The sequence below is a fragment of the Pectinophora gossypiella genome, unplaced genomic scaffold, assembly GCF_024362695.1.
Source record: "Pectinophora gossypiella unplaced genomic scaffold, ilPecGoss1.1 Pgos_35, whole genome shotgun sequence".
Taxonomy (NCBI): Eukaryota; Metazoa; Arthropoda; class Insecta; order Lepidoptera; family Gelechiidae; genus Pectinophora; species Pectinophora gossypiella.
The window spans coordinates 46,998-118,843 of NW_026063245.1; the positions used below are offsets into that span (position 1 = coordinate 46,998).

General features: G+C 45.5%; 3 protein-coding genes and 1 pseudogene across 4 annotated transcripts; 2 read left to right on the top strand and 2 right to left on the bottom strand.

Moving 5' to 3' along the window:
• Positions 1-10,647: 10,647 nt before the first annotated feature.
• On the bottom strand, positions 10,648-16,377 carry LOC126381089 (metabotropic glutamate receptor 2-like; annotated as a pseudogene).
• An 11,789-nt stretch (positions 16,378-28,166) lies between these two features.
• LOC126381099 (uncharacterized) lies at positions 28,167-32,545 on the bottom strand. Of its 2 annotated transcripts, none has more exons than XM_050030635.1 (2): positions 31,573-32,545; positions 28,167-28,774 (listed from the first exon to the last, which is right to left on the bottom strand). In XM_050030635.1, the coding sequence occupies exons 1-2, from the start codon at positions 32,381-32,383 to the stop codon at positions 28,761-28,763; spliced, it is 825 nt and encodes a 274-aa protein (XP_049886592.1). In that variant the 5' UTR covers positions 32,384-32,545; the 3' UTR covers positions 28,167-28,760. The 2 variants fall into 2 exon arrangements, with proteins under 2 accessions (XP_049886592.1, XP_049886591.1); XM_050030634.1 differs by having other exon boundaries at positions 28,167-28,782.
• Positions 32,546-37,297: 4,752 nt separating this feature from the next.
• Positions 37,298-40,930, top strand: LOC126381090 (uncharacterized). Its single transcript, XM_050030625.1, has 5 exons — positions 37,298-37,505; positions 38,531-38,622; positions 40,024-40,125; positions 40,393-40,520; positions 40,751-40,930. Exons 1-5 carry the CDS (start codon positions 37,306-37,308, stop codon positions 40,928-40,930), a joined length of 702 nt encoding a protein of 233 aa, XP_049886582.1. The 5' UTR covers positions 37,298-37,305.
• Positions 40,787-43,212, top strand: LOC126381092 (uncharacterized). Its single transcript, XM_050030626.1, has 5 exons — positions 40,787-41,271; positions 41,338-41,797; positions 42,630-42,753; positions 42,852-42,972; positions 43,035-43,212. Exons 1-5 carry the CDS (start codon positions 41,105-41,107, stop codon positions 43,210-43,212), a joined length of 1,050 nt encoding a protein of 349 aa, XP_049886583.1. The 5' UTR covers positions 40,787-41,104.
• Positions 43,213-71,846: the final 28,634 nt, after the last annotated feature.

Sequence of the window (71,846 nt, forward strand, 5' to 3'; positions counted from 1 at the left end):
TCCAAATCCCTGGCCGATAAGGAGAGCCTTTTCAGCCTGGATGTGGACCAAGTAAAGGGTATTTTCCGACTTGGGAATCTTCGCACCAGTATATCCACGTAACGCTAGAGACCGGAGTGTGGGCTTGGCCGAATATATGCCCCCGTAGATCTCGCTGAGGGCATACGCTACGTCCATGGGATTCCTGTACGTGCACAGTAACTCCTTTGTGATGTTGGTGACAGTGTTTGGTCTGTTGTAGTGTAGCTCGAAGAGGTTGTTCCTGTCTATGTAGGGGAGCTGGTTGTTATCCCCTATTAGAAGGGCTGCATCGGCTTTGACGATCTGGATTGCAAGCACTATGGATCCGAAGTGGTTCATAAGGGCTTCGTCCACTACGAGGCGTTTACACGACTCGCCCTTGTGAGTTCCGTTCACCAGTAGTGACGCCATGGTTCTTACTCGGCGTTTAGCTTGTTGCTCTCCAAATCGCTGGGCCAGCTTTTCCCTCAGGTCCTTGGCTGCTTCCGTGGTGGTTGTGACAACTATGTCTTCACTGATGTCGATCCGAGAGACGACCCACGTTGTTTTGCCACAGCCAGGAACCCCGTTCACCCAGGTGAATGTGGGTGCGGTCCAGTGCTCCGGTACTTTGCCGTCGGAGAGGTCACCTGAGATGGTTTTGGCCATCTCCAGCATCCTCTCGTCCAGCATTACCTTTGTGCACTTCGCAACCACTACTACGGTTTCACCCGGCGGGGTCCTGAACCGTAGCTCCCCTCCCTCCTCCTCCTTTCCCTTTGGCAGTTCTTCCCTTTCCACGAAGCCCACGCCGTTGCAGTATGCCGCCATATACTCCCCGGACATCTTGCCATGTAAAACTTGGCAAGTACCGTTGTCGTACACGGCAGCATCCGCTTCGCCCAGTAGAACTCGCAGCAGCTCCAAATTGCCACGTTGGTAAGTTTGCAGTATTTTGCTTGTCTCCCTTGTGCACGTATTTCCGCTATGCACTCTTTGATGGTCTTCGCTAGTGGGTGGATTAGCTTGGGACCATTCAGCAACTCCAGAGATGACCTTGAGTCACTCAGGATGTTGACGACTGGCTCGTTGCTCTCTTTCACCCTCTGTAACGCTTTATGGAGTGCATATAGTTCCGACTGGAACACCGTGCATGCGGGGTCTAGGCTGAAGATTTGGTGGTGAGTTTCCCTGCCGCCTTCCCACCACGTGAGTGCTGCCCCTACCCCCTCCTCCTTTTTGCTGCCGTCGGTGTAAACCTGGGGCCCAACAATTTGGTAGGAGTTCTGGGTGCTCTCCTCCATATCCTCTAGAAGTTCGTACTCGGTTGTTATTTGGTACGATGGGTGTGGTAAGTCTAGGACTTTTACCTTCTTCTCGAGGGTACGGCCCGGTGGTAGGTAGTCTGCTGAGATTCCCTTCTTCGCCTCGTACAGGGCGGCATTCTCCTGGATGCGCAGGTCTATAGGCAGTAAACCTGATAGGACAAGTACAGATGTTAGGGACGTTGTCCTATATGCCTTACAAGCTCTCTGCGCGAAGCCCCTCTGGAGTGCGTCGAGTTTTGTCTTGTTAAGTTGCAGCTTTGTTGCTCCCGCCCAGGCGCTAGCCCCATAGGTGACAATGGGCTCTATGACTGCGACGTATATTGTCCTGACTATTTCTCCGTTAAGTCCCCATGTGACCTTCGCCGCACACGCCAGCTGTTTATATATTTCCGCCGATCTACAGCATATATTAGTGACGTGTTTGTTGAAGTTAAGGTTCCGGTCAATGGTGAGGCCGAGAAGTTTGATACCATCAACCAATGATATTATGGTGCCTGACATTGTGAGTATTGGGGGAGTGAACTTAAGTTTTTTAGTTAGCAGCATTGCTTGGGTCTTGTGCGCTGCAAAGTTCAGTTTGTTTTGTTTCCCCCATGTGACAGTCTTGTCAAGCACGTGGTTAATGGTATCCTCCATCCCGGCGATGGACCTTCCGGAGAACACTAGGACTCCGTCGTCTGCGAATGCCTGGCAGTAAACCTCCTCTGACGATAGTGTTTGGAGCAATGGGTCCAGTATGATGTTCCAGAAGGTAGGTCCACCTACGGAGCCTTGAACGCATCCTTTGGTGGTTTCCCTTTCACTGGTTTCCCCTGCATAATTAACTACTATCTTCCTGTCTTCGAGGTACGATTTCACCACCAGGTAGAGATTCCTTGGGCAGCGCCTGTTTAGGAGTTGGTCCTTGAGAGCCGGCCACCACGCATTATCGAAGGCCCCCTCTATGTCCAACGAGACTATGATTACGGACTTCTTGTTCCCAAGCTCATTCCGTATATGTCTCAGTAGGTCATAGAGGGCGTCCTCGGTTCCGCGCTGTGGCATGAAGCCGTATTGACGCTGGTTAAGGGTTGGGAGTAGGTGCCATTGTAGTCTTCCTACCAGGAGTTTCTCTACCGTCTTCCCTAAAATGGACAAGAGTCCAATTGGGCGGTAGGACTTCGGATGGGTGTAGTCCGACTTTCCTGGTTTCGTTAGGATTACTACGTGAGCCCTTTTCCAATGCTTGGGGAAGTATGACATGGTTAAGCACTTGTTTGCTAAAGCCATGAACACCTCCACCCTGCATCTGATGGCTCTGGCACATATGTCGGACGTGAGCCCGTCTGGCCCCGGCGCCTTCTTTGGATTCTGCGCCATAAGCACAGCCTCCACTTCAGGCACCGTGAACAGCGGGTCGTCGCCCTTCAATTCTCCCAACTCGCTTCTTTCCGCTTGTTCCACTCGTTCTCTGAGTTGTGTGTGGTAGGTGTTGTCTGTTGATACCGAGTCGTCAGGGTAAAATGTGGTGGCGAGAAGGTCAGCTGACTGTTTAGGACTTAAAGTCATGCCATCTGACCCCCTGAGAAGCACATCATCTTGTCTTCCCTTTGTCCTCCTGATAACTCGGTATATCCCATCCCACATACTCTCTTTCTCCTGAGTGGAGCAGAACTCCTTCCAGCTTTGGGTTTGGGCCTCTTGCATGCTTTGGGCGTATAACGCCTTGGCCTCCCTGTACTCTTGTACTACGGCTTCAATTCTGGTGGGTGCTGCGTTTCGTATGCGCCTCTTCTTCCGCAATACGTCTCGCTGCTGCTCGTCGAGCTCTTCCGTCCACCACGGAGGTTTACCCACTGTTCTCCTTTTGCCCGCTCTGGGAATTGCGCTTGTGCACGCCTCCTGAATGGCTGCGGTGTAGGCTTCTATGATGGAGTCCATTTCCCCACCGGTTGACACTGCCTTGATGGTGTCGACATTAATTTTCTTCTCTTCTAGGGACTTGTGTAATTGTGAGTCGAATTTCAACCAGTCCGCCTTGCTGGTGTTGTAGCGCCTTGTGGTGGGGATTGAGACTGGTTTCAGTTTCTCTCCCACCTCAAGCGTGAACTGTATGGCGTTGTGATCAGACGTGGTTACTCCTCGATTCACTTTCCACTCTTTTATTTTCCCTAGAAGGTTTGTGCTGCAGGACGTAACATCTACTATGCTCGTGTACATCCTGCCCCGTCGACACTCCTCGAAAGTTGGCGTGTTACCTGTGTTTAGGATATGAAGCTCCATTTCCCCTAGAAAGGAGTTGTAGGCGTATCCCCTCTGGTCCTCGGATGAGCTTCCCCACCAGTGGCTCCAGGCGTTGACGTCACCCCCGACTATGATGTTATTTGTTTGTCCTTTTAATTTGTTGCATACTGCTTTGGTACGCTCTATGTACGGCTCTATCTCCGAGTCACCTTCATAGTAGACAGAGACTACTCCCAACTTAAGCATACCAGATTCCAGCAGTACGGCTGATTCGGTTTCGGTTACGAGCTGCGGGTCGTTTGTAACCCGAAGCAAGTCCCCGAAGACAATTATCGCCGCCTTTACTGGTTTCGTCCGATTCAGAGTGCACTGGATGACTTTTGTGCCTGGGTACTGCTTTACTGTTCCACTAGTACCGACATATGGTTCCTGTACTAGTGCCACAGTGACTTTTCCCCTCTCTGCTGCTTGAAGCAGTTCGATAGTGGCTTGTTTGGAGCGTCTTAAGTTGGCTTGGATGAAGCGCAACCTTGTGCCTCCGCTACTCTCCGGTGTGCTTGAGCCGCTCGCGTCTTGGCTGCCTTTAGCAGTATGCAATCTTTGCGCGCGCTATGCCATCCCATACAACTCTTTCTGGACATTCATCACTGAATGCCATGTGTGCCATGCTGTTGTTGGTGGCCCCCTTATGAGCCTTCATGCAGTTTCTGCACTTGGGCTCGCCTCCTTGCTTGCGGACCGGGCAGTCTTGCCAGGAATGGGAATCGCCGCAGTAATTGCAGGCCTGATCCCGTTCCTTGCATAGGGCTTTGGTATGCCCGAATCCTAAGCATTTAGCGCACTGTACTAGGGGTGATTGGTCCTCTACTGGTCTCTTCTCGAGCCCGATGTGGACATGCCCCGCTTCCAGTATGCGCTTGTGAAGTTTAGGTGCCACCTCTAGCACTGGGTGACATTGGAGGTTGTTCCGCGCGCGCTTTCTGTACCTAACCTTCAACGACGCGTCTTCCCCTTTCAGCCCTTCGAATAATTCCTTATTCTGGGCTCTGAGGTTCTGACACAGCTCGTCGTCAGTATGGTACGCCATCAGGTTCTTTACCTTTATTAGTGGGTGTGCCGCCTTCGCCTCTTTGACCTTTAGAGTCGCTGCTGTTTTTATTTTTTGTTGTAACAGCCGCGCATCCTCTGGGGACTCGCAGCTGAGTACAATTTTACTATTGCGGGCCTTTCGCACGCGGTCGACTCTCAGGCCACTGCTCTTGAAGTCCAGGGTAGTTCTTATAGTGTCAAGCACCCCGTCGCCAGTTTTGGTGGGATCAGTGCTGGACACTATAAGAGTGTGGTTAGGCCTGGGCTTTGGCTTGCACTTGAGAGTCTCGGCGTACGTGCGGGCCGTTGTTGTTTCCGGTGTTTTTAGTTTGGAGTTGAACCACTGCATCGAGGTGGTCAGAGCCTTTGACGTGCTCGCGATTTCCGCCACGTCGGCCTTGAGAGGGTTTAATAAGCCCTCTATTTTGGCCGTCGTATCGGTCATCGCGAGCTCTGTCCCTAAGCCCATCGCACCTGACGCCTGTAGTCCACCGTTTGCTAGGACGACGTCCTTGACCTCGCTTACTTCCTCAAGGAGCTTGCTTGCCTTCTTGTGGATAGGTGCCGTGGCCGTTGACAACTCTTCCCGGACCTCCTCTCTGGTCGCACATTTCAGGTCGGAGATTCCCTTTTTGATCAGGGCTATCTCCTTCCTGGATGCCTCCATCTCTGTCCTGAGTGAGGCTAGCGACTGTTGCAGAGGGTCCGTTTCCGGCCGGGAAGTTGGTGACGCGCTGGGTGTTTGGCTCCCGTGCTTTTTTGGCGACCTATCCTGTTTGATGTAAAAGATCTCGGTAGCTAACGAGGTTAGCTTGTCCGAGATCTCAGCCAGCTCCTTGGTGTGGTCGACACTGGGCTGAATGTAGGTTGGCGGAGGTGGTAATGCCCGAGGGGTCTCTTCTCGGCGAGAGGTCTTGACCGTACTGATCAAGCCTCCCACCTCACTGTTCAACCAGCTCTGGATCCCCTCCGCCAAGCCCTGTGTCTCCTTGAGTGTCTCCTGGGTGGTCTGGAGACGCTTGTCGAAGTCCTCCCTTAGGCGCTGCATCTCCACATGGTGGGCTCTCTCCACTCGCACTAGTTCTCTCGCGGCTCTCGATCTCTCCACTTCGAGGTTCAGGCGGTGCCTGTTCCTGGAGTCAGCCAGCGAGAGAACCAGCTCGTAGAGATTGCCTAGGCACTCTACTGCAGTTGCTCGTAATTCCCTTTTCAGGGTCTTTGAGCTCTCTAGTGCCCCTTTACCCACCAAGAGATACTCCCTCGCTCTTTGGGTGGCGAGGTCTTTGCTTACTCCCGTGTGTGTGCCAATCGACGGAAGCAAGCTCAGACGTCCGGTCGGTTGACTGTCTACGTCAGTCCATTGGGAACCATTGCTGGATTCTTCCCATTTGCAGTCTTCCAAGACTGGATTGACTGCTGGGATTGGTCCGGCATAGTCCTCTTCTGAGTCCTCCTCCCCCTTTCCAGGTGTGGTGGAAATGACGATGCTGTATGCATCTTTGCGCGCTATCGCCACTTCAGGGGGGCCCTGGACGTTGGTTGACGCTGACTGGTCTACCTCCTCCTTGGAGCCCGGTTGTTCTGGCTCCTGCCCGTTTTTTTTGGGGGATTTTTGCTTACGGGGAGGCGGTGTCGGTGCGTTTGTCCTCGCTTTGACCGGTGTCGTAAGGGTGTCATCCAGCATTGACACATCGGCGATCTGCCGCTGGTCATCGATGCTGGACTGCCTCGCGGTCACCTGTGCGTATTTATGACACGCTACCCGTCTTAGCCCCCCCGTATTTACACTCTTCTTTAGTTCCTGAGTGATGGCGTAGTTTTTCCCTATTTCCACAGGCTCGCCTTTTTTGGGAATCCGACTACGGGTTTTTTTGGTAACTTTCCCTGCTGAGGGTTTAAGTTTTGTAGGATGACCGTGTGGCTGCTGTGGAGGTGCACGTACGACTTCACTCTTTTTTTGATGTTTGTCTTTTTGTTTTTGTTGTGGTTTTGATTGTTCCGATTGAGGTGTGTGTGGTGTTTGAGTAAGTTGTGGAGTGTGTAGTGTTTCTGGTAGTGGTGATTGAGGTTGTGTTTGTTGTGTGGGGTGTGTGGTGTCTTTAGGTGTTGGTTGTTTTGATGATTGCGGTTGTGCGGTTTGTGGAGTGTTTGGTGTGTCTGTGTGTGTTTGTTGCTGTGTAGGTTGTGTGGTGTGTGTATGTTGTGTGGGGTTTTCCGATGTTTGTAACTGCGCAGATTGTGGAGTGTTTGGTGTGTCTGTGTCTGTTTGTTGTTTTGTTGGTTGTTGTTCTTCTGTGTGTTTTTGTTGTGATTGTGTTGTGTATTCTGGCAACTCCATCCCTGATTCCTTCTTGGCCGGTGATGTTGCGCCGCTAGGGGGAGAGTTTGGCGTTGCCGACATGGTTTTAATAAATGGGTTTTTTAGAGTTTGGTCTTGTTAGGTTTGGGTTTTGTTAGGTATAGGTTTTTTAGGTTTGGGTTTTGTTAGGTTTGGGTGTTATTAGGTTTGGGGTTTTTAGGATTTGGATTTTTAGGGTTGGGTTTTTTAGGATAACGTTATTTTTTAGGTTTGGAAATTGTTAGGTTTGAGTTTTGTTAGGTTTGGGTTTTTTCAGGGTTGGAATTTTTAGGGTTAGGGTTTTTAGGATCGGGTTTTTTTTTTAGGTTTGGAAATTGTTAGGTTTGGAAATTGTTAGGTTTGAGTTTTGTTAGGTTTGGGTTTTTTTAGGGTTGGAATTTTTAGGGTTAGGGTTTTTAGGATCGGGTTTTTCATTAGGTTTGGAAATTGTTAGGTTTGGAAATTGTTAGGTTTGGGTTTTTTAGGTTTGGGTTTGGGTTTTTTATAGGTTTGGGTTTTTTAGGGTTGGGATTTTTAGGGTTTTTTAGAGTTTGGTCTTGTTAGGTTTGGGTTTTGTTAGGTATGGAAATTGTTAGGTTTGAATTGTGTTAGGTTTGGGTTTTTTTTTAGGTTTGGGTTTTTTAAGATTTGGATTTTTAGGGTTGGGTTTTTTAGGATAACGTTATTTTTTAGGTTTTCAAATTGTTAGGTTTGAGTTTTGTTAGGTTTGGGTTTTTTATTGGTTTGGGTTTTTTAGGGTTGTAATTTTTAGGGTTAGGGTTTTTAGGATCGGGTTTTTTTTTTTAGGTTTCGAAATAGTTAGGTTTTGGTTTTGTTAGGTTTGAGTTTTTTAGGTTTGGGTTTTTTTAGGATTGGGTTTTTTAGGGTTGGGATTTTTAGGGTTGGGTTTTTTAGGATAACGTTATTTTTTAGGTTTGGAAATTGTTAGGTTTGGGTTTTTTAGGTTTGGAATTTTTATGGTTAGGGTTTTTTGGATCGGGTTTTTTTTTAGGTTTGTAAATTGTTAGGTTTGGGTTTTTTATTGGTTTGGGTTTTTTAGGTTGGATTTTTTAGGGTTGGGATTTTCAGGATAAGTTTTTTTTAGATTTGGTAATTGTTAGGTTGGGGTATTGTTAGGTTTTTGTTTTTTTATAAAAACCAAACCTATAGGTTTGGAAATTGTTAGGTTTGGGTTTTTTAGGTTTGGGTTTGGGTTTTTTATAGGTTTGGGTTTTTTAGGGTTGGGATTTTTAGGGTTTTGGTTTTAGGTTTGGGTTTTATAGGTTTGGGTTTTATAGGTTTGGGTTTTTTAATGTTTGGGTTTTTTTAGGTTTGGGTTTCTTAGGGTTGGGTTTTTTATTATAGGGTTTTTAGATTTGGGTTTTTTTAGAGTTGGGATTTTTAGGTTTCGGTTTCTTGGTAGGTTTAGGTTTGGAATTTGTTGGGTTTTGTATTTGTTAGATTTGAGATTTTCTTTCAGGTTTGGAAATTGTTGGGTTTGGAATTTGTTAGGTTTGGAATTTGTTAGGTTTGGAATTTGTTAGGTTTGGAATTTGTTAGGTTTGGAATTTGTTAGGTTTGGAATTTGTTAGGTTTGGTATTTGTTAGGTTTGGAATTTGTTAGGTTTGGATTTTTTTTTTTAGTTTTATTTATTTAGGTTTCGGTTTCAGTTTAGTTAGTTTTGGCTTTTATTAGGTATGGGTTTTCTTTGATTAGGGTTATTTGGGTATCATTTTGGTTACGTTTGAATATTGTTATGTTGGTGTTTGTTTCGGGTTTGATTACGGTAGAATTAAAGCACATAATAACGGGTTCTTACCGCGTTTAAATGGCGTTTTTGGCGTTTTAATGGGTTTGATTAAGGTATGTTTCGTTATTTCTGTGCCATTTAATATTATTGCAAATAACATTTTTGATTATTTTTTATTTTGTGTTATTATTAGTATAGAAAATTTGGTATTTCACTCTACTGCATCAAAATTTTATGGAAGCCTGTCTTTTTTATTGCATTATATGGTAGGCCACGTCTTCCCAAAAATTTTAAGACCACTCCCGTGGCTCTAGGACGCCGGGAAAGCAAAAATTTTGCCCTCCCACCCATCCTGTTGCGAGTTATTAGGAAGCCTCGGTCACATACCTACATAGAGAAAATCTCTAACAATGATATTAAATTATTAAATTACTAATTTAATTATTTTTTCATATATTTTTTTTAATTAAGAGAAGTCAAGAAATTTATTAGTGATTAAATTATTTACTTATTACCGTTTTCAAAAAAAGAGGAGGTTCTCGATTCGACCGTAAATGTATATTTTTTATTTGTTCGGGGATTACTTCGTCGTTTATGAACCGAATTTGATACTTAATTCATTTTTTGTTCGAAAGGAGATATTCCCAAGGTGTTCCCATGATAAGGAAGTCAGGGTCTGATGATGACAGATCAGACAAATCGAGAGGAATTTTCAAAAATCGTAGGGGCGACTAGTGTGTTTGTAAGATCAAATTAGTTGGATCAGGCTCTAGGCCTGGGGAAAACTTCAAGACTTTAGGAAACTGGTCAGCATCAGGGAGACACCCTACGGTCTGGCAAAACTATAAAATGTAAAGCAATTTTTCTTTGACGTGCCGTATATAAATCGTGGTCAAATCCAATCGCCGTTGAAAAAAACAAAATAGCGGAAAAGCAAGATGGCCGCCATACAAAATTTTTTTCCAGAAAATGTTTCCGGGGTAAAAATTATATATCGGGGCTGTGATCGGAACGTCATGTAAAATATTGAAATATCTCCCGATTTTCGAAAACTGCTCCGCATCAGGGTGACACCCTACGGTCTGGCGAAACTATCGCACTTGAACCAATTATGCTTTCACGAAACCTATTTAAATATTGGTCCAATTTGTTTGCCGGTGAAAAAAAAAATCAAAATTGTGAATAAACAAAATGGCCGCCATACAAAATTTTGTTTTTCTAGAAAATGTATCGGGGGTAAAAATGATGCATAGGGGTGTGATTGGAACGTCATCTTTGAAAACTGTTCCGCATCAGGGAGACATCCTACGGCTTGGCAAACCTATGGCACCTGGAACTTTTCTGTTTCCACGAAACTTATTTAAATCTTGGTCAAATTCTATACGTATATTTACTTGACACCGACTTCAAAATTATATAATTAATTAACTAATTGAAAATACGTACTTATTACTTTGTGCGAAGTAAATTTATTTATTGCTTTTTAGTTTTGCGTTTGAAGTCTTTTTAGTCTTTTTTTTTTGTTAAAATTTTTATTTTTTTACTTATTTATGTACCTATATAGGACATATCTACTAATTTCTTCTGCACCTTCCTTCCTCCTATTCCTTCCTAATAATTTCTGCTGAATATTATTTACTTACTTGTTTCCTTATTTTTAGGTTCGAGTTAATTTACTTTGTGGCGGTTTAGATTGAGGGCGAATAAAAAAATAAATGTCAACATCTTTTATTTTTAAATTCTTAATCTAATATCACAAATCGGAACGATTCACATATCTCTTATAATAGGTACGGGTATTTACAAAACATACAATATGAATCCTCGCAACGATAGATACGGAACAAAATCAGGCGAGGGCTCCCGACGTCGTCTACACGAGCACGGGGAGGCGGCTCGGGCGGTCGAGCAACCGCCGCTATAAGGGCACCTCCGCGCCCAGCGCCACCAGCCGCGGGGCCAGGCGGCGCCGCGCGGCCGCCGGCGGCCCGGCCCGCTGCGGCGGCGGGAAGGCGGGCAGCCCGCCCGGCTGCGAGCCCAGGCGCCGCGCGTCCAGCCGCACGCCGTCGTCCGCCGCCGCCGGCAGCAGCTCGAGGCGCGGGTACAGCGCCGACTCCTCCGTCTGTACCTGCCGGTCGGCCGCGGCGCGCTCTGCGGAGACACACCCTCATGAGTACGTAGAATAGGCCGCGCGTGGTCGGGCGCCCCGGGGCACTCACCGGTGTCGGGCAGCGTGGAGCGGTCGGTGGAGGGCGTGGGGTCGGGCGGCGGCCGCAGCGGCGCGGCGGCCGCGGAGCCCAGCAGCGCCGCGCTCACGGCGCCGCCCGCCGCCGTGGCGCCCGCGCCGCGCCACTTGGCCGGCATCAGGCTGGCGCGCACGTTGCGCTCCGGCCGCATCAAGATGATGTACAGCTGCGGGGGATCGATTTGGGAGTCGTTACTCGGGCGGTCGACACTCGGACGGGGGGCCGTCGGGCCGGGGAGCTCACCTTCGGCGAGAAGAGGCAGACGAGCGTGACGCTGGCGCTGAGCGAGATGGTGACCGCCATGCTGGTGACGCGCAGCGGGACGTGGGACGCCGTCCCGAAGTACAGCGGCACGAACGCGAGCCAGATCACGCACGTCGTGTACATCGTGAATCCTGCGACAGACTTCCGTTATAGGAGACGGTTGCGAAACGTCGAAGAGGCGACCGGTCGCGACGTAGCACACACCTATATGCTTGCTCTCGTTGAAAGCCTCGGGGATCTTGCGCGTGAGCACGGCGTACACGGTGCAGACGAGCACGAGCGCGCCGGGGTAGGAGAAGGCGATGGCGATGGACGCGCCCACGTGCGAGTCGCACACCAGCAGCTGCAGCTCGCGCGCTGGGAAGTGCCGCACGGCCCGCGCCGGCCACGCCACCTGCCACACGCCCAGCACCACCACCTGCCACCGGGCGAGATACGTTCGAAACGCGTTACGCTTACTATTTTTATTATTTAATTTTACACACGCAATCCATAACAGGTTTACGACCCAACATCCGCAGTGTAGAAGCGTGGTGGAGTACGCTCCATACCCCTCCCGGTTGATTGAGTCAAATTCAAATTCAAATTCAAAAATATCTTTATTCAGTAGGTAACATAGTTACACTTTGAATCGTCAATTTTACATAACGAACGTCTCATCCGCCTAAAACTACTGCAGCTTCTCACAACCTGTATAGCCGGGGAAAAGAAGCTGCAAGAAAAACCTCGGCACAGGGCCCTAGACGTTCTTTAAAAAAATAAAAATAAACATAAAATATTGGTATACAATTGAGTAATTTAGCTGCCTAATATCAGTTCTCAGACAGTTAATCCCATGCATTCATATCTTCTAAATAATCACTAACTTTATAATAACCTTTTTTGTAAAGTTTTTGTTTAACTACTGTCTTAAAACAGTTGAAAGGCAAATTCTGAATGTCAATGGGAATCTTATTGTAAAAACGTATACATTGCCCCTTAAAAGATTTAGTAACCTTATGTAATCGACTGACTTGTAAAGCAAGTTTATTTTTGTTCCTGGTATTAACAATGTGCCGATCGCTATTTTTTGCAAATAATCCTATATGTTTTTTTACATATATTAAGTTTTCAAAGATATATTGTGATGCCAAAGTTAAAATATTAATTTCTTTAAATTTATTTCTAAGTGACATCTTGGGTCCCAATTTGTAAATCGCCCGAATGGCTCGCTTTTGCAGAACAAAAATGCTGTTCATATCTGCAGCATGACCCCACAGCAAGATGCCGTACGACATTAGACTGTGGAAGTAGGCAAAATAAACTAATCGCGCGGTTTCTACATCAAGAGTGGAGGCCTGTGCCCAACAGTGGAACGTATATAGGCTGTTTATGTAATAGGCTTACGACACATACACGAGTATCTGACAAAGGAACCGTAAACAATTTTTTTGAGTTTCGGTACCTGGATGGAGACCAATATCGAGCAGATGACGAGCTGCGACTTCGGAGATATGAGGGAAGGTCGGCGCGCGGACTTGCGACTCGCTGCGAAGATTCGGGCGATACGGTTAGTTTTCGTCAGTAGAGCTGCGTACACGACGGTGAAGCAGCAGCCGGTGCCGAATCTGCATACACGGACACGGTGAGTGGAGGAGGTGGCGGGGGGGCGGGGGGGGGGGGGCGCAGCCGGGCTGGCACACTCACCGCTGCAGCGCGCACAGCAGGTCGGTGGGGCGCAGCACGAGCACGAAGGTGAGCAGGTAGCAGGTGAGGATGCCGCCGAGCAGCACGAAGGACAGCTCGCGGCCGCTGGCGCGCACCACGGGCGTGTCGCCGCGGGCCGCCCACACGCCCGCCACGAACCTGCACACGACAACGTGAGTAGCGGTGGCGAAGGTGGCTGCGGCAACGCAGGGCGGACACTCACAGCGTGGCGGCGATGCCCACCGCGGAGAAGGCCATGGCGGCGATGGCGGGCGGCGCGTCGGGCCGCATGTGCAGCGCGGGCAGCGGCGCACAGCGCATGCGCCGCGCGTCGGGCAGCGTGCCCAGCGGACACTCCTCGCACGCCGTCTCCAGCAGCGGCGAGCGGATCTGTCGACGAACACTCTCGTTACCACGTCCACGTTCGGACGGAAACCGTTTCGCATGGCTTACGATTGTCACCGACCTCGTAGTGCGTGCAGTTGAAGCAGTGCCAGCAGCAGCTCTCGCCCTCGACGTACTGCTTGGCCTGGCCGGTGAGGCAGGGCGCGCTGCACACGGAGGCGGGCGGCGCCAGCTCGCGCTTGAAGCGCAGCTCGTCGAGGCGCAGCTGCAGCGAGCCGTCCAGGTAGCGGCCCACGCGCACCCAGCGCCACGCGCCCGGCGCGGTCTGCTTGAAGTGCAGGATGTTGTAGCGCGCCGGCCCGTCGCCGTTGCCGTCGAAGTGGAACTCGTCCCCGCTGAGACCTGCCGAGGAATGAGGTCAGCGTGTCTTCGCGGGATGCCGAAGTTAAATATGGACGCTTTTCTCACCCGTGAACCGCACGCGCCGCAGATAACGCAAAAGCGTCGATCCGCTAGCGGGCCGCATCGCGTCGCAGAGCCCAGGCGCACCTCCGCATAATTCTCGATGCATGTCTCTAAGAATATGTAAACAAAAGAGGATTACTTCGGGGTGAACATGAAGGACAGCTGGGCGGTAGAGTGTGTGATCAGCTCACCGGATGGCGTGCGCGAAGGCGAGCACGGCGTCGGCCACGAACTGCAGCTGCGCCTCGAACTCCACGTGGTCGGCGGCGAGGCGCGCACGCGGCGAGCACGAGCGCGTGTACTCCGCGTTGTACGGCGTACGCGCGCTGCCCGGGTAGCGGCAGCGGAACTGGTCCTCCCAGAACTCTGTCATCGAGCCGAATATACGATTACGACCGTATGTCGTCGACACGACATATTGGACGAACTAACTACCGTGGGCGGAATTAGTATTTACCGACAAACCAGGGGTTCCTGCGGTTATTCTCGACGGTGAGGTTGAGGAAGTACTCCTTGAAGCCGCGCACGGGGTTGGCCTGCGGCTGCACGCTGATGGTCCCCTCGACGGCCCGCTCGCGGCCGGCGGACACGAGCGCCCGCGCCGACCACCCGTCGGAGCCCACCCAAGAGAACGCGTCCGTCGCGTTCAGCCGCGTCACCGCCGCCATCACGCCCGCCACCTCCTGGTCCGACCCGAACACTATCACCCCTGCAATGCATGCCGGGGAACTTTCACATATATGCAAACGGAACACTTCTGACGTTCATAAAACTGCCCCAAGCATTATTATGCTGAATAATATATTAACGAAATCTCAGAAATGTGCAATGGTATACCTCTCTATAGAATCCCTTATAGCCTTGTTCGGAGAACAACCAGTCCGACAATCGTACTGTCACGGGTTTGAATCCTAGCTCGAGCTATAAACCACTGAATTTGACTTTGAATTAATGTTTGGGTCATAGACAATTGATATGATGTGGTTTGCAAATTGTGGTGGTTAGTGTCCGGTTAATGGCAATAGGCTCGCCCATTATTACATTTGACTTGAACATAGCTGGTGAGGAGTTTACGTACTATGTATATCTGCGTACCCTGCGTGACGCTACGTTATACCTCGAGCGCGCGGGCGGGACAGCAGGCGCAGCACGAGCGCGTCGTAGGCTTGCGCGTCCGCCTCGCCGGAGTCCTTCACGAGGCGCTCCTTCACCGCGATGCAGATGTCGTTGCGCGCCAGCATCGTCTCCAACTCCTCAAACGCCTGTCGCGAGGAAAGAGAACGTACACAACGGCATTTTATTATATCGAGTACAATAGCGTTAAATTACCTTTTACCTTAATGCCATAGTTGGATTCCTCGTATATTATAGATACGTAGCTCCAGCCGAGCCTCTTGACGATCTCGACGATGGCGCGCACCTGGTGCAGGTCGGAGGGGATGGTGCGTGTGAAGTACTCGAAACGTGCCTTGTTCGACAGCTCCGGCGACGTCGAGAAGAACGACACCTGCACAGGGAACGAATAATGATGCAATACTCGTACATTACTATGTAAATCGGGTCAAGTGCGAGACCTTACAAAACTATTGTCTCAATACATTGACATAGGTATTCTACCTGCACGGAGGTGACGGAGGACGCGGCGCCCACCACGCCCGAGATCACCTTGCGTGATGACGTCATTGGTGTATGATTGAGTTTAGAGTGTGGGGTCGGGACGCACCTGCGGGATCTTCAGGTTCGTCGCAGCAGGTTGGCCACCTGCACGGAGGTGACGGAGGACGCGGCGCCCACCACCCCTGAGATCACCTTGCGCACCGCCGTCGCATTGCACGCGTACTCTGCGTCGTCGATGTTGCTTATTGAACCTGGAACGCCAAATCGTTGAGGAGAAAAAAGAAATACATCGGCCAATCATAACTAGGAGTGGCGGGAGAGACGAATACCCTTAATGAAGTCGAGGGCCATCTCGAGGCCGTAGGTGTCGTTGTCGCAGTCGTCGAGCACGTGCGCTCCGAGGCGCACGCCGGGTGGCGCGAGGCGCTGCGCGTGGTCCAGCGCGAACAACATCGCCTCCAGCGCCTGCACGCCGCCCTGCGGCATCACGCGGCCGCACGTGGCGCCCTCCGACCGCGAGTGCACCTGCACACACACACACATACCGTTACATGGCGCCCGAGCCTGCTGATGGCGACTCCGTCGGAACACAGTGCTACATCACCATCATGAGCCCGCCGAGCACGATGTCCCCCTCGACGACGGCGGCGTGCTTGACGGGCCACACATCGCGCCCGGCCGCCGCCAGTCGGGCGCCGCGCCCACCGCTCGTATCAGGAGGTGGGGGTTTCGTCGCCGCTTTCGACTTTCGAGATTTCTTTTTCGATATAGATCTCGGGCTTTCGTCGGAAGACGTCCGCGTTCCGTTTTTTCTAGTCAAAGATCTCGGGGTCTCCATCGTCGGCGGCGATCGTGATTTCGAAACGGTCCCCGCGGTGGCCTCGGGCAGGGCGAGAGATCCGATCCTGTCCGTCTCGACCCCGCCGGCCACCGGCGGCAGCGAGGTGGTGGGCTCCAGCGGCGCGTGCGGCGCGGTCTCGGGTCGCGGGCCGCGCGCTCGCAGCGAGGAAGCACTGGGTCGCGCTGCACTCTCCGGTCTCTTAGTGTATTTTTTCTTTTTAAATATTTTAGAAATGTCGAACGTTCCTATAAGTGAATGGGACTCTCTTCGGGAGCGGAGATGCGCGGGGAGGAGCGACCGCGCCGGGTGGTGGTGGAGGCGGGCGGAGAGCGAGCGGTTCCCCGCGGCCTCAGGACCGCAGGCGCGCGTCCCCGCCAGCAGCAGCGCCAGCAAGGCCGCCAGCACGGCGCCGGCCGGGGCCCGCATGCCGCTTTCACCGCGCGACGTGACCACCGACTCCACTCATTGCCAGTGTGATTCTGTCAATTCAACTTTGCACCACCGATAACCACATTTAGGCATCACATTCAAACTTTCGAAACTTATCGCTCGACACTCTTTCGAAGCGTGTCTCGCGGCCGAATAAAATCAGCGACCGACATCACATTATTTCACTGAATAAAGTTGCGGCGAGCTCATAATACGTGGAGTACGAAGAGTAGGACAACGCGTGTAAAGTATCGTAAAGTTTTCCATGGAGCGGTCGCGCGCGGCACGCTCGTGGCGGCGGGCGGGCTGCGGGCCACTGCCGCACGGTAGTGCCGCCGCGTCGCGGGCGGCACGCGGCGGGCGCCGCGGCTACGGTGCCACTAATTGTCGTCAGATCTACTGTAAAACTTTGACAGCCGAATAGCAGACAAGTTGGGTGCCAGACGTAGTAACCAATATTGTACTAGCGCAAGTGATTTAAAAAAGGTTGTAACAATAAAAGCTTGTAAAAAGAGTACTTTGTTATAGTAGCACTTACTTGCTTCATTTATAATTAACCGGGTATCAACTGGGAGCGGAGTCTAATTTTTGGGCACAATCTACTAGACAAATCAGACCTTGTCACCCGCGACGTCTCCTAAAGGGACCTCTCCCTTTAAGCCTTCAGACAGCCATGTTAGTAATTAAATGTTTATCAATGTGTATTAACAATAAAATATGCATAAAAACAACCGCCCGCCCTTGTTACACGCAACTTTAATTATTTTAGTTTGAGTCAAACTCAAATTTCTAGGAGCTCTTGTCCTAGTAGTGTACCCACTACTTGAGGTAGTATCATCGCAGCAACACGGGTCTCCGGTCTGTTAGTGGAGTCAATGAAGAGTTTTTTCTCAGAAACGCGTGTAGGTATTATATCAAGTTTAAATTAACATGTAATACATATGTCTGCGGCCTTATGAAGCTGTATAAAATCAAGCTTCTAAATCAATGCAAACCAAAAATATCACAATTTTTGACTGTTTTTACATTTACAAACTTATATTTGCAGTTCGTTAACAAATCGCGACGTAAAAAAGATGGTGTCGGCTCTACTGTTGGCTCCATATTGCCGGTATGTTGTTTACAGTTTTGTTGACCGTTATGCGGATCAGTCAAGCGACTATTGGCGATTGTTTTCAAACTCAAATTTCAAATTTCAAAAATATCTTTATTCAGTAGGTAACATAGTTACACTTTGAATCGTCAATTTTTACATAACGAACGTCTCATCCGCCTAAAACTACTGCAGCTTCTCACAACCTGTATAGCCGGGGAAAAGAAGCTGCAAGAAAAACCTCGGCACAGGGCCCTAGACGTTCTTTAAAAATAAAATAAAAATAAACATAAAATATTGATATACAATTGAGTAATTTAGCTGCCTAATATCAGTTCTCAGACAGTTAATCCCATGCATTCATATCTTCTAAATAATCACTAACTTTATAATAACCTTTTTTGTAAAGTTTTTGTTTAACTACTGTCTTAAAGCAGTTGAAAGGCAAATTCTGAATGTCAATGGGAATCTTATTGTAAAAACGTATACATTGCCCCTTAAAAGATTTAGTAATCTTATGTAATCGACTGACTTGTAAAGCAAGTTCTAGTTGTGAAGGAGATTGTATTGTTTTCGATATAAAATTTCAACAAAAATTTAATCATACTCATAAGTGTATTTTATGTCGTCGTTAAACATCTACAATTCTTCAATATTTGTATTCACATCACTAGAAAAATTTTAGCTGGGTTAATGGCAGCCCCCGACGGATATTCCTCGGTTAGGTATGTATTATGGTAAAATTATTTTCGCTACATTTAAGTATATCTTCGAGAAACAGACACGTTAGGAAAAACCTGTAAACATCCATATTCATTGTTTAGGTACTTAAGTAAAGGTATCTATTACCGATTTCTCGAGATATCAACTCTTTTTTAGAAAGTATTTTTAAGTCTATTATAATATTTCGTTACATAATAATTGGGTTAAGTCGGGGGTTTTGAGTTATTTTATTCTTTTTCGTTGAGATTTTTACCGTCGTGGGTGTTTGAGTGTTTAATGTTCACAACGTTTGTTGGTTTTGAGGAAAAAAATAATAAGACACCTTGTTAGATTGAGGTTTGCAATGCGACTGGTTCTATTCAATTTTTAACAGTAGTTGTGTAGCAGAGTACAAACTCTGCACATACTGGCCTTTTGTTCGGACTATCATCATTTGAAATTACGAAATTCTCATTCCATTCCATTCGCATTTCCTTTCATTCTACTCACTTTTGACTCACTCAGACTTTTTAGAGAGCATACAGGAATTATAATCTATATAATGTGTAGGTAAGACTTTACGCAAAGTGATGATGATAAAATAGAAGAAAGCTCGTAACGGCTCTAAAATCTATTACAAATACGCCGTCTAGGTATCGCTATGCATTAATTTTGAAATTTTACTCCGACTATTACATTAAACATTGTTAAAAGTTACCTCTATAACACTCATCTGAGAACATGCACCAATCACCCACGAACCCATTGCTGAAAACCGCATTGAAATCAGACAATACGTTTTAATTTTAATAATATTGCAATATAAACGTTTCACACTAATATAGCAGCGCCCCCTAGTGAGTTAATATCATAAGATTTATTTTAGACCATGCACCAATCAACTACGAACCCATTGCTGAAAACCGCATTGAAATTGGACAATGGGTCGTTCTTCTTTTTTATCGACAATGATCTGTCTTACGTTCTGCTTTTGATAAGTTGTTTTAGAATTTTATTTCATGTTTCCATTGTCCAAAAATATAGTTATCTTATTATACTCAAAATAGAAGCAAAATACTAATCGGTTCCTCAATTAGTTATTAACGTAGCTTCATTGTTTTTCACAAAATTTTGTGACAGAGTGGTATATTGAAATGCTGTCTCCGATGAAAAGGGCCACTCTGTCACAATATTTTTTGGAATACGCCTGCAAAGAAAAGTATGTTACCAAGATAAAGAGAACCACTAAATAGTCCTTTACGGACAGATCTTTATATGATGTTTTAAAATATTTATTGCCGTTATAATTTTTAAGATGTTAAGTCCGATTAATTGGGAAAATGTCTTTTTATTGTCGATAAAAAAGAAGAACGACCCCAATACGTTTTAATATTATTGCAATACTATTTTCCACTAATATTGTAGCGCCCTCTAGTGAGTTAAAGACGTAATTTTTATTATTTGGGAACAAGCATTAAGCTACCACGTACACATTGCTGAAAACAGAATTGTAATCGGACATTTCGTTTTGATTATATTGCAACATTGTTTTGCACTAATATTGTGGCGCCCCCTAGTGAGTTACAGCCATGACACCTATCTAAGAACATGAACTCATCAAACAAAAACCCGTTATTGAAAACCGCATCAAAATCGGATCATTAGTTTAGAAGATAGGTGGGAACTTTACTTTGCACAAACGCATACACAAACATCTCTCACCCTAAACGCATATACTTGCTCCGTTCCGTCGTGGGTAAAAAGATAATGCAAAATATCGTAGTTCTAGCGATTATTTCAACGTACTAAGCTTGCCACTTTTCTGTTTTACCTGTCATTTCATCAGTAATATTTCCTGAACTCCATTTTTGTCAATTTTATAACTATCTTTTACATCTTATTTTAAACCTGATTTCTCTAAACGATTTTTTTAATTTATCGATAGTCATTTTTTTATAATTTTTATTTTACAATGGTGTGACTACAATGTGACGTGTCACACCTTCCCGCCTGCGAGAAGTGGCATCAAAATGTCGTATTGACAACTAACGCCATGGCTACTGCCTCCGGTCCGCGGAGGCCCGTGTCGCTCTATGGCTACAAAGTGTTAAATCTTTTTTATTTGCATCTGTCATTCGATAACAATAACAATCATGTCAAGAATGACATTTCTAAACGTAAGCTTATGTCAACGTTTACGGCTCTCATTGAAATTTATGAATAATTAAACATGTATTGCAAGTTTGTCGTACATAGCCCGTGTACATAGCGGACGATCACTACAACATCACAACGAGAATGTACCGTATCGTCACGTACCGTTCGGGAGGATATTTTTTATAATACATCAGTTCGAGTTTCGTGAACGAGAACCACCACAATGGCAAGTGCGGACAACTTGCCTCTGATACCGAATAAAGGGTGAGGGAGCACTCTAGTGATCGACGCCGACGTCGCCACGGAGGCCGTCTCGCCACACGACTGACCGGCGACGTCGCTGTGCAGGCACGGCTGCGGCGGCGACGTGCGGCCCGTGCTGCGCTCCGTGCTCCGCGAGCGCAGCGCGCGCCTGCCGCCGCTGGGGGGCGCGCCGACCGAGGCGGCGCCGCGGGCGGGCGGCGTGCCGGCCGAGGCGGCGTCGCGGGCGGCGAGTGCGCGCGGCGCCGGCGCGGCCGCGGCGCTTCGGCGCGCGGAGGCGGCGCTGCGGGCGCAGCGCGCGCGGCGCCTGGCGCGGCGCCCGCCCGCACACCCCTACACGCTGCACGCGCCCCCCCGGCCCCTCGCGCCCCCGCGGCCCCTCGCGCCCCCGCGGCCCCTCGCGCCCCCGCGGCCCCTCGCGCCCCCGCGGCCCCTCGCGCCCCCGCGGCCCCTCGCGCCGCCCCCGCCCGCGCCCGACCCGCCACTGCTGCGCCGCGCCGACCTCATGCCCGGCATCGACCAGAACGCTACGCGTGAGTGATCCGAGATTAACAACCGAACTTCGAACGATCGAAAAGGGTCGCTCGCCAGCGGGTGATTACCTTTATCTGTAGCGATGCCGCCGTCGCGTCGCGTTGAATGCTTTCAATTCGACTTGTAGGCGAGGAAGCCCTCTGGGTGAAGAACGTCATGAACCGAAGTTCCGGGGACGTGAGCGGGCTCGAGGCGGTCGGGACGCCGGTGGCGGTGTCGCAGTCGCCCGAGGAGCCGATGTCCCCGCAGTCCGAGTGCCGCTCCGAGCAGTCCATGAGGTGAGACGCCGCCCCCGGCGCCGGCGCCCGCGTGGCCCGCGCTGACCCGTGCTCGTGTCCGCAGCATCGGCGCGGTGGCGGACCGCAAACCTCCGCCCCCGATCCCGCCGCCGCCGGGCCCGCCGCCTCCCCAGGACGTCGTGTGCGTCCCGCAGGACCTCCACTACGTCAACTTCACCGTCGGCGAGCTGTACACGGTGAGTGGGGCGGAATAATATGACGAGGATCTCGCGCCTACGGAAAATGACCCGGGGGCGGGTGTTGCAGCGGACGTTGCGGCTGGTGAACATGTCTAGCGCGGACGTGCGGCTGTCGGTGCGGCCGCCAGCGCGGCGCGAGCTGGACCTGCAGCTGGGCGGCCCGCTGGGGCTCACGGCCGGCGCCCGCCTCGAGCTGCGCGTCTACTTCCGGCCGCGCGACATCCGCGAGCTGCACGACGAGGTGCGCGTGCGCGTGTCGCGGGGCAGCCGCCTGAAAGTGCGCATCGCCTGCTACATGCGCCCGCCGCTTCTCGAAGGTGAGCGCCCAGGGGAATATCGCGGGAGCGGTTCGATCCGGTGGTGACCGCCCTCTCCCCCTCAGTGCTCGTCCCGAACCTGTCGTCGTCGATGATATCGTGCGCGGGCGTCGTGGACGTGGAGGGCGGCGCGCTGTCCGCCGACGGCGAGACGGTGGACCTGGGCGCGCGGCTGCTGGGCGACACGCACTGCGCGCGGCTGCTGCTGCGCTGCAGCGCCGCGCACGCGCGCTTCTTCGCGGTGACGGAGGAGGCGTGGCGCCAGCGGGCGGCGCAGCTGCTGGCGGGCGGCGCGCTGCGCGGCGGCGCCTTCGCGCTGTGGCCGGCCAGCTGGCGCGGCGGCGGCGCGCTGCGCGGCGCGGCGTGGTGCCGCGCGAGGGCCGCCGGGCTGCAAGAGCTGCGCCTGCAGCTGCTCAGCAGCACGGCGGCCGCGCGCCCGCTCACGCTGCTGGCCGACGCCGTCTACTTCCGGCCCGACCATCTCAAGCTCCAGGTGCGACCGCTGCCAATTTGTTGATATGTACGTCCGTGTGGTTTTTTCGGTGACTCTTTGTTCGCCTCCGTTCGCAGGCGCACGTGAAGGACTACGACATCTGCAGCGACGACGACCCGGCGTGCGAGTATTACGTGCACCTGGGTACTGCGTTCCCGGGTCGCGCACTCTCTTCGACGATCGTCTTGCATAATAGCAGGTGAGTCGACCGCTCTATCGCGTAGCCTGGCGCCTGTCGCGGTGTAACTTTATGATTGATATTAATGATAATTTTCGAAAATATGTGCGGGCGGGCAGCCCCGTTAGTTACTGCTTTTACTGGAGTGTTCGCGTGTGGGGCTCGTGCTCGTGCTGGGTGGAGGAGCGCGAGACGTGGCTGGGCGCGGAGGACGACCCGGAGCGGCTGTGTCCCGGCGCGGCGGCGGCGCGGGCGAGCGAGCTGGCGGCGGCGGAGGGCACGGACGCGGCGGACGGGGCGGACGCGGCGGAGGACGCGGCGGACGCGGCGGCGCTGCGCGTGGAGCCAGCGCACGGCACGGTGGCCCCGCGCTCCAGCCTGACGCTGCACGTGGCCGCGCCCGACGTCGGCGCCGCGCTAGGCACGCACCGCGCCGTGCTCCTGTACGTATACGTTACTACATAACATGTACAAATCTTCATACACACATCTTGCTTCACTTTGCTAGGTACTTCGACCTTGACGATATTAATTTTACCGATTTCCATTTCATGAATTTAGTGAAATGTGGTGATCGGTTACATTAATATTGGTAACGCTTCGATCACCTAGATGAATTGATGAAGACATTTTTTTTAACTTGGCGCCTTGACGAAACCCGTGAATGAATTTTATTTCAGATTAATGTTGAAAGACATTCCGAGAGAAAGTTTCTCACCGGACTGTGAGCCGACGGTCGTGTCGTCCACTATCGTCCCGGTGGAGCCAATACCTGGTTTTGAGGTCAGTGCCTTGATGTTCGGTGTACGAGCGCGCCGGGCGTGAGCCGGCGTGTGACGGCTGTGACGACGTGTGTCCGCAGGAGGCGCAGCGCGAGGTGTGCGAGGTGCTGGTGGCGCAGCTGGAGGTGTGGTGGCACGTGGCGCCGCTGCGGTTCCAGCTCGACCCGCCGCACATCGACCTGCCGCACTCTCGCAGGTGCTGCATTACTATTTGACTAATTCGGAGGTCAAAGAAAGTAGTAGTAATGTACAATAAAGCCATAAAATTGTGTAATGCGTTGTTGCGTGTTACGCCAACCGCAGAGTATCGGAGGTGGAACTGATGCTGCGGGCGACGCAGCTGTTCAGCGGCGGGGTGACGTCGGCGGCGTGGACCGTGTCGGAGCCGACCACAGCGGCACGAGCCGTGTCGGCGCCGACTGCGCTGCCGCCGCCCCTGACGTTGGGCAGCGACCAGCCCGCGCTGGTGCCGCTGCGCCTACCGCTACACGTCGGGGACAATGCTGCGCCGCACGACGTAGTCATTACGTGAGATGCCATTATATCGTTCATTCATCTTGTTCTTTTATGAGACAAGCTTACGTCTATTGCCTTTGCAAATTCAAACCTTCTCGTGTTAGAAACATAATTTGTCAACACATACCGTTAACAGTTAGAATCGAACGATGCAGCGTTATGGTGTTGTTAGATTGTAGCGTGTGATGTGATAAACCGTGGTGACGTCGTGGCCCGTGCAGGCTGCAGGCGGCGGGCGGGGAGTGGGCGGCGTCGAGCGTCGTGAGCCCGGCGGCGGCGCCGCGCGGCCCGCGGCTGCGGCCGGCCCGCGTCTGGCTGGGGATCGTGCCGCCGCGCGCCGCCCTGGCGGCCGACCTCTCGCTCGTCAACGACACCTACCAGGACGTGAGCCGCTCATACGATATACCGGCAGGATCGGCATGCTCTTCCATATAAAATGAACGGACTCGGTTGCAGATCTACTGGTGGGCGGAAGTGTTCCGGTGGCACGGCGAGAACCCTGTGGCGGAGGCGTGCCTGGGGCGGCCGATGTGCGACACGTGCCACGAGCGCCGCTGCTCGTGCCGGCTGCTGCGGCCTGCGGGCGGCGCGCTGCCTCGCGGCGACCAGGCCGCGCTGCACTACTCCGTCAACGCGCCTGACGTCAGTGCCGACGACCATCGGGACAGAATTACGCTCGATGATATTTTCACAGCTCGCAGTGGAACAGTTGAACAGTGGAACAGTTTTCTTGTCATTTTTTACTGTTTTCGTAGAGGAGGAGTCGCTTTCCAATATTTCCATACAAGACGAGCCGAACTCGCGTACAGGGGCTACAGTGATGGTGGTGTGGCCGCAGGAGGAGGGCGGCGTGGCGACGCTGGCGGGCGCGGCGGGCAGCGCGGCGCTGCTGCTGTACCGCGTGCTGGCGCCGCGCCTCGTGCTGCGCGCGCGGGCCTGCGCCGGCGCCGCGGCCGGCGGGGCTTGCTGTCAGTTCACCTGCTCTACGCTTTATGTCTTGCTTATTTCGGAACCTTCTGAAGATCGAATGAAGCCAAGTAGTGACGCCGGTTGTCGCTGGTCTGGTTGCAGGTACGAGCTGTGCGATATCGGCGTCGGCGGGCGCGGTGCTGCGGCCGCTGCGCGCGCTGCTGCGCGGACACAGCTCGTGCTACACGCTGCGCGTCAGCAACCTCACGCCGCTGCCGACGCGCGTCAGCTGGGAGCCGCCGCCCGGTGAGCGCTCGGCTTAGTGGCTGAATGCCGACTTCCTCTTTAACAACTTATCGGAACCACACGAGTGCGAGCGCCGCCGCCGCCATACCGCAGCCGGTGCTGCGATCTCTATCTATACTTTAGCTTTTGTTGCAGAGAAAGAAGATCACTTGCGTATCATATTTATTCCGAACGAATTTGACGTCGGCGGCCACGAGCAAGTGGATGTCCATGTGCGTATTCTAGCGATTACCGTTTTTACGGTAAAAAACAGGACCCTATTACCTACTGAGACTCCGCTGTCCGTCCGTCCGCCTGTCACCAGGCTGTATCTCATGAACCGTGATAGTCAGATAGTTGAAATGTTCACAGATGATATATTTCTGTTGCCGATATAACTACAAATACTAAAAAACAATAAAATAAATATTTAAGTCATATTACAATAAACGAGATTTTTTGTTCGTTTTGGCTCAATATTCATGACAATATTGTAGACGCTTAAAATATTCACAGAATATTTAGTTTTTCTAATATTACATACATACACATACATACATAAACTCACGCCTATTTCCCACCGGGGTAAGCAGAGACTATAGAATTCAATTTGCTTCGATCCTGACACACTTCTAATATTCTCTTTAAAAATTATTAAATTAATGTACAAGGAGGGCTCCCATACAACAAACGCGATTGTTTTGCTCTTTTTTGCTCGCTAAGTATCAATAATGGCAACAGGAAGGTACTTGAAATATTATTTACAAAATATTCAGTTGAATTTTTATTTTAATAATAAATACTAAAAGGTCATTTTTGCCTATTTTTGCTGGATATCAAAAATACCTAAAGAATCTACGGAACCCTTCGTGAACGAGTCCGATTCGCGCTTGGCTGATAGGTATATCTTCTAAAATGTTGTAGATACTCGAAGGAGCAATATAAATGATCTGATTGATCGATTGTTAGTCCTTAAAATTTCTCGAACTGAACCTAAAATTGGCATATTTCTCCAGAAAACTCTTATAGTTATTTAATAAAAGTTTATATTATTAGGTATTTATTATGTTTGTCATGTCCGTATGTCAGAGTACAGGAGCACAGAGTTCCGGAATGATTGTGCTTATGACTAGCAGAGGTGCGTATGCGCAGGTCCGCGTGTACGCGGGCCGCGTGTGCTCGCGCCGGCTGCACGTGCGGGCGGCCGCCGTGCGCCACGCGCCGCGCCCGCTCTGCGTGCTGCTCGACGCCGCGGTGCACGTCAGTACCACTACCACACCACGCACACACTATATACTACCTACTTTCACTTTCATCTATGTGCTCGTTGATCTCAACTCGAATAACGAACGAACACAATAATATTGAACAAGCAGGTAATCTGTCGAAGAGAATACTGAGAACTAATGTAATGTATAATGTAGTGGAATGAGCTTCGTAAAATCCGTACCTAGTTTGTTTTTCATTGTTCCGGATGCGGCGCGAGGGGCGGGGCGGGGCGGGGCGCGTGCGATGAAATGTCAATCTTCGTTACGACTAAACGTTGTCTCGTCAAGCTCGAATTGCTAAAATTGCTTTCGAAAGGGATTTCTGGATTTGAAATGAATTACACGTCTAGTACAGTGAAAGTAAATAAAGATAAAAAATATAATAATTCAACTTACAATATTTATTAGTCAGAATATTTATTGGCAGGGCCTGGAGGTGGAATGCTGGTTGCCGACGTTAGACGCCAGTGTGTGCGTGCGGCTGTCAGAGGTACATACACACAGACACGTAAACAGCACACACACACGTACTCATTTACAGAGTGTAATGTGAAACCTGTAAAACTAGACATGGATTGTATTTAGTTAGTAGTCGTGTCCCCGGCTGTGGTCCCCGCGCTGCTCGTGAGTGTCGGAGTAGTTACATTTAGCGACAACTCTTTCCATTAAACTGGCGGTTCAAGTTGCGGCCCCAGTTTGGAAACTAGGTACGTTTTATTCGTCCGAGGAGCAGTTCTTAAGTAACCACAAGCCGCGCGGGTGCCGTGTAATTAGCTGCCTGTAATGAGGCAACTGAAACGCGTGGGTACGTTAAGACTGTGTGTACTTGTCCCTTTTGAGGCGTCCATAATTCATAATCATTTTTTCGCAATAAAAATGGTATAACAGTTTGCAGTTGGTCAGCATTAAACATTTGGTCTACATTTTTAGTTATTTATTTATTTATTTTATTTATTAATTATTTAAATTATAACATGCAAATAGCAAAATAAAATAAAATGGATAATTTGAATGTCAATGAGTACATTAATTATAAAATAATAATAAAATAAATTACAATGTCACATTACACATCACATTAGAAAGAGGTCCATCGTTTCACCTACTATAATATTTTATCGCACGAGTATAGTTGCTACTTACAGCGAGTGTGGTCGTCACGGAAAGTGCAGTAATTGTAACTAGGTATAATGCTGTATAGAGCTTCCTTTCGTTGCTCTAAATGCGGTAAGTAGATACTGGAGTGATAGGTGGTCGTAAGCCGACATGCAGCGTGGCGGCGCGGCCCCGCCGGTCGGCGCCGACCACTTACAAACTTTCACAAGTTGCCCCGCGCCACACTTTAATGTTCCTACTTTGTCGGACACTTGCTGCGTCGTGCATCGTTGCGCTCGTCAGTCGCGTTTATGGATATTGTATAAGTACTATCTTGTTATATTAGTAGGTGATATTGTATGGGCCCGCTGCGGTATTGTGATGCCTTTTGCGGTTTTTATATATATGATGAGTATGTTTTTGTGTTAACGTATAAGAATAGGTACATTGTTGTTATAAATGAAACTACGTGCGTTCAGAGCGAGGCCGTTTATTGCACTGGCGCAGCAGTGTTCTCCAAATACCTACATGGTACCTAACTTACCCAACATCCCTCCACCTTAAATCCTTAAAACTAAAAATAAGGGCTATAATCAAACCGCGGAATATCTCTTAATCTTGAACGCCACCCTGTGCCTGCTGCGAGTCCCGGAAGCTCGGCGGGCCCCGGTGCTGGAGGCTCGGCTGTGTCTGCTCCCTCTGATGTCGTGCCACACTCTCTTCCCGAGACTCTGTCTAATACCGATCCTTCCCCACTAGACATTTCTTCTCGCATTGCCTCTGAATTGGTCGTTCTAGGTGCTTCCGAAGGTGATTGCAATAACTCCCATTGTAATTCTTCACCGCATGACTTGGCCTTGGCGTCTGCGGTCTCTGAAGTCACTTTTAACTTGTATATCTGATTCTTATGCTTTTTTATTTTTTGGTTAAGTTCTGGTATAAAAATTTCGAATAAACTGTTTCCAATCTTGCTCTTTATAATTCCTTTATACCATCTGTTATGATTATTAAGTTTTACTAACACACTGTCACTTATATCTAGATTTACATTTCTATTCCCTTTGTAATACTTAGTTTGCAAACACTGTTTCCCTTGAACAATTTCATGTAGTAAGGTATGTGACGGAAGTGACGTTGATTTTTCCGTGTGAACGTTCAAGCCATCCAGTCTTGTTCGTAAATTACGTCCAAACAATAGCTCCGCCGGTGATTTATCCGTCGTTGTGTGTTTAGAGTTCCTATATCTGAATAAAAATTCTAATAAACGTCGGTTAATATTATTTATGGTTTTGCCTTCTAATAATTGACTTTTTAAATATTTTTTTACAATTTTCACATATATCTCTGCCTGACCATTGCTTGCTGGATTATATGTCGGCGAAGTTACATGTTTTATCCCATTAAGCGTACAAAAATCCTGAAATTCCCTAGACGTGAACGATGTCCCGTTATCAGTTACTAAGACACGCATTACCCCAAACCGAGACATAATTTCTTCTAACTTTTCAACAACAACCGCCGTGGAGTAATTATTATTCAATGGAAAACACTCTACCCACTTCGTGTAGGCGTCTACAGCAATGAGGAACATTTTCCCATGTAACGGGCCAAAGAAATCTAAATGTACTCGGTCCCACGGGGCGCGAGGGAAAGGCCAGGGCGTTAATGGTACGCGCGGAGGATTAGTTTTTAGTTGCATACAGATTTGACAACCAGATATTCTAGACTCAATCTCTAGATCTATATTCGGCCACCAAAATCTAGACCTGGCTTCGGATTTCATTTTATTAATACCTAAATGCGTTCTATGCAACTCATCTAAGATCCTGTTACGTAAACTAAAAGGAACTACAATCTTATGTCCCCTCATAATCACCCCTCCCTCGAATGACAAGCCATGCCTACAGTTGAAAAACAGATGCAGGTCCTTGTCTGTGATCTTTTTAGGCCACCCTGATAATATTAGGTTTTTTACCGAACGTAAAAGTGTATCTTTCTCTGTTTCAACTCGCATTTCGCTTAACGTTATAGGCAAATCTCCATCCGTAACAAAACAAATGTAAGTAGCTGTATCGGCCGGCGCGTAAACCGGTTGCGGTGACGTGTCCGACCAACTATCAGCCGGCGGCGATGCGCTCACAGCTGATCGACTTAGATAATCGGCACAGTTGTTGGCGCTTTGTACATATTGAATCTCATAGTTATAGCTATTAAGGAACAACGCATACCGCTGTAACCGATTTGCTGTGACTTCGGGGACTCCTTTATGAGGATGAAAAATAAACATCAACGGTTTGTGATCTGTACGGAGAATGAAAGGTGCTTCTAATCCGTACAGATATTGATGAAATTTACGAATTCCAAAAATAATAGCCGTTGCCTCTTTTTGGATTTGGCTGTAACCTTTTTCAGCACTATTTAGGGAACGAGAGGCGTAAGCTATCGGCCGTTCGACTTCGTTTTCTACTTGTGCTAGTATCGCGCCTAAACCTGTGGGGGACGCGTCTACAGTTAGCACTAATTTAAGAGCCGGATTGTAATGAGCTAAAACTCTTTCCGACGCTAATTCTTCTTTAATCCGTCTAAAAGCTGATTGGTGCTCCTCTGTCCAACGCCATTGGACTCCCTGTTGCAAAAGACGATTTAAAGGGTTAAGAATGGAAGATGCATTCGGCACAAACCTCCTGTAATAATTAATCAAACCCAGGAAAGACTTTAATTCCTGTACGTTACTAGGTTCCTTTGCCATTAACATTGACTTGATCTTCTCTGGTGATTTATGGACTCCATTTTTATCAATAACAAATCCCAGATAAGTCACATTATCCATAAACAAATGACATTTATCTTTGTTCAGTACCAACCCCGCGTCCTGCAACCGACTAAAAACTTGTTCTAATCTATCTGAATGTTGTTCCTTTGTAGTTCCTGTTACTAATACATCATCCAGTAGACAGATAACCCCATCGATACCCTGTAATAACTCCTCCATCGTTCTTTGGAAAATGGCGGGCGCGCTAGAAAGTCCGAACACCAACCTTTTAAATTTAAATAATCCTTTGTGGGTGTTTATTGTTGTCAACAATTGAGATTCCTCTTCTAATTTTAATTGTAAGTAGGCCTTGCTTAAGTCTAACTGCGAAAATTGTTGCCCACCATGTAATTTGCTAAATAATTCATCTGTTTTTGGTAAAGGGTACTTTTCGATTTGTAACACTTTATTTAAGGTTACTGAGTAATCCGCGCACAACCGTATCTCTCCATTATGCTTTAAGACAGCGACCGTTGGACTCGCAAAATCGGAATGGTCAACCGGTTCTATTACATTTGAGTTTACCAACTTATCGAGTTCCTTTTCAACTTTGTCCCTCAACGCAAACGGCACCGGCCGTGGTCTAAAAAAAATCGGTTGACTATTCGGCTTAAGCGTTAATTTTACGTTAAATTTATTTAAACAACCTAATTTATCAGAGAACAGGTGAGGGTATTTACTCTCATAATAATGTACCTCCGACTGTGCCGCACAATAATTTACCTTACAAAGTTGTAATTTGAACGCTGATAAGAAATCCCTACCTAATAGGGCTGGCCCGGCATTATTGACTATATAAATATCAAGATTCTTCGTTTCTCTTTCATATGTAACAGGTATGTTAATACTACCAACTGTATCTAGAATTTCTCCCGTATACGATTTTAAAACTATTTTCGGAGTTATTAAAGGAAAATTTCTAAAACGAGATTCGTAGATACCGATTGGTATTGCAGTGGCACAAGAACCGCTGTCAACTTCAAATTGTACGGTTTCTCCCCCCACAACGACGGACAACTTCATGGCCTCACCACGAACACTACGAATATTATAAATGTTCACGTCCTTACCGTCATCATCGTTACTTCCGTCAGAAGATTGAACTTGTAACATATTTACGCGCTTATCGCTTTTACACATGCGCTTTAAATGGCCCTTAAGCCCGCAATTTTTACACTTGTAGCCTTTAAATCTGCACTTTTCGGCACTGTGATTTTTATACCCGCATACTTCACACTGTACACCGTTAGACGAACTTGCAGCAACCCTATACACGTCCGCAAGTGCGAGCTGCGCCTGCGCTGTACCCACCGCCGACGCCGCCGGCGCCGACTCTGACTGCCTCGCCGCTTGTCTCGCGCTGTGTACCGACACAGCTATGTCGAGTGCTTTATTCAGCGTCAACGCTTTCGGTTCTTCTAAGAACAATTTATTGCGTTCCGCACCAGGTTGCATACCCAGTATAAAGCGATCCCGCAACATTTCATCGACAACTGAACCAAACTCGCAATCCGTAGACAAGCGACGAACTCGTGCGGCCCAATGTGCATATTCCTCGCCAACCCTCTGTGTCGCACTGTGAAAATGGTGCCGCTCCGCAAACAGAGATTTTTTTGGCAAAAGGTGCTTGTCTATTGCAGTTATAATCTCGTCATACGACAACTCCGTCACTGTTTTCGGAGCAATTAATTCGCGTACCAACTTATACGCCGTTTCGTTGAGTGCGCTGAGTAACACAGCCCGGTGCCATTCGCTCTTCGAAAATTCCTTGCTTTCTTGTTTGACGGTATTCACATCTAACCAAATTTTTAATCTTTCCTTAAAAACTCGCCAATCACTTCCTACTTCGTAACAAGGTAAATTCCCGATAGCACTGTTCATTATGAATATTTATTACAACTTCAACTTTTATTGCGTGAGTAGGTATGTAATTAAACCGATCGTCGCCACGTGTTATAAATGAAACTACGTGCGTTCAGAGCGAGGCCGTTTATTGCACTGGCGCAGCAGTGTTCTCCAAATACCTACATGGTACCTAACTTACCCAACAATTGTCAAATGTGTAATGGTGAATGCGATGTAGTAAAGCAACGGCAGTACCACAAAGCTATCTCCCACACACATACCTACATATATTATTGCAGGTGTACAGGGAACATGTTTATGCAAAGAACAGGTGCTCGTAAAGGTGGAGACGGGCCGCCGAATGGTTTACTGTCCATTTAAAATTCTATTTGTTTATTTTCCTGTCCGAGTCACGCGCTCGGATGAATTGCTTTTTTATTCCGTCGCTCGGGACGGGACACATCCCTCGTCGCTGAGGTACAAAGTTGGGGGAAGATTGACGACCGCTGCAACGCTCTACTGCAGCACCAGCCCGCCAGTCTCACGCGAAAAGTAATCTTGATATCGATGTCAAACAAACTAAAAAAATGTATTTGTCCCGCTCGACGCAATTTAGGAAACGAACTTTTCTAAATTGATTCATGGATATTTGCTTCTCTACTAACACGTGCACTAGCGTCGCGGAGTACGGCCGTGTATCGTATTACACTCGTATTGGAGGCGTGCCTCCAGCGGTGCGCGGACTGTGTGTGTTGGTTGCAGCGCGAGCAGTTCCCGTGGTCGGCGCCGCTGCCAACCACGCCGGCGCAGGCCTTCACCTACGAGGACGAGCGCCGGAGACACGCCCGAGGTAAACAAAAAACACAACTTTTGTCATCACGTCATGAACACGGGAAGTTTTCAAATGATTTTTTGTACTTATAGCACTGACCCGTCCTTAGGAAATCTCATAACAGAAAATTAAATCGAAAAAGTCTGACTCGGGTGGAACATGGACAGTATGAGGACCCGGTGGTGTGGCCGTTAACACGCTGGTGTCAGCTTGTCATTAGCTGCGGATTCAAGTCTCATCTGAGTCACACTTTTTCGATTTAATTTTAGCTTCCTGTCAGTGTCATTTTTCAGTAAACTTTTTCGTATCTTGTTTTAATATAAACTGAGAAATGTGTTGATCCGCAGGGAGTCGTCGACATTGTGTATTATATTGTTCCCGTCGTTATTATTTACATGTTGCGTGTGCCCCAGAGGACCTGTGTCAGTGCAAGACGTGGATGGAGTGGGTGGCGCCGCCGCCGAAGCCACCGAAGCTGTGGTTTGAGACGCCCTCCGTCGAAGTAGGTGAGCTGGTCTAATACGTTTCTAGTAAACTTAGCATGACATGGTGTTGATTTGTTTGTCTCATGTTTAAGCAAATAAATTATCTTTATCTTTTATCTTTTTTTACATTTTAGTACTTAAGTACTTATATAAAACGTGATAGTTGTCTGCAACAAGTTTTTGTCGACCATGGTACTCGTATGCTCATGGCAAGACGGGAGAGGTACTAATCAAGCTGACTCATTTTGCCAATGAGGCACTTGCAGCCTCCCCGCTCTCGTACCTCAGGTGGCGCCCAGAGTATACCGGGTACAAATTCCACTCTCCAGATTCATTTTTGTCCTCGGGAGTCAGTAGCGCAACTATGGAGTAGCGCTATTACGGCGTAACATAACTACGGCGTAGAACAACTCCGACAGACGGTGTTTTCTGTCTGTTCATCTGTAATCTTAAAATGGTACAGTTGTGTTTATCGACGTGTGCGCAGTCCGCGCTCCGCCGCCGCTGACGCGCGTGTGCCCGTGCTGGCGGTGCCGGGCGCCGGCCGCGCCGCTGCCGCGGCCGCCCGCGCTGCACATGCGCCGCACGCCGCTGAGGACCGGTAACCAGCCACGGAGCTCACACCCCTCTATACTTCCCTCGGCCTGCACTCAGTAGCGGGCGTAGAGATCGTTCTTAAAAGAAACATGTCTTCTCTTCGACGGGTGTTTATTGTCTAACTTACACTAATTATCTGTGTGTTGTAACCGACCAACGTGTGACCGGCGACGAAGATGACAGTCGGTGTCGTTGTTCGATGTCCCGTCGACTCGTCATGCGTACCTAGTATAACGTGCGCCCACCCCCACAGAGCGCGTGTTGCGGCTGCGTGTGCGCAGTGTATGTGGTTTGCCGGCCAAGTGGGCGGCGGCCGCGCGGCTCGGCACGCAGCCGGCGCCGAGGACCCTCGCGCCCGGTAACAACACGTGATACGTACACGCTACACAACACTACAACACGTTATATCCATTCCATTGCTAGTAGTGCTTCTCGATGACGTTTGGGTTTGGTCTTAAGAAAAAGAAAAGTTTTCGTAATAATGTCACGAATTAGTGGGACTTTAAGTTTTTACTAAACTAAGGATTGTTAATTATGTAAATCAACGCTAACGAGTTTGGCACTTAAGGACCGCTAATTTGAGACAGAGTGTAATCACAGCGCACCAATGGTTTACGCCTGACTGTAGCGCGGCAGGGACGGGAATAGGCCGCTAACGTAGGTGGCGGCGCCACCGCGCGGGTCGCACCGCCGCCGCCGCGCGCCGCTCACCTTACGGCTCTCGCGTGACGTCATCGCCTCCGCTCCTGTTCCATGTACTCGGTCTGTTCTAGAGGGCCATAGTTTGGTACGGTCCATAATAACTTGATACAACTTTGCTAATATAAGTTGATAGCGGTAAAGTTTCCCTCGTTATTCTGGTTGAGAGGGATTCGATACACTTGCTCTGTGTATCCGGTGGGGGGCGGTGGGGGGGGCGGCGGGCTCATTAGCCGCGTAGTGTCCGGTGGATGGTCCTCTCGCTGGCGAGATCCCGCGGCGCGCGGACGGCGGCGGCGGGTCCATCTCCTTCGTTGTTCGTTAAACCACTTAGCGCCGCTCAAAGACGGGTAATTTCCTCCAACTTGCTCGATGACAAGCCAATTACTGCGATGATTTACTTACCTACTTATTGGAATTAGTATTTTTCATCTTAGGATCACTATTACATTATAATCAATGTACAAGTCATCCTCTGATTTTATTTTCTGTATTTGGTAACGGAAAATACTTTTTTATTTTAACTCGAAGAAGAAATACGCGGTTGGCGAGGGGAGGATTGTACCTAGCTGTGGGTCGTATATAGGCTATTTACGTCGTGTTATTAATTTTCTGATTTATGCATTGGAACATACTCGTAATATACTTACGTTTGTTTTTTCAGTATACGTTAATTCCTTGATAAGTGTATCGGCGCGAGTACTTGAGGTCGCTGGAGCCGGCGACGCGGGGCTTAGTTTGTGCCATTTGCGCCCATCCTCCCCGCAGCGATACATTGTAGTTTATGTTACGAGTTCAGTAAACGTCGGCTGGCGGGGACTATCGGGATCAGTGGGAAATATTGTTACTAGGACCTGAACGTTGTCGCTCCACCACGGGTTGTTATCGAGACGTACGCGGAATTTGTTTCATTCCTAGTTTTGCCGTCCGCTCCACAAACTGCCCACGGATGCACGAGCATGTGGTTTAACGACTGGGTGGTACCAAGCTGGTCGTTTATGAGCGAATTTTGAATATTTAATAACAAAAATGTGCATGAAGCGTAATGGTCGCTAGCGGTTCAGTATAATGTTGTGTCAGATGCATGGTCTGCCCGCGTGCGGCCGAGCGGGCTGGGCGTGCAGGTGACGCCGGCGCAGGGAGAGCTGCGGCCGCGGCCGGCCGCCGCCGGCGCCCCCCCCGCCGCCACCACCGTCGCCGTCGCCGCCTACGCCGACACCTGGGGGCTCTACCACGACCAGGTGTTGCTGCTGGTAACTAACACACTTACTTTAACGCGACTTAACTCTCTCACTCCACGATGTTACGTTTGTCACTGAAGTGTATTTTCCTTCTCCAATAGCTTACGTTTATCTTTCGCTTCCTAATAATTTATTAAGAGCCGGGTAATATTAGATTTATAGCGCTGAGATACTTAGCGGAGGGCGCCTGGAGCCGGGGTATGTAGATAGCCGGGGATACGTCGCGGGTCGCGGCTCGCTGTGACCACGCTGCGGGCTGCGTGCAGATGTAGGTAACTATAATAAGTAATAACAGATAACCTCTTTAAGCTCCAGGGCGTAGTCAGATATGTTCACTTTATACTCCCTAACGAGTTCTTATACAAATATGCTATATTCTTTCAGCTCAACTTGTGTCTAAACGGAAAATGCTTTCCGTTAGCAATTGTCTGGATTAAGAGCGGCGTAAAGAAAATTATATTAAGTAAATGGCCCGTGAAATAAGTTGAGACGCGCGCGAGTCTAAGCAGCTTGTTTATAGCGCGGTTGGTCTAGCCTGCAGCTGGTATTATATTCTTTTTACGGCGGCGAACTTGTTCTCAGAATTTCATAATCTCTGCTTACCCCGGTGAGAAATAGGGTTGAATTTACGTATGTAGGTAAGTTCTCAAGGATCATGTACCACCCAACACGCCAACTTCTTTCACATAATATTCGCGCGATTATACTAGTGCCGTTTCCTTGACAAACGATGTTGATATTGGGATCTGATCCAAACGATATAAGAAGGTTGTCCTCTGAGTATGTCACTGGAAACGTTTCATGTAGTATTTTGTTCGACGTATGTTTGACTGTGAAAATACCATGTAATTAATAAAATATTGTATTATGTAGTTATGATGTAGAGAACTCCCGGGCAGGGTGTGCAGTAATTAGTCGGAACATCTCTCACCGTTTGGGCCGCGGCCTCAGGGAGTGGTTGTACGTTAATCTAATTACTGGAAGTGGTAATATGTGGCGCGGGACACGGCGCGGGGAGATGCCGCTGTCAATCGAAAATAAACAATAATAGTACATTGTACGAACGACGTACGCACGTCTCTCTGCGTAAGTATATTATTCAGGATGATGCTTGAGTGCGGACGGGAGCGTGTGACGTGTACGGGGAGTAAAGTGTGGTGGTTGCAGGTGGAGGCGCTGCCGCCGCTGGTGCTGGACCTGTGGGTGGAGGCGGTGGGCAGCCCGCTGCAGTTCGCCCTGCGCCCGCCGCCGCCTCGCGCGCCGCTCGACGAGCACCACTACACCGACGAGCCGCCCACACTATGGTTATTAACACTATATTTTACACGAAAAGGAACAACCTACTCAACCTGTACTGTAGAAAGTTAATAATCTCAAATGTTCTTTAGATATTACTTAAATTTGGGTTGAGAATTTTCGAGTTAGCGTTTTTGGAGATAAGTGGGGCCGCATTGCTTGCTGCGCCGTGTCCGGTAAGCGATGCGAGTATTTTTTTGTTCGGAGACTCGATTGTCTGATTGTATTCATTATTCCTAAAAATGTCTGCTGCGCGGACTAAATGCGTACGTAGTATCATAAACAGTCTTTTAAATTAAAGTTGGACTAAAATACTTAAATATTGTCAAACTCAAACTCAAAAATATGTTTAATCATTAGTAGTAGGTAGTAGTTTTTATCAGTAGGTAACATAGTTAAGTACCTACATTTTGAAGCGAACGTCTCAACCGTATCTACTGCAGCTTCGTACCCTGTTTCGTATAGCCGAGGAAAAGTAGCTGCAAGAAAAACCTCGGCACAGGGCTTGTGCCTACAAAAAATGTGGTAATACAATTTCAGGAGGTATAATTCCATAAATCCGGGAGTGAATTCGGGCGTTATTTGGCACAATTGGTTCCGGCCAATTACCGCGCGCTGTAAATAATGCGCGCCGCGTGCGTGCCGGTGACGATTTTGTATGGAACCAAATTGAATTATTACATTTACGTCGTGTTATTGTCACATTCTGTTGAACCGCCCCATCGCCCGTGGAATGTTCTTCTAGATCTAGCTGTTATATATAGTTCTGCCAGGACCTAGGACGTCCCAATCACATAATGTTTACTCCCCGACGCTCCTTCTGGGAGAAAAATTATATTATTATCAGTGAGTTGTCAGTCAGCGGGCCTTGAGCCGTACATAGTTGTTAAATGAATTCGTTTTAAGATATACTTACCGTCGCATCGTTATCACATTCTCATGATGTGTATTCAAAGTAGATTCAAAGTAAATAAAAAGTGAGTGTCGAATGTCAAGCAAGTAGTTATAGTGATAATGTGCTCGAAATGTGCAGGGTGTCAGCGCAGGACCCGGAGCACACGCTGCACGTGCGGAACACGTCGCGGGCGCCGCTCGCCGTGCACGCTTACGTGCTGCGCGACCACGGTGGGTGACACGCACACACGCACACACACACACACGCACACACACACACACACACACACACACACACACACGCGCATCAGCGTGCCATTATCGTCGCTCGATGTGATTCCATTGTAATTTTCCGATGTTAATGCAACTTGAAAATGAAATTAACCGTAAAATTTAGAATCAATTACGAAGGGATCGAACGACTTGGGTGGGAGTGGAGAGAAAATTAAAAAGCGAAATATTGAGTAAATGGCGACCCGGGTTACGAGCGTTGCTCCGCTGTCGCTGTGGGCCGCGGCTGATGGTCGGCGGAGGACTTTTTACCGTTTACATTCAACCTATTCAAGGGACAACCTAATTTCGGCACTGTGGGTCAAATACAGGGAGGTTAAAATTGCCACATCGAACAATTCATCTAAGAAAGCAATATTGCAATTTGACATTTGCGCATATAAAAGTAAGTGCGCATTGCAAACAAATGTCAAACAGCAATATTGCTTTCTTTGACCATTTAAACCCCCCAGATGTCAAAAATTATTGTAAAGCAGCTGACTTCTAGAGTTTAAACTAAAAATACTCTTTCGTATGTTGTTAAAGAGGTTGTCTTACATTGCGTTTAAAATATTATAGATTCTCCTCTATTACAAGGTAACTCATCTGCCCCCAAGTCACTCACATTTATTCACACTGCCGATAGCAACTGAAAAGTTCCCCATCTCGTGCCGCAAGCGTTGTCACATTGGAAGCGGCCGTTAACCATGCGCGCGCCGCCTCCGGGGCTGAATGATTAACTTGCCCCGCGCGAAACTATTGCAAGCGAGCGGACCACTGCACCGAGCATGCGAGGATACACCATTGAAAATATACCACTTGTCGCTAAGGAAATCTTTAATCTTTTGCCCGTCAAGTTGATTTGTAGTTATACAGCGGCTTCCTGTGTGACGCTAAAGTATTGTTAAACCGTATCCTTTACCGACCAAGAAAGCTAGTCTTAGTCTCGGGTAAACTAAAATGAGGAATGTTATATAATTCCGGCTGCAGTCAAACACGCCATGCGCATTAGGTAGCGAGTGCTGAATTAAATGTATTCACTTGTTGAAGTTGGACGGCGACCGTCTGAGAGTCTGGATTTAACTCCATTATTCATATTAGACTTGAAATATCTCATTGTAGAACTACCTAGTTCATGTCACTATATTATATAACTTGTAGTAGTTTTATTGTCGTCGGCGCCCATTTAATGTACCGATGGCGTACCAACTGTTTTATCCTGTCAGTGAGTAAAGCAAAGTAATTAACGTTAATACACTCTACTAGCCATTGAATCTATATCTCCATTCATAGTGAACCAACACGAAACATTGATTATGATTATGAGGTGCATAGCGTTGTAGTTAAGTTGTTTGCGTGCAGAGTACGTGCAGGACCGGCTCCCGTTCCGTGTGTGCGTGCGGCTGTTCGACGTGGCGCCCGCCACCTGCAAGTGCAGCGGCCTCTTCCAAAACGACGACGACTGTAAGTGCTACATAATATGTTGTACCACAATTTTACAACAAGTTTCTGACGCGTCGTCTAATGTGAGTAATCTGGAAGCGAACGCGGAGTGGCGCATGAAGACAATAAACATTTTAAACCTATTGAAGTGCTCTACTTGACCGAACGCACAGAAGCGTACTCTGCTAATATTTTATAGCAAAAGAGCGCGATCAGTTTGATATTTTCCTGCGAGCTGGATGCTTCGCGATAACTTTCACGTTGAGTTTATGTTGCTTGTGTGTCCAGCGATGTCTAGCGTTTGCGGTGAGCAGAGCAGCAGCGGCGGCAGCGCCGGCGTGGAGATGGAGATGGACACCGGCGTGGAGCTGTACTTCGCGCCCGACTGCGGTGTACAGGACGGCGAGTACTTCCAGGTAACCAGCCTCACCGGCCATACTCTACCACACCATGCTTTACTCCCACCGCTCTCCAGACCGGGACAACAACGGGAGGTCTGCGATCTAGCATATTCATAGGTCAACTATTGGAGTCCCCTTCAGCAGTGCACACTGGGGTATTGGAGCAGTTCACAGCCTGAACCCCTGCTTATGAGCAGCAACATTTTATGATCATTCTGAATGTCGAGTAACGGCTATTGATACAGGTGTGGCCGCGCCAGCAGCAGGTGGCCCCGGGCGAGCGCTGCAGCTGGCGCGTGACGTGCTGCCCGCCCGCCGCGCCGCCGCTGCTGCTGCCGCCGCACACGCTGCTGCTGCGCACGCTGCCGCTGCAGCCGCGCGGGTACACAGCAGCTACTTTTGTCCAGGATTTGTTGACCGTCTGAGTGAGATGCAGAACCTCAAGAAATTCTTTTACGGCCTTACGGATTCCAGCGTGTCGAAATAGTTTCCATTCCATGAAACAGCTCTCCCAGTAGATATCGTTTCTCGGCTGAACTCTTTTTAGAAATCTTGTAGACCTAGTTATATCGTAGTATGATGAGAAGTTACAAAATCGTATGAGTGGAGGTTGTCGATGCAGGCCGGGCTGGTTCCGCCCGGAGCCGGCGGTGTCGCTGGTGCAGCTGCGAAGTGCACGGCGTGGGGAGGGCCAGCTGCAGACCTCGCACGATACGCTCGTCGTGAGGCTGTGTGCGCTCGCGCTGCCCACCGGTGACGTCTTGAGGTGAGTGCACTAACGGAACGACCGCCTCCATGCGGGAGTTCGTGATCGCGGTACGTGCGTCCGCAGGGTCCGCAAGCACATGTACGTGCGCAACGTGGGCGACGGCGCCATGGCGGTGACGGCGCGAGTGGCGCCGCAGCCCGACGGTGCGGCCGCGCTGTGGCACGTGCTGCGCGGCGCGTGCGGCGCCGGCTGCGCGGGCGCGGCGGCTGCCGAGCGAGACGTCACGGCCGCGCTGCAGCTGCCGCCGCATAGCGCGGTACAAGTGACGGTGGAGGTGTCCGTGCGCGCGGACGACGTGTGGCCCGCGCCGGCGGCGGAGGGGTTGGAGCGCTCGAGCGCCACGGAGCCGCCGGGCGCGGCCCTCGGCGTGCTGGGCGAGGCGCGCGGCGCCGGCGGCGCGGCCGGCGACGCGGGCGCCGTGTCGCTGGGGGGCGCCAGCGTGACGGCCGCCCGGCCCGGCTACGACGACACGTGCACCTACAGCGGCGAGCTGCTGTTCCACGACGACTACAACGTGCTCAAGGCAAGCAAGCTTTATATTGTTTCGAGTATGGAGGAGGCCTTTGGCCTTGTTACACACACTCTTAACAATTTCTAATATAACATAAACGCCTGTATCTCGGAAGGGGTACGCAGAGGTGTACAGACAATTGACAACAATATCCACGTTAAATAATATTCATGGTAATACATCACAGTTAATAGTTAATGCACCGATATATCGCAGCTGCGCGGTGTAACACATGAGTAATATAATACATGACGAGGTAGTAGTTACCTCATATTGTAATAGCATAAAGTTATGGTGTAACGCGCTGGACGTAGGTACATGCAAATATCTTCTTCTTCTATCGTGTGGGTTGTGATATGTATTACCAACCTCATCAACCCTGGTGTCAGGAGTACAATTGAGCCGCCAAAATCCCCTGACATGGCTCATGTAACGACTAATAACTTACATCAGTAAGTAGTAATCGGTACCAACGGCTTAACGTGCCTTCTGAAGTATGGATCATCTTACTTTCGGAAAATCAGGTGATCAGCCTGTAATGTTCTAACCAAACCAGGGATCACAAAGTAGATTTTGTGGTACGTCCCCACTGGGCTTCGAACCCGGGACCTCTGGATCGTGAGGTTGAAATCACTTTTTGTTAGCTTTTGCCTATAGCTTGCGCTAATGCTTTATTAATCACGCGAGCGAGATAGATTAAAAAATATGTTGTGTACCGTCATTGCGACGCGACGGTGCCGTGTCACGCCGCCTGTACGACGTGCCGACCGTGTCGCACCACGCCATTCGTACTGTGTCATGTCGCACGTACCGTGTCAGGTGTCACGTGTAGCTCGTGCCGCAGGCGGTGCCGCTGCTGCTGCAGCTGGAGCTGCCGGTGCTGCGCGTGACCCCCGACCACTTCGACTTCGGCTACGTGTGCGACGCCGACACGCGCAAGACTTACTTCACCGTCACACATTCTAGCCGTGAGTTTGTAATGAGCGTCAACTTCCAGTAATATCGCTAACGATAAACGTGGTTGAATATAAATAGAACAGTATATCGTTTGGTATACACCAAACAGGCACGGAGACTCTGACGGTGTGGCTGCAGTGGTCGGGGTGCGAGGACTTCAAGCTGCGGCCGTCGCGGCTCGTGATCCCGCCCGGCGGCGCCAAGCGCGTCTACCTCATGTACAACGCGCGGTGAGTGTCGCCGCGCTGTCCGCGTACTGCCCCGGCGGGCGTGTGACGTGTGTGTGTGGCAGGTGGACGGGCGCGGTGGCGGAGGGCGCGCTGAGCGCGGCGGCGGGCGGCGCGGCGGGCGCGTGGTGCCGGGCGGCGGCCGCCGTGCGGGCGCGAGCGTCGCGGGACTTCAAGTGCCACCTGGCGCCGCACGACCACACGGACGAGCCCAGCCTGCTGCCCGATATACTGCACTCATAAAACATCCTATAGGGACGCACCCCGCGGGAATCGCGACTATATGATTCTTCTACGCACCTATTATGAACGTTTTAATATAAAGTTACATACTTACATTTTTTATACTTTAAAAACATGGACTTCGATCGCCCGAAGTTGACGGTCGACAGACGCCTAGTCCTAGTTATTATTCATTAGACAAATAACGTGGACCACGTTGTCCAGATGAGCTTGCGGCGTACGATCACGAGCGTATCTATCGCCGCGAGGCAAGATTTTCGAGTAGCCGCCGCCGATAATGCATGAACTCGATAGAATCGTAACGGAAAAAATATATAGCTTACATGGAATTGAGTTGAGCTTGCCGGAGAAACTTAAAAAATAAGTTGCCTTTTGAATAAATATAGAAAGCATTCTAGGGGAAATATATAGTTTGCGATCAGAGCCACTACACGGCCGGACGTCTTGACTGTTCGCACCACGAACACGAACATAAGCACTACTACCATTGACCTCGTATAAATACAAGGAGACTACCAATCACTATAAAAAAGTGTCCGCGGCGCATCTTGTCACTAAGAGATAGCGTGTCAAAATCAAATTCAATCGCAATGACGACAATGTACAACCGATATTATTCTTTAGTTTATCAAACATAACATCAAAAAAAAAAATAACACAACAAAACATCAATTATTCTATTCTATCTTAATTTGAGGGAACGAATACTACCTATATAATTGAACTAGATTTCGCGTGGTTCGCTCGCAGCAAGCTGCTCGCGTGTCCTGTATTAGTTCGAAGCTATGTATGGCGGCCATCTTGTTTTTCCGCCATTGTTTTACCGCGATAGAATTTGACCAAGACTTGAATAGGTCTCGTGAAATCTTAAAAGTTCTAGGTGCTATAGTTTTGCCAGGCCGTAGGGTGTCTCCCTGATGCGAAGCAGTTTTCCAAGATGACGTTCCGATCACTCCCCTATACATCATTTTTACACCCGAGACATTTTCTGGAAAAACAAAATTTTGTATGGCGGCCATCTTGTTTTTCCGCCATTTTGGTTTTTTTTCACCGGCGATTGAATTTGACCAAGATTTAAATATGTTATGCGAAAACAAAATTGCTCCAGGTTTTATAGTTTCGCCAGGCCGTAGGGTGTCTCCCTGATGCGGAGCAGTTTCTGAAGATGGAGAAGTATTTCCAAACTCACCAAGACGTTCCGATTACAACCCCATACACAGTTTTTACCAACGAAACATTTTCTGGAAAAACAAACTTTTGTATGGCGGCCATCTTGTTTTTCCGCCATTTTGATTTTTTTTTCACCCACGATAAAATTTGACCAAGATTTAAATAGGTCTCATGAAAACCAAAATGTTCCAGGTGTAATATGTTTGCCAGGCCGTAGGGTGCCCCCTGATGCGGAGTAGTTTTCAAAGATGACGTTCCGATCACACCCCTATACATTAATTTCACCTCTGAGACATTTTCTGGAAACAAAACAAAATTTTGTATGGCGGCCATCTTGTTTTTCGGCCAATTTGCTTTTTCTTTACCGGCGATAAAATTTGACCAAGATTTAAATATGTTGTGCGGAAAAAGAATTGCTCCAGGTTTTATAGTTTTGCCAGGCCTTAGGGTGTCTCCCTGATGCGGAGCAGTTTTAGAAGATCTAGCAGTATTTAAATACTCAACATGACGATCCGACCAAATCCCCCACACAAAATTCACCCCCGAGGCATTTTCGGGAAAAACGAAAATTTTGTATGGCGGCCATCTTGTTTTTCCGCCATTTTGATTTTTTTTCAACGGCGATAAAATTTGACCAAGATTTAAATACATAGTGCAAAAAAAAAATTGATCCAGATGTGATAGTTTCGCCAGGCCGTAGGATGTCGCCCTGATGCGGAGCAGTTTTCCAAGATCGAGAAGTATTTCCATAATCAACAAGACGTTCCGATTACACCCCCATACATTGTATTTACTTCTAAGACATTTTTCTGAAAAAACAAAATTTTGTATGGCGGCCATCTTGATTTTCCGCCATTTTGGTTTTTTTTCGCCGGCGATTGGATTTGACCAAGATTTAAATAAATCTCGTGGAAAAATAATCGTTCCAGGTGTGATACTTTTGCCAGGCCGTAGGGTGTCTCCCTGATGCGGAGCAGTTTTCCAAGATCTAGAAGTTTTTTCATACTCTCTGGGAGGTCCAGATCACACCCCCATACACAATATTTACCCCCGAGACATTTTCTGGAAAAACAAAATTTTGTATGGCGGCCATCTTGTTTTTCCGCCATTTTGATTTTTTTTTACTCACAATAGAATTTGACCAAGATTTAAGTAGGTTTTGTGAAAAAATAATCGTTCCAGGTGCAATAGTTTTGCCAGGCCGTAGGGTGTCTCCCTGATGCGGAGCAGTTTTCCAAGATCTGGAAGTTTTCCCATACTCACCGGAAAATTTTGATCACATCCCCCATACACCATTTTTACCCCCCGACACTCCTTCTGGGAGAACAACCCTGTCAGTGAGTCAGTCAGTCAGTCAATAGGTACATGGGTTTGTAGCTATATATAATATAATGTATACGTATTTACAACACGGTTTGAACTTTTTTGTAGAAAAAATCCTTAGTGATTGTGAGTCTATTTCTATATATATATATAGTATGTCAGTGAGTACTACACATAACGTGAGCATAACCGTAACGCAGCACGCGTACAGAATACGGTAACTTGTAGAATTTCACTTTTTGAATTATCTATATTAATTTAATAAACTATTTTGTGACATTTATGAAGCCATCATGTCGTGGTACTGACCTGATTTATTATTTGTAAAAGTTGAATAAACAATTTGAGAAAACTAAAAGCTGTTTTGATTTAGTAAAGGCCTCCCAGTGGTATCATCGCGTGCTGGACCTGTACCACGGCTTGTGCCGGGTGTCCGCACAGTGGGTCGACGTCGGACACACAATGGGTTCGTTACCAGCGGCTCTCAACTCAAGTTTAGCGACATACTTCTCCTGCCGCTGCGGCGTAAGCCGCACAGTTGCAATTCAATGACAATAAATATTGCAATTTGAGCAGCGTCGTGAGCGAGCTAAAGTTTTCTGTACTTTACTCAAAAGTATAGAAAAATGAAAGTATAATTTTATATTTCAACAATGAGCATTTAGTTTTCCAGAGCAACCCGAGTCCCGGGCGCGAGGGTCGCGTGGTGTTGTGGCCAGCACTGCAGCTTTACACTAAGCCACTGTTATTAAACGTGAAAACCAACGGGGTGCGTGAATTTTACACTAAATTGTACTTTCATTTCACGTTATAAACGCGGTGCTTTTATTTTAAATTACAGCAATTTATTAACGACTATTAAGTGGGTACAATTATTTTCGCTTCTAAAATGTTAAATTGTCCGCAATATGTTACTGTGAATCATCATAATATTATGCAACGCACACGCAGCCACGCACACATGCGGGCCACACACGGCGGCAGCTCGTATTAGCCCCGTATCACAAGGCTCAAAAGATACTAGTTACAAACACAAATCACTAACGATGTGCTACGGCGTCACCGCCGATACATTCTAATGCACTGTTATTGATTAATAATAATTAGTAACGCGATACTCGTATTGTACTGGGCACGACTTTTTTACTACTTAAACAAGGCGATGGTTCTTAATTCAATGCGTACTCATTTTATTATTATTATTTATGTATGTACACCGATTACTTCGAAATTACCAGACAGAGCTACAGTTTTAATTTTGTTACTGTTAGGTAGTACAAACTGTAGCTAGTAACTAGTTTCAGTTGCTCCGTGTGAGACGGAGCTTGGGTGGATATCTAGGTTAAAGATAAACTATGAGATTCTGATTACTAAATAAAGACAGATCTAAAGGTAACAAAAAAGTTTTATTTTTCCTATTTGACTTATTTATGAATTTTAATTAAGAAAAATGTAATAATTGGTGTAACTTTTTTTTATAAATAAATAAATAATTAATAATAATAATTGCGATATTTGTCACGTTTTCATATGACGTCACAGGTTGCTATTTCATATAAATTCCATATTAATTTCGTATTTTGACGTTTAGAAAGAAGTAACTGATTTGACTAATTGGAAACTACCCTTTGTCCGCATGTTTACTTCGCGTTAATTTAAAACCTTTACTTAGGCGCGAGGAATGAACAGAATTTACATAAGTCAGGCATTGTTCTCTCCGGTAACGGAGACATGCTAATTCCCGGCGCCGCCGCATGCATTTTCATAAGCTCTGGTTAAACAGTCGGCCGGCTGCGATGGCCGGGACATTTGCCCGCACACCGCGCACACCGCGCCCTCTGCATTATCCCCGAAAATGTTCTGCTGGAACACGAGATGGGTGATCCTTGTTATCATATTAGGTGTTATGAAAATGTAATAAGATAAGAATACTGCGAGTGAATGAGGCCTGGGATCAGCTGGAGGGACGCCCCCGCTGCGCTTCGCGGCAAAGTTCCATCTTCATTTGTTACTCTTCGCAAAATAGTTATATAGCCCATACATACATCAGAATAAAACTAGGCTATCATTTATGAAGTATACAGACAAAGCCGCGGGCGGCCGCTTGTAATAACTTCTGTAGGCGCTGATGCCTCTATGCAGTTGTATACCGAGCAGTTAAAGTTCAAGCTAAGATAAATCAGTTAAAACACAACTGTTGTAAAAAGTTTTCGTTGTACCCTTTTCAAAGGCAAGAAAAGAGTATTTATATTTTCTATGAAGAGTGTTTATTGCATTGAATCATATTTGTTAGAACTAAAATAATATCAACGTCACAGATCGAACGTTGTACATGTATATCTTATACAAATTCATTTCTTTTCTTTCTCTCTTACTGGGACGAGAATAGAACATAACTCTTTGTTCGTACCCACGCGCTGAGATCCTAAAGATAAGATGTTGTCGTCGGCCCTACCAGTGAGTTTTTAATGAAACTGCGTAGGGGACGACGTGAGAGGATTCACTAACAGATTTGAGGTCACGGCGACGATGGCCATTTTAAATAAATGAGCTACTGGAAATGGCTATGGAAGTGCACAAACGTTGATGATAATTTTTTGAATAGCGTTTGCAGACATAAAGTGGCGTTGTTGTTGGTGAGAGTAACGACCAACAAGCAATGTCAGTGGCTCGGGGAACGACGGCGATTTGTTCCGAGCAATGACAGCAGTACCTAACATGCGGCGGAGCGAGATAGCTATGGAAAGTGCAGATATTATATAGAGATACAAACTAGATACAGGGCCGCGCGGGCAGCGGGCGGCGAGCGGCCGACGGTTGTTTCATTCCATTACGGCGGAATGCGGACGGAAACTTACCGCGGCGTGTCTACGTGTGGCATAGACTAAAAAATGATACACGTACTAGGAGCAGCAGGGACACTCCGCCACACACCGGCACGACTCGATCTAGCGGGTTGCAGTTAGCACACTCATACAGAAAGTAAAGGTCCTTTTATACCCTTACTTGCTATTGCTACGTAATTAAGTCTTTAGATGTGGCGTCGTTTGAAGACACGTTAACGTTTTGGGCATAATGGTCGGCGTAGTCGTTAAAGCCCGGATTACTTTAGACCTCATAACGACCTCAGATTGGCAGGTAAAAGCCGCCATTTAAACAGCCTTCCGCCATTGTGTAGGCCAGTCGACCTCGCCGCTGCTTAGTAAGTACTTCTGATACTGAGGTCCATTATAGTTCTGTACCAGAATAGATTTTATTTAAAAAATATATACATGTAGCATGTCGATAGATGCTACATAGCATGAAATATATGAATAGCTATTCCGAAATAAAACTTGATCAAATGCGTTGATCAAGCTTATATTTACGTACATGAGTGTCTGCAGCGCGAGTTTAGCGAGGTATAAAACGGATGAACGATGTAAGAACAGCGATTACACCGGGCTTTGTCCCGCCGCCCGCCCGTGCCGCCCGCGGCCGGCGGACCTCTCAGACACTAAATGATAAAAAGTCCGTGTTGTGCTCCGTCACGAGAGCGATCCCTTATTATGGCAGGCGCCGGAGCAAGGTCCAATGTTCATATTTGAACAATTATTTGCGAGGAGAAAAGGTCGTAGCGTAGAATTAGAGGTCGTAACTAGATAATGTGGTGTAATTAGGGCGCAGTGAGGGCGTCTCCGCTGCTGATGCCGGGAATTATTCTGCTTGTGTCTGTGTCCGGTGACTGGTGACACGTGAGCTTGTGTGGCGAGCCGCGGCTGACAATTACCAGGGAATTAGAAAACTGTCTGTGCGACTGCGCTTAAAGTTTTAGTAGATAACTACAAAATAAACTTTCGGATTACATCAATCATTGTTACTTATTCCCACACAAACAAAATTTACTCAGCAAAATAAAGAAATATTTTTCATTGATAGGTACACAATCGTGTATTTCTGTTTGTAAGCAGTGTGGTTTATGATAATCGGAGGGTCGACCGGCGCTAACAGATGTGTTGAATGCGAACTACCAGGAGAGCAGACTATATCAAGAAGCTTGCTGCGAGGACGAACAACGACACGCATCACTTAGATAGAAGTACTAACTGCTATGACATTAAGGTCGAGGTTCTCGCAGCCGGCTATCCACTAACGACGTCTGTAAGGACATCACGGTTCACCGCACACCGGGGCTGCTTCCTGATCGCACTGATTCGAGTGACTTCACCTGGAAGTGATCTACTTGATTTATACTACGACTAAGTATCACGATAGTCACGCGGGAAGTGTTCGCTAATTGTGCGTTTTTCACACCCGACTGGTCGTGTTCAGCTCACGAGCGCGGTCGCGGCGCTGTGGCGGGCATTACAGCTGAGCTTTCAACACATCAATCATCTCGAGCTGCGTTCGCTTTCATTACGAAGCAAGTTGGAGAGTCTAGGCTTATGTATGTGCATAATTTAGATGTTAGCGGCGCCGGCGGGACGGGAGCCATCTAATTGGGGATATCAAATAAAATGTCAGCTACTGTTGTGTGTTGTGCGTGGTGTCGTCGCACCGTGGTCGCATGTGGCGGAGTGGTGCCGCGTGTGGCGGGGTGGTGCCGCGTGTGGCAGGGTGGTGCCACGTGTGGTAGGGTGTGGGCAGCTGCCGGTCGTCGTTCTGTATCATAATGGCAATAATAAATTACCTATCTTTGTAATTATTTTTCATCCTTCGTATATTTCTTTTGAAGACTTCACTTGACAAGCATGTAAATCGTTAAAATAAAAAAATCTACATTTGACCAATACAGAAAGGTTGTAACAGTTGTCCATACATATTTAATGATGTTGATTCAGCGGCCCCTGAAGTTGTTAGTGTAACCTGCCCCTACCATCAAAGACATGAGGGAAGAAAAATAAAACACAAGCTGTCCTTCCGCGCGTCCCATGTTAACATTGTGATCAGATACGACAATATTGTCATAGGGAATTTCATTGAAATATGACGTAATATTTCAACAGATATAAATCATAATTTAATATTATAATTTAAATTTGTACTAAATGCTCCAAAAGCAGGCTGTACTCACGCAGCTAATACTGAGGATTTTTTTTATGAATAACTGATTATGTCAGGACACATTCAGCGTGCGCTTCAAACTTGAGGTAACTCATGGTCGTCGTCAGTCTGTAGAAAATTTCGGTAAAGTTGCGAACTTGGTTCTTGAGTTTAAATTTATGAAAATGAAGTTAAAGGAGATGTTCGCAAACATACTTTTCATCTTCACAGTTAATTTTATTTATGCGTGTTTATGGAGTTACATGGATCTAGAATTCTTCTAGACTTGACAAAGGGTACCTCTATATAAAAGCTATTGAGCCGTTACGAAGTTTACTTATTCAAGCATTTTTATTCACTTTGTACTTAAAGCAAACTAGCTCGAGCTGATGTAATACGATTTTACACTTGACAAGTTCTCTAAATTACAACACTGCAATTTGATATTCAAACGTTATTTTTTCTGTAAATACAAAACACGGTTCAAACTGAATAATTGCAGTAAAGTCTGCGTATTTTACTGTGGATGAGTAATTGTGTGGTGCCTCGAGTACAGCGGCCACCGCGGTGGTGTTGCCAGTATTCTTATTTGCAGTGTGTAACACCCGTTCGGTGTTAGAATGTCACAAGTTACAATGTACACTACGTCTCCGCGCTCCACTGATGCAGTTGGTTATCTTTACTGCATTGGAACAAGATACGAGGCGGGATAACTTCTGTGATGTACGACTTGCTACGACTGCTACGACGTCCTACTCGTAGCTACGGGTCGCGTAGCCAGCCGTAGCACGCTACGAAATCTTACACGATATATACTGGTATATCATAGCTTCAATATTTTATAAATGTTTTCCTTATGCAAATAGAATTGAGATCATGAAACGAATTTTGAATTTTTACCAAGACTGTGGAGGTCATATATAAACGTCCTACGGCGACATACATTATTTACCTACATAAAAAAAATATATGTATTCTACATAAAGATATAAGAAAAACTTTAATGTACAACGGCGAGGCGGGGTAACACACATTTCTCAACATCTTCAATACTTTTAGCAAATCCTAGCAAAACGATCATCCATTATAAACACAATCACTTAACATAATTCTTCAATCCTCAGAACTTCTAAAATGTTATGCCTTTTCGTTGCAAAGTAAATGTAATTTGTTCGGCTGAAGAATTTATTTTCCGTACCTATTCAAAGCTTGTGTAGTATGGACATTGGACATATTTAAATAAATAAGCGATGAAATACTTTTGCTGCAGTGCATTGCTTTTCGTGTTATTTTTCGTTTTTATGATAAACACAGACACAATTTTGTGATAATTTTGGCATTCACTTAATGAATGGAGCTGTATGCCCCGGGGAAGTGACGAGGGTAAGATTGTAAGGGCGGTGGAACCAAAGCATTGTGTAAATTCAGACTTTGTTGGGAAGCCTACGATAAAGGTTGACAACATTTGTAGGTTGTAAATAATAGAAAAAAAATTACGTACAATAAAAATATAATATAATTCCTTTTATTTAGGCAAAATTTGAAAAGTTACTCATGCGCTCTTATATGACGCAAGTCTAATAATTCCGCCCATTTGTTGGTGACAAGCGCTGATTACGGGGATCTGAAACCCATTGCGCGGATCTGCAAACCTATACGTAGAATCTTCTATAAGCTTTCCTGTATAATACAAAAAAGGATATTAAGTAACTGTAAAAGCTAAAATCTTTACAACATAAGCGTAACTAAAATTTAATATCGTGGTAGGCAGCGTAGCATCTGCTACGCGCTACAAAAAATTAACTACGTTACATCGTAACACTCTCAAACTCTCGACTCGATAAACGAAGCAAATTTGTATTCCCCTTTTCAGAGAAAAAATGTGCTGCGATAGGATTATGAAATATTGCATGAGTTGGACCGGCCTCGATTTGTACGCCTAAAGTTGTATATTATATTGGCAGAAGCAATGTTCGGCTGTGGGGCGCGTCACGGGGTGTAGGGCCAATAAAATATCTCTATTGACTGGCTCGCAGTCGGCGCGCAATTAATTATCGAGCCTGTGTCAATGGTGACAAGTTCATTATCCCTTATTGTAGGGGATTAAAAACCTTTCCAATGAAAATTATAATTAAATTGTTCTCCGGACTTTAATGAAATTTGTTTATTAATTTTCTTGAAGAATTGGGCTTTGTCGGGTATTGTGCTGGAGTAGGAAATAGGAAAACGTTGGTATCATTAATAATAATGAGACGCGCCGGGATTGTGGCAGTAAGTAAGATTTTATGTTTACAGCCGCGCCGCCGCCGCCGCTGTTCCCCGCTAACGCTGCTCGCAGTTATTAAACCAATTGCACACAATTACTATGAAAATTCTAAGCTACCAGCTCAGAGCCTACCTGCGCCTACGACAATAGCGTGAGTGTTGTTAGTAGGTAAAGCAGTGTAAGTAAACAGATACCGTCTCCTATGGGGTTTAAATTGGGTACAATATTTATTGAAGGACGATACTGAGCGGATAGTAGCTACCGTAAGTAACATTGCAGAAGAAGTACCTTTGAGTGACATTTTGTAAAACTAATACTCTATCTATGAGTGCATTTGTGATCAGAGAGCTGGTCGGCGGCGACCGCGGCCGGGCTTACAGGCGGCGGACGCGTAATGGACGTCGTTAGTTGCGCGCCACAAAGGACGTTCATATATCAGCCAGACCTTTGTGCTCACGTGAACTATTTGTCAGATTAATAACGACCAGATATCCTCTGTGATCTAACTTATGACAGGTTCACCCGTCTCTTTCGATACTTTATTACGCTGTTACTAAAGTCAATCGTTATTCATCTTTTGTAGATTGGTAATAGATCAGTGTGGTTGTTATTTCCTACAGATTGTTCATGTTAATGTATAGTAGAATATATCATAGTATTGTTGAAACTGTAGTTTTGAAAGTATCTACTCGATTTACAATAGCCCGGGAATAAAAAGAACAGCAAAGAATATTAGATTCCACAGCTGAGTAAAATCCGTTAACAAATTCCACCAACTTACTCCAAACACTGCAGCAACTCTGTGACAACTTCGGATAACATTGTTCAACATTTCTCTATTCAGCCAAGTAAAACTTCAGCTGCTGTAGTGTACCTGTGTTCAAAGGTAAGTATTGTCTGCATAATTCACTTCTCAGTTCAATCGGCAATACACTTGCCCGGTCTAGTGGTGGCACTAGTCGTCGCCCGCATTCCACAACTTTGCACCGCTCATACCACAGCAGCAGTTCACGAGTAGCTAGTTTGTTTAGTGATTGTACCCTGGTCTGAAGTTAAACCTGTTTGTCGGAACTACAATACAATACAAATACACTTTATTGCACCATAATAAAAAGAAATAATTACAAAAATACTCTTAACTAAGTAAATGGCAAATGGTGGCCTTATAGCTTAAAGCGATTTCTTCCAGATAACCATAAGGTGAGGAAAAATTTAAAAAAATTGAAAGATTGCGGGTACAAACTATAAGTACAACTTACCAATAAATACATGCAAACTTGGAACTTTGTATCTGTAAACATAAGCGTGGTTTTATTCGCCGATCATACAATGAATAAGATTACCATTTTATTAGAATTTTTTCCTATTTATAAATAAAAATATAAGTTTTAAATCTAAATCCCGTCTAAGGAAAAAGTATGAAGCAGGAAAATAGGTATATGCCTCTGAAATTCTTCCGAATAGTGATGTATAGATAAAACCCATCCGGAACATGTTTGAGCAGTTCTTATCAATTCAACGTAATGATCGAGTAAATGCAAACCCATTTTCTTTTTTCATACATTTTCCGTAGTCAGGTTTTAGATTTTAAACTTATATTTTTATTTTGTAATATACTTTACGAATTGTCTACTGTGCGAGTGTTGTGTTTTGGAAGATGATATGAGAACATGTCAAAGCAGCCACGTGGGCGTGACTAACTGGAGTGCAGGTACTCGCGCTCGTATGAGCTCGCAACGAGACTAATTTAATATAAAGTTGGTGCGAGTGGCGTCGACGGTGAGTCGCTAATAATATAAGCTCAGGTTATCTGCGGAAGATGACGAATATCTCCATATATTAAATTGGCGCGAAACCGCGGTATTTCATTTTTGATCTTCAAATGAAAGTATGGATTTATACAAGGTGTTTCAAGCACAAGCTGCACGGACATTATTTTATACATGTATTTTCATTACACACACAGATGCATACTTTCAATATGTAAGGTTGTCACTTAGAGAAGATCTAATCATATAATTCGATTGCTTTGCACATTCCTTCCCGACGCAAATAACGAAAAACTGGAATATCTTGAACCGGACATTTTAATACTGGAGTTTGTAAACAATTTATCAGGTATGCGTGTCCTGTCCGGTCTGTGTTATAACTAACCGTCAATTAGGCGAAACAGTCGAATTTTGTTTTGTATCCACCAGGCATTGAAGTCACCTTGTAGCATGATTACACCGCGTGTGCATGGCACAGTTACTGAGTGTTTGCAGAGAAAGTAAGAAAAGTAAAATTGAACAATAAGAAATTATAATAGTCTCTGGCTAACCCTAACAGCTTCATTATAGTGGCGTGATTTAGGTCTCCCGCCGCGCTGCCGTGCGAGGCCGGGGGCCAGGGGGTCCGGGGGGTCACATTTGCACATGTTTGGGTCACAGATGATTGGTATCACCTAGCACCCATGGTATAATGGGTGTAAAGAAACAAATATAAATACGTAGGGGGTAGTAGTAGTATTTTACTTGATGAGGAGCGTTCTTGGTAATTTTAGTGTGTCTACAGCGACATTTATCGATATATCTGCACTACTGCCATCTGTTGATATGAGTGGAACTACATCGTCAACGTAGTTGGTCATCGTAGTTAGATCCGCCACAAATTCGTAATAGTGAAACGTATGAAAATAAGGCTAAATAGTTGATATCTTTGGATTGCATTGATTTAGAATACTAGATTTTTATACAGCTTCAGGAGACCGTAGACATATGTGTTTCATGTTAATTTCAACTTGATATCTACACACGTTTCCGAGAAAAAGGTCTGACGGACAGACTGCCAGACGGACGGACAACAAAGTGACCCTACAAGGTTTCCGTTTTACCTTTTGAGGTTCGGAACCCTCAAAATGTTGTCGTTGTTGTTAATTTAGTTATATTTATTTACTGGGTATATTTATAATGATCGGTATTTTAACATAATTATATACGTATAATCTATAACAACTTACAAAGCTAATAATATTTCAAATCAAATACATATATAAACTCACGCCTATTTCCCACCGGGGTAAGCAGAGACTATTTATTTATTTATACCTCTAGAATTCCATTTGTTTTGATCCTGACACACTTTTCTTTCTCTTCTCTTTCAAGTCAAATATTATGACAAAACTATCAAAGGAAGCTTAGATTGAATAAGAAAATGGGGTTTGTGAAGTATTGGTAAAAGTAATTTAATATAAAACTTGTTTGTACTATGCTTTCATTATTATGTCCGCGCCAAAAGGAATATTCATGAGTGAAGTGTGTCAGGATCAAAACAAATGGAATTCTAGAGGTATAAATAAATAAATAAATAAATAGTCTCTGCTTACCATGTGATTCAGACAGACACAACTGACACAAATCACAAGCGAACATATTGAAGCTTCTTTCGTATTTTGCTTTGTACAGCCAATGATGTCGAGACAATTGCGTAGTAACAGAGACCGGTTGATTCTCACAACGGGCCAAAAGTGCTGTATGGATTTATAATTGTATACATATCCGTCGTTGTTATACATTGAACAAATATAGGTATTTTAACACTTTTGAGGTAATGGAGTGTTAAATTATCCTGATTTTATTTAGGTATTAGAACATTGTCACCAACGGTGTCAGCATCAAAAATTATTATTATTATATCGGCACGTGCTTACAATTCACAATTTCATCTCGAGGTTGAATTATTAAATGTTTTCATCCGTAATAATTGTGGTAAGTAGGTGTACGAACCTACATTCACAATAGACAATTGTTAGGGAATTAAAATGGAAATCGCTCTGAACGTGCGTGCAGATAGAAGAAAACTGATACCCATAGTGTCTGCTTCCCCCAATATGACAATGATAATTAATAGGCGTGAGTATGTATGAAAACGGTTCTCTACGTAATCTTTCCACACGCACACGTCGTAATAATTTGGGAACCGTCGCGGTGGTTGGATCTTGTCGCAACGTTGACTGTTACATCAAAATCATCCGGTGACAAGGATCACTCGATAAACAGGTACTTTTGACTGATTTCATAGTTTTTTAACATACTAAGGATAGTGTAGAGCCAAAAAGAAAAAAAAAATAAAGATAGATGATTATGAGTGAAAGATATTGTGATAGAGTGCGGTGCTGTAGTATGATATCTAAAATACGTTGGAAGAAAAGTCTGATCATAGGCACTAGGTAGCATTTCAACTTAAGATACGCCGATAAATTACGAGTGCCCGGCGATTTTGAAAGACACAAATGTACCAGGAAAGTTTAGTAATCCAGCTAGTCGGTATTAACAAGTAGACGCTAGTAGAGCTGCGGGCGCGCCCCACGTCGTGGACGCATCACTCACGGGCGCAGTACGACCTGTCTCCATTACGTCACAATGACACACAATAGAGCTTCATTGAAATTACCGGATTTCGCTCACGTACGTATTCATGTCTCCTTAATGGTATTCGGATCCTGTGAGGGTATCATTGCTCCATAAAGCATGGCGTCACGACGAATTAATGAGTCTGCTCTTCGTGTAGCTACCATGCTACTTGTTATGTCGTTTCGTATCATTTTGCTACAAAACACTTTTTCAATCATACCGTGTATACTGTCATCGCTACAATGTAGTCGAAAATTCGGGAAAACCATATAAAGAAGGTAAATAAGATAGTTTAGTTTTGTTTCTTACTTTATTATTGGCCTATGCCCAGCAGTGGGCGTGATATGATGAAGAATGTAATATCAATAAAAAAAAATTATCGATCAAATCAAAATACGTGTAAAGTGCGTGATTTTTTCAAACACGATTGTAAACGATAATAACTTACTATAGCACATGTAGCGACATGTTCGTGTGGATGTCGCGGGATGTAGGTATCGATCACTGGCAGTCACCCGCCGAGATTGGCTATTTAATCTGGGCACTTGAGTTATCTTGGACATGATTTGTCCATTATCTACAGAACATAACTACACTACAGAACATAATCAGTCTATTATTATTCGTCTCACTACACGCATAAGCTTTACTTCAGTCAACAGGAGCGTGGAACACATATTGATGTAGCGTGACGCCGCAAGCGCCTTAAACTTTTAAATGTAGAAATATAGTATGAAATCGTCTTGAGGCGGAACTTTCATATACTTGTACGGAAAAGTGGACATTAGTGGGAGGCCGTTCAGCTAAACTGTAAACAAACTATCATACAACTGACGTCCGTTATTCATTTCCTATTAAAGTGAGTAGGGCTTGTTCATCTTGTAACAGTTGAAAGTTTTCTTGTATTTGGAGATCTATATCGACCGACACGCAATATGGAAAAGTATTGGGGGTGGATTGTAACATCCGCCTTAAGTCGATGTTTTCTCTATAATAACTATAATTATAATCGTTTCACGAAGACAGTTACAGATCTGAAAGTCGACCATAAAATGAAATAATGTAACGTGACGCGAAAATATCTCAATATCGCGCGCGGTATATGTCGCCAGTCGAACGATATGTAACCAACATTATACTGGTTCACTTGTCAAACTACTTCCTACACTGACACCACAAAGCTAAGAAGATCAAAGAGATCACACAACTGCAGACGACGCTGCTCTATACATCTACAATGGCTTATACAGTGAGCAAGTGAAACATTTGTAATTCACTGCTGAATTCAGACCTCTTTTGATGACAACCGATTTACAAGCGAGAGCGACGCGATTAAAAAGCCCTCGTCTTAATGACGTCGTTCAGCGCGGGGCGCCTCAGCCGCGGCGGAATGTGTCAGCTGCCTTTGTCGTGCGGATTCACTGGAAGTATTGGAGTGTTATCATTCTATTCCGATACTGTGAAGTCATTTGGCGCAGCTTAGGCGAACAAACAGAAGAGGACTTTGTCCGTGTGACTCTGAAAATTCGCAACTTTATTTTATTTGCGGGAAATTCGTGTTTTGTGGAAATTCGTGTGTGCTCCACTGGAGTGTTCCATTGTGTGAGGAGGCTCGATCTCGTGGGCTTCACATACACACACCACTCTGTGGTTTTGTGCTGAAATACAAACAAACAGGAAACGTTATATTAAACGCTGCTCCTGCTGCTCGCAACAGCTCTGGAATAATTTACTCGCCGTGGGCCGGTGGAGGTTTATTTGTAATCTTTTTAATGTTGTTCTCGTTCCGGTCGCGTCCTGCAACAATTAGTGCGGCCTCGTGACGTGCGCCTCCTCATTAATATAATACCATCGCGAAGGTAAATGCGTCCGGTCGTGACAGATTAAAATGTCAATATTCAACGACCTTGGAGTATGGTGCAGCTCTATAGGTATAAATTACGTTACTTTATGATTATTTCAAAAGTCTGAGATCACGTTCCTAAATAATTTTAGTTGTTGGAAGTTTGAAACGAGGTGAAATTTTATGCTCACAGAATAGATACGCATGCAAACAAGCAATGTTTAATATTTTGTTGCGCGTCTCATCACAAAGCCAAACGATGCTATTTCCATTACGTATTACAAATGAGACTTTAAGACCTAGTTATCTACTAATATGAATCACATTTAATATTATTGTTGTAGATAAAGATGGCAGATCCTATAGCACAGTCTTCAGTCTATTTTAGGCATCAGCTGAAATATATATTTTGTAACTTTGCCCGCGTACCTTATATTCAGATCTCAAAAATGTTGTATAATGGCTTTTGTCGATTTTTATTATTATACCACATATTTACTCCCAAGAACTTACTGCGGTTAATAAATAAAATAGGCTGGAATTTTTTCAAAAGTGTTATAAAATGAAAATGATCCAAAAATTTTAATATCCATTCGTAATTGTATGTAGGTAGCATGATTATAATTTGTGTTTTGAACTGCACAAACAAATGACAGCCACGCGCCATAGCGGGGGTGGCTGTCATCCGCCATAATTGGTTATGCCATAGTCGGGGTAGGCGAAACCATAATGCTTGTTGCATGCCAGCGAGCATTACAAAGCCAAAAAAGTGAGCCAAGTGCGCCGGCGCGCCACATTTTGTATAAAACTGGAAACATTACATTTCATGTACCTACACAGCGTGTTATGAGCGCTCTTAAATATTTAGCTTGTATTACATTTCCGTCGTTTCCACCGCTCGTTATATTACAGAGTATTGCTCCGAGTAAAGAGGTCACGTCCCGACGTCAGCGAGAGATTGCATTACCGCGCGGCCGGGCGCAGGCGGGCGCGGAATGGCGCGGGCGGGCGCTCTAGGGCGCTTGAGGGCGCGATCACTCGGCCGCGAGCATTGAACGGATTGCCGACGTGAGTTCAGCCATGATTCATTCTCACACGCTTCACTTAAATCGAGACCGGATGGAGAAACTGAGTCCCGTATTAAAGTTTTTTGTAGTCTAGTTTTTTAGAATACTACTAAAATAATAATATTAATCTCTAACGGGGTAGACAGATCGCGACTGCCACGTTGATTTGTTATTTGAAATGACTCATGGAGTTCTTTTTATAGCCTTTCTAGCTAATAAATTGCCTTTGGCTAATAACTTGATACATAATACTCACAACTTTTGTTCCATTTATCTTACCCTTCTAGAGCATGGGATTTGTCCCGGATAAGTGGGACGCCGGCAGCGGCCATCCGTCAACGTCCCGCGGACGTACATTATTTATGTGATTAGTTAATGGAATCTGAATACTTCGCGAATTTCTATCAGACGGGAGCCACTCGGTATCGATTCCCTTTGAAGTAGGATGTACGCGCTGATTGAATGGAGGAGAGAATATTGCGTCTGGGACGTTGCTGACAGGTCGTATGTAGTGAAGAGAGCACAAACACTGCTACTACTCTAAGGCTTCCTTGGCTTTCAATGCATTCAATGAAATACTCAGAATTTCGTGTCGTACTTCCCGCTTCGTGCGTGCGTGGCTGTTACCTATGCAGCTCTGACATGGCCTCTGTAAAGCTAGGTAAAACTTTCAAAGCTAAATGTAATATGTCTGCATAACTTGAAGAACTACAGATCAAAGTGAATACTACGTTGAAACGTGTCCTCAAGATTTATTTATTTATAATACTGCTATTAGATATGACTAGTCATTAAGGATAGGATTCTTTAGTAAAAAAACATAATATTTTGTATTGGCTTTCAACTAGTTCGCTTTTAGTTACCATTACAGACCAGTTCGCCTTATCAAGCGCAGAGCAGGTGGGTGGAGGAAATTACAATTACCTACTCACATTAAAACAGAGACAGCGCGGCGTTTTCCTTAATGTGATAAATTTTGTAGAGCACAGCGACGGTGAGGCCACTCTGCGCCCCCGAGAGCCCTCTTGTGCATAGCTAAGGAGGGGAATATACTCGCCACATCTCTCACTAGACTGCCTTCTCAAGAAGCGTTTTAGCTTTTCAAAAAGCGCTGCAAAGACGCGCGCCGAAAATTAAAACTGCATCTTAATTATTTCTCTTTTTATGCACCGTCGGCAAATAATTTTATCCATTCATTTAAAAAGTATTTCTTTAGCGATAAGACGGCAGTTTTAAAATATACGAAACTGTAAAGAGGATTCATATATTATTATTTTATCAGTACGGAAAGAGACTAAACAAACAAAACAAAAATAAAATTCAATAAAACTAAAATAATGAAACTAACTAAAAATAAAATTATTATTTATAATTTTATCTATTTGTCAGTATTGTACTATCCATGCCATGTTCACGTCGATATTTCTTTTTCATTTACTACTCTCTTTGTTTGATGGGAGTGAGGTGTCACAGGAGACGCGGCGCGGGCTCGGCTGAGTGATCACCGGCCGGCCGCCTGGGCCACGCCATTGTGTTTTCGTCCCGCTGCCTCAGCGCAGACATTATTGCACTAATGCTACACATTCAGCCATGAAAATATACTATTTGTCACACCACACCATTATTACCGAATCTTTCCTTTGTCGAGAAACGAGGACAGTTATTGTAGATACACAACTAACGATAGAATGTAGGAAAGTGAGTAGAACGAAACGTAACAATGATATATAGAGAATACTATGGATGGATAATGAATGAGGTTTAATTGTTTATGGTATGGTATGAATGTAGAATGGTTGATGAAAATGGGAGGGGACGAATTTTTTTTAAATAATGTAGATTGTCTATGACATAAGTTTGCAAGAAGTACGGTGTTGGATTGTATTTTTTTCAGGGAGAAATAAAATAAGTGAATACTGGTAGCAATTAATATCCCGTTTTAATTATATGTCCAACATAAATATGAACATAAACTTCACCCTTTAATATGATGTTTGTTATTACATCAGATTAATGATTAAGAGCGGAAACTCTTGCTTGATGATTTCAGTAGAAGCACTTATGTAAACGTTCTGAAGAAAACGACAAAGGAACATGAACTGTGAATGAAACGTAATTATAAAGCGGCAGGAAAGCTTCATTTATATCCGCTGAGGCGAGCGCGTGTCGACTCTCACTTTACCTTGGCTGGTGTCGCGAGCCAGTAAGCCAAAGTACACTTTACTACACTTGGCTTAACATCAATGTGACCTCGTATAGATTCAGTGCAGTGCCAACGAGCCGGTTAAGAGCATTTCCAAGTTGTGGTTGGGAAAGTGACACCGTCACTCAATATTACAATTTTGACAGATTTTGTGTTATACATTTCCGGAAATACATGTACACATTTCCGGAAAAAACGGATTACTCTAAGAATTTCTGACCACGATACAAAGTCTATGCATATTGTTGTGCAAGGATAATTCTGCAGACTTTTTCTAACTTTGTAGAAGCACTCGGCCGGGGAAATCACAAAGTACTTTAGCGGGCAGATAAGTGGGGATTTTAAAAAATATGTTCCCCTTTTTAATAATTACCTATTCCACTTCGTAAAACGCGTTAGCAGCAAAAGTTGGTGTTCCGCCGCCGATGCGGTGGGGGAACTTTCAATAGGACCTCATTTGCATTGAATTGATAAATATAAATTTTGTTTTGATTTCTGCGCAAAAAATCCTAATCGTTCATTGTCAATACATAACATAATCTCACGACCATACGTCAGAGGTACCTACATCCATCGCAACAATATGTATTAAGTACGCACGATTCCTGTTTGCACGTTAGCTTTGTGTTTAGACCGACGCAATAGGCGGTGAGTCGTATTGCCGCCTGTAGTGGTCGCACTACACGAAATTGCACAAAATAAATAAATAACTAACTCAGTCTGATACCGGGGATCGAACCGACGGTCCCCGTTTGAGAAGGAAGCCAGTGACGCATAGGATCACTAGCCTTCCTTTGTCAATACGTAATTCTGATTAAGACTGCACTACCTCTTACTAAAGTTTAATTTGTTATGAATTTTGAGATGTCCATGAGATTTTTTGTATTTCTTAAGTTTCAAATATAAAAAATAAAGAATAAGTACTCGTGTTTACCTTTGTATTTTAAATTATCAATACGTTGCGAATGTTCGCCGATAGGTACCTATCAATGCCGGGTGAAGCAGCAGCGTGGAATTACCAATATTTACTGTCGGCATATAATCGTAAACACACCGGAATGGTTTCCTCCTCGTTACAAAGTGGATGACAATCAGACCGGAGGCTGTAAACATTTTACATCGAACCTGTCGTAAAGCACAAGTACTGCCATTATTCCATTTCGTTTTACAGTTCAGATATTTATGCTTGGTCGGAACCTCGCTTCACGTAGAGGATATGCGGTCGCGAACACAATGTCTCCAACATGCGACCTGACCTTGAAATTAAGTACCCCACTGCATAGATATCCTTCAGGCATTCACGATGAAAAATAGAATCACACGAATTTGCATTTCTACTTAAAATAGTTAGTCAAAAAATAATAAACTCTCGTACAAAAAGGGTTACAAAACAAATATACTTTTACCTTGTAACTGTATTGTTTATTTTATTTTATTTTATTTTTCTTTATTAAGTTAATTAAGTTAGTTGTTATAGTTCTTTTGTCCAGCAGTAGCCGGCGGGATGGTCATTATGCTAATACATCGAAGTTTAAAACGTAACAAAGCTGAAACTGTAAAGTAGGCATTGGCAGTACGAGGTTATTTTCATAATAACATATAATAGAGGCTGGACAATGATGACAATAAATCTCATTTCTTACAAGATGGCAAGTGCGCGGGGCGCGGGGCGCGGGGCGCGGGGGAGAGCACAGACCTATTCGCCGCGATTGTATCTGTCACGTATTTTGTTGGGGCAAATATTTTCCTTATTGCTCTGCGCTTTTTGGTCAAAGAGTCATGAATTGGCAGTGAAGTTATTGTCAAGTGGAGAGAAATGGAGTGTCTGGTTTGATTGAGGACAACAAATGTGATGTAGGTTCATTGACGCGAGTTGTACTAGTGGACAGGCTAAGGTAAGGAACATACGATGAGCATGGAAACATGTAAGTACATGTCCAGGCCTCACACGCGCTGCACCAGGGATCAGGAAACCTAGCATTTTCACCCTTCGTGGCTAAATTGAATATAAAAGTCAGCGACAGGAAACAATACACGTCGACCTTGAGTCGTAATGTTTCCGAGTTCGAAGCCCCGATCTCGCCGTGGCCCGCGGCCGCGTCTTAATTAACCCGCTGTTATTCATACTCGCCGCTACTAGTATTATTTTACGGCGGAAATAAATATTCCCATTTCAATATCGAGTTACGTTGCCACGGACCCCGGACTACATTGGACTGTACAGCTAAAGGCCAATTTTTTAATATTACTTCCTTTGTTTTGTGATCGGACTTCTCATGATTCTGTACCTACTGTGTATAAGTTATTTGTTTACTTGGCGTCTTTTATTCTAAGCGTCGTCATATAAATCACTCGCCGCGACATAACATATCTCGGCTGCATCCCGCGGGAGACGACGCCATTTTGTGTAGTGGACATTTTAGCGCCTCATTTGTTCCAAACCTATTTTATTTCATCACCATTATTTTTCCTCTATTCGGGTTTTTTGCGATTAATATTTATAAATTCTGAATATATTTTTTTTGTGCCTTTGATTTGAAGTTTGATATATTTGTTTTATTTTACTGTACACGTGTAACGTAAATGATTCGGGAAATTTTTGACATCATCATCGTCCTCCGAGAATCGATGGCCGCTGGGGCGGAAGGGTTCTGGAGTGGCGACCACGTGTCGGACGACGCTCAGTGAGTAGGCCCGCTACAAGGTGGACCGACGATTTGGTGAAGGTCGCGGGAAGCCGCTGGATGCGGGCAGCGCAGGACCGATCGTCGTGGAGATCCTTGGGGGAGGCCTATGCCCAGTAGTGGGCGTCGTACGGCTGATGATGATGATCGTCCTAGCGTTATCCCGATTTTTTCAGGGTCCGTTTACCTAACCTGTAGATTTGCCAGGTCCGGTTTTTTACTGAAACGACTGCCTGTCTGACTTTCCAACTGCAAAGGCAAAACCAGCCCAATGTAAATGATTTTGACATAACACGTGTTTATTCCTCGTTGCAAGAGGGAGTGACGTAGATGCGTGGAGCTCGTGAGCCCACGACATGTTCCTGTCGTCATTAATTTCAACTAACGACAGAAGATTTAATCTTAGAACTGCATTTATTATATATTGTACTAAACACAGTGAGACTTCATCTAACGGTATAGATACACGCGCCGCGACATTCGGATACCCTGCGTGAAAGCGATATTGTGCGCAAAACGTCGCCAAACAGTACATTACTGCTGCTTACTTTCATAGATAACAATGTTTATTGGTACAATTGCTGTAATAAATAGCGTTAGTTCCGTGAGGGACGACATAGAAAGTAATACAATGGAATGTAGTAATAGTTCGGATTGGAGTCGCGTTGGCGCCGCGCCAGCCTTCAACGGGCATTGTCATTCTTACGCAAAGTCTTCATGGTCACGTTGAATTAATTAATTTAAGTTTAAAGTATATGTAAATGGTCACAGGAGGGTGGCCCAGGCGATCCTACCGCGATAAAATTCAGGATGTGTTGCACAAGTTTTTCTTTCTGGTTAAGAGTACTCTAAACCGGCGAGCATGCATGAAGAATTTTATGAGAGTGGAAGAAGCGAAAGTGGTATGCCAAGATTATAATATGTAAGTAGAATTTATTAAATAGGTATGAACTGATGTATCATGTCTGTATATGTGTAAATTTACAAAAGTATCGTTCAACGCCAAATTAATGAGGGGTGGTGTACGTATAACGTACACGTATAGTGGGTTCGTACGAAATGTCCGTAACAGGACGTGTGGTCCGCGACAAGGGAGTGGATTTATCCTCAGTATGCGGATGTAAACAGCGACACAGGACTCAAGTTGTTTTCAGCCCGCGCCACTCTGTCGCGAGCTGCATGTAACAAGCGCAAGATAAAAAGCGTTTGAACGGCGCGATGTCGCGGAACATTTGTTCACGATCCGCGAGTTCTCTATTGTCTAAAACAGCTGAAACGCGACGTGTACCGAGCACGGCGTATTTAAGCTTCTAAAACATGCTTGTCTTAAAAAACACAACTTTCACGTGATTGTTCTATAATTTAAACTGATGAGAAAAAATACACATTCAGATTTATTAATTCTTCTAATAATTATTACTTCGTTCTGTAATGTAAACATGCGCACGATTTTAAATGATTTGTTGCACCACTATTGTACCGGGCTATGTAAACGGGTGTTTCATATTCAACAGGATAAAGATCACGTTTAAAACTTTTGTCCGCAATTTATTTGGTAATCCGAACACGTTCGAACACGGTAGGAAGAAATCAGACATTCAGAGGCAGTACCGGGATACTATCGTCGATGGTGTGAAGGACTGGGGAAGAAGTAAAATAATCACTTACAAATTGAATTTGGATACTGGTAATGAACTGAGGCTTAACGTTTTTTTTTCTCACAAAAAGAAAGTCCCGATAGCGGCGAGTGCGGCCGACTCACTCTCATACAAATATATTTGATGTTAAACTTTAATGTAGAACATTATGCGACGCGAAAACTGTGGATGTGATGTGGTAAACGAGGGACACGAGGAAATAAAGTGTTCCTGTCATTTAAGTGTAATTTAATTTATTTTGTTAGTTTCGGGACGTTTAGTTAACTTTGCTCACATAACAGTGACATATACCAACAAATACTTATACTACTTACGAGTATATTCTCAGTGAGGTACTAATTATGTATTTTTATTTATGTCTCAATTGCATCTAAATAAACACAATTTAAGGAATCGTAAGGAATAACGATTCGTAGTCGTAATCGTAAAATACTAATCGAGTAATTTGGTTTTATTATTCTTATACAAAACGGGTTATGTATTCTGTTCATGGTAGACGTCAATAAGCTAATTATGAACAAATTGAAACTCTGTACTGAATTATTGTATAGGTACCTATCATAATTATTATTCACAGTAGCAGCACCAGCAGCAGTTAGTCAGCGGTTAGTTTTCGTATTTACAGTGTTTAAGGAATTCCTCCGAATTCCTTAAGGACTCCTCCAGTATAAGAGTTAGGAAATTTAGTTGCGGTCAGTTGTTGCATGCTGACTATTGGTTTTGGGGATTGTAACATAATTAGATGAAGGACGTTGTATCAAAATTAACTTAAAAAACACACATGACATGAATGATACATACATGAACAGCCTATATACGTCCCACTGCTGGACAAGGGCCTCCCCTCAATCAACCGGAGGGGGTATGGAGCATACTCCACCACGCTGCTCCAATGCGGGTAAGTAAGATGATTCCGTGCTTCGGAGGGCACGTTAAGCCGTTGGTCCCGGATATTAGCCGTAAACTTAAAAAACACATGTAAGAAATAAATAGGACGTCGAATATTGATAACTAATCCAATAACTGATTCCTGTCAAAGGTCATTATTCATTATTGGTGTATCCGATACAAACTAAAAATGCGATCTGGGTATAATATAAGTAGTGTATGATATCGTTCAAGTAGCGCCGATATAATGTTGCTGCATGTAGGTACTCGTATTCAGGTGAGCGATTGCTTCGTGCGCGGGCTGTCATCATTCTTCAATGCGCGGCGTAAATTTAAAAGGGTATTAAACATGTAATCTTGTAAGATGGATGATATTATCGACGAGCTCCACTTTTCATAGGTACCTACGTTTGAGTGATTTATATTTTACGTGATGTTAGCAAATTGATTTAGAACATATGGGGATTAAAATATGCTGTGTATCCTTTCTCTATGTATAGATATTTATTGATTCAGATTGTGCTGCAAAGCAAGCATACGGAATACGATTAGTGTTCGTGTCTGGCGAGGTGCCGCACCAACATCAGGCGCCGCGTCACAGCACAGCCTGCGGCGTCTGGCTGCCACAATCATCTCGCTTGAGATCGTACAGTCCGTAGCAACGTTCTTGCGTCCGTGTTCCGTTATATGTCCCAGCCGGCCGGAGTAATACCGGCCCTTTCATGCCGCCTTTTAAATTTCGTTTTATTTATCCTCCCAACCCTAGCAAGTTTGTTCTCTGAAGCTATTTGTTTGATAGCCATCCAGCCGTCGCTCACGCGAATTTTCATAAAGCTGTTTGCGGAAAATCATTTTAAGAATCCCACTGACGTAATTTAGCATTGACGGTTTCGTTTTTTTGTTTTACGCGTTTGTTAAGCTTTCATATAATCATGAATATAAGTTGGCATGTGCGGCCTCCGCCCGAGCACTACCCCCCGCCCCCGCCCCGCCCCGCGCCGCACCGCAGCGGGCAGGCAGCGGGCGAGCACAAAAACCAACATGGCCGCAACTGGAGAGGTGAATTTAATATCTCCGACCACTAGACTTGTGCCGCGCCGCAACACTGTCTCAAGTAATTTATCTCTAAACTTTTAGGTGTATCGTCAAAGTCTGTTACAGAAATTAATACGCAATATTAACCAGAACCTGAATGTACTTCATAGTTTAGAGTAGGCAAGGCCACGGTGCGGCCCCCCGCGCCCCGCCTGTAGTTGACGCCGTCAGCCGCCCCCGCTATTGAGAATACTATATATCAAAGAGCTGGGGTTATTGGGTATATGGGTCATACTTTTAACTAGGAGTGAAAATAACAGGAGATAAAAGGGTTACAAGAAGAAGAAAAAGAGAATTATAACTAAACCGTGATTAAAATGAAATACGGAATAACTGTAAATAATTTACTCCAAGGATTTAAAAAAAAAATTACAATAAGTATATTTTATATATCGTCACTGGAAAGGCAATATTACGTAAGCGCCAAAAGGCCATTTCGAGAAAAAGCCGTTTAAAGTTTCATTTTTTCGTTTTTTTATCATAACTTTTTACCCAATTATCCAATTTAGATGATGTCAAGGTAAGGTTACATTGTTTTTTAATTTTCTATGTCCAGCAATACATATCATAACAGTTGGATTGCTATTTTAGGATATAATGGCGCTTACGTAAAAATGACTTCAGTTTACAGTCAAGCAAATTTACTTAACCGCCATCTGGTTAAAATATTAACTGGAAACAAAATTACTTACAGCTCTTACGACAATGCATACGAGAACGACAATATTTCTTTAAATATAACAATACTGTAATGTTAGCGGAGTAAAAGTTACTGTAACGACTTTTACACATCTGCTCTCATTATGTAAAAATTGCCTAAAAAGTGATCGATTGATTATGTCAGTTCACCAAAAATTCTTTAAAGTAAGTTTTTGTAATATCTTACATGGGTAAAAAGACGTAAGAGACAAATAATTATTCTTAATACCTCCTTAAACTACTTATTACTTCAATTGATTTATAAAAATGGCTATTAAAATACTGAAGTGCCAGAAATAAAGTTACACAAAATATAAATAATAGCGTATAAACCGTTATATTATGTATGTAAAAGTTTCTTTTTAATCGGTTTTATTTAGCTCAACCCGTACAATATTTATTTGGGTCAAAAATAGAAATAGAAAAAGTACCCTAGTCAAGTCTCTGGAAGGGCTATGTATTAGATTGTAATAAATTATCTATAGTTAAACAGTTTTATTTTATGTGCAGTGAAAACTAGAAAATAAATAAATAGTTACTTACCTATCAACCTACGTAGGTGGTCCCGGTCATTACTATCTCTGATGATAGTGGTTGTCATAACATGAACCATGTCAGCGGCCGAAAGGCGGTTCATAAAAGAACACTAACACCAGGGTTTGCTTGGTAGGTAAACTAAGCAGCCCACATTTTGAACTTCTAGTTCAGGAATATTTTAGTACTAGGCAAAATAGCTTTTAAGCATATTAGACTGAAATAAAAACGTGGGGCCCCTCTTAAATCCTACCTATGGCAGAGCATATCTTTATACTTTGGTAGATCATGAGATAGGCGTTCGTTGGTGAAGCTCCCACGGCTGGTTATTGATTGTCAAAATCTCCAGTTACGATTATAGTAAGTCAATGCAATCCAAACTTAGTATAGTAGAAAGTAGTACAGGAATGGGCCCCACGTTTTTATTCTATTAGCTAGCTGTTCTGCCTAGTACTATAATATTTCTTAACTAGAAATTCAAAATACCTACTTGCGCTATTAGAATATCGGTTATGAAAGTATTAAATCAATACATATTTTAGAAAAGCTTCTACTTTTTACGCAAACGACGTTACTACATAGTATAAGGCACGCCTTTTAAGTTTTGTCCTTTGAAGAAAAAATCAATCAATCAATCAATCCTTATAGTAAGTACATTTTATTGTTTTTCAAAGTATTCACCACGAATTTTAATATACTTTTCCATTCGCTCGAACCAGTTATTATAACATTTATTCCACTCCAAAGTAGAGGTGTTCAAAATGGCTGACTTAAAAGCGTTGGCCGCTTCTTCACCGCACAGGAACCTTCGACCGCGAAGAGTCTTCTTAATTTTAGGAAATGTAAAGAAATCATTGGGGCTTAGGTCAGGACTGTATGGAGGATGGTCAAGAATTTCTACGTTTTCCTGTTTCAAACACTCAATCGTTTGACGAGCGGTGTGTGAGCTTGCGTTATCATGGTGCAGGATGATGCATCGCTTTGGGTTAGATTTTTGAAGTTCGGCGATGACTTGTGGTAAACAAATTGTGGTATACCAATCCGCATTAACCGTCCTACGATCTTCAAGTGCAATTGTCACAACATGACCGATTTTCGCCACGAACAATTTTAGTCGGCTTTGACTCGTCTTGGAAGGCCCAAACTGTAGATTGTTGTTTGGAATCAGGATCGTAGGCATAAATCCAACATTCGTCACCACTGATAATGTCGTACACGTGATTTGACTCTCCTCGGTTGCACCTCTGAAGAGTTTTCTTACACCATCTGATGCGGGCCGCCTTATGATCGTCAGAAAGCAAATGCGGGATCCAACGGAAAACTAGTTTTCTCACACCAAGTGCCTCATACAATATCTTTTGAATAGTTGTCTCTGAAATGCCTAATACGCCTCCATCTCTCGGTATGTCACATGACGATTTTCGAGGATAAGTTGTCTCACAGCAACGATACTATCTTCAGTGAAGGCGGATTTTGGACATCCTTCACGAGATTTGTGACTGATTGTGGTATGTCCATGCTCGAATTCTAAATACCAGCGTTCGATGATCCGCAGATATGGCACTTCATCGCAGAATACAGATGTTAACTCTTCGAATCACTGAAGTCGCGTTAGGCCTCTTTGAAAGTTATAGAAAATTATTGCACGGACATTTTCCTTTGTAAGATTCATTTTCGGACGTGACCTGACAGATTCTAACCAACGCTGTGATTAAACAATTGCATTAATCCTAATGCTTTCAATTGTTTCGATATTCTAAATTCCAAAAAAAATTAATTTTGAGTTCTAAA

What these genes read in the sequence shown, in the direction of transcription:
- LOC126381092 (XM_050030626.1), top strand. Translation starts at nt 41,105, where the DNA reads ATGAGTGGAGGTTGTCGATGCAGGCCGGGCTGGTTCCGCCCGGAGCCG. An exon ending in CACCGTCACACATTCTAGCC is followed by an intron (nt 42,754 to 42,851) that starts GTGAGTTTGTAA and finishes TACACCAAACAG; the next exon opens with GCACGGAGACTCTGACGGTG. An exon ending in TACCTCATGTACAACGCGCG is followed by an intron (nt 42,973 to 43,034) that starts GTGAGTGTCGCC and finishes TGTGTGTGGCAG; the next exon opens with GTGGACGGGCGCGGTGGCGG.
- LOC126381099 (XM_050030634.1), bottom strand. Translation starts at nt 32,383, where the DNA reads ATGAACAGTGCTATCGGGAATTTACCTTGTTACGAAGTAGGAAGTGAT. An exon ending in CGGAAGTAACGATGATGACG is followed by an intron (nt 28,783 to 31,572) that starts GTAAGGACGTGA and finishes AAATTGTTCAAG; the next exon opens with GGAAACAGTGTTTGCAAACT.
- LOC126381090 (XM_050030625.1), top strand. Translation starts at nt 37,306, where the DNA reads ATGATGCTTGAGTGCGGACGGGAGCGTGTGACGTGTACGGGGAGTAAA. An exon ending in CTTCCAAAACGACGACGACT is followed by an intron (nt 40,126 to 40,392) that starts GTAAGTGCTACA and finishes TTGTGTGTCCAG; the next exon opens with CGATGTCTAGCGTTTGCGGT. An exon ending in AGGACGGCGAGTACTTCCAG is followed by an intron (nt 40,521 to 40,750) that starts GTAACCAGCCTC and finishes CTATTGATACAG; the next exon opens with GTGTGGCCGCGCCAGCAGCA.